Source organism: Gobio gobio (assembly GCF_949357685.1).
Source record: "Gobio gobio genome assembly, chromosome: 7".
NCBI classification, from domain to species: Eukaryota; Metazoa; Chordata; class Actinopteri; order Cypriniformes; family Gobionidae; genus Gobio; species Gobio gobio.
The window spans coordinates 7,510,300-7,582,388 of NC_137103.1; the positions used below are offsets into that span (position 1 = coordinate 7,510,300).

General features: G+C 41.3%; 4 protein-coding genes across 4 annotated transcripts in view; all 4 read right to left on the minus strand.

The window, feature by feature from the left end:
* Positions 1–7,103: 7,103 nt before the first annotated feature.
* LOC307128687 (zona pellucida sperm-binding protein 3-like) lies at positions 7,104–10,022 on the minus strand (the record flags this gene model as incomplete). The annotated part of the gene is made up of 6 exons (XM_079820630.1): positions 7,104–7,146; positions 8,007–8,089; positions 8,166–8,283; positions 8,425–8,602; positions 9,416–9,562; positions 9,953–10,022. 6 exons carry the CDS (start codon positions 10,020–10,022, stop codon positions 7,104–7,106), a joined length of 639 nt encoding a protein of 212 aa, XP_079676756.1.
* A 7,108-nt stretch (positions 10,023–17,130) lies between these two features.
* On the minus strand, positions 17,131–19,392 carry LOC307128688 (zona pellucida sperm-binding protein 3-like; the record flags this gene model as incomplete). The annotated part of the gene is made up of 7 exons (XM_079820631.1): positions 17,131–17,169; positions 17,565–17,682; positions 17,796–17,973; positions 18,057–18,160; positions 18,234–18,352; positions 18,847–19,080; positions 19,222–19,392. 7 exons carry the CDS (start codon positions 19,390–19,392, stop codon positions 17,131–17,133), a joined length of 963 nt encoding a protein of 320 aa, XP_079676757.1.
* Positions 19,393–23,990: 4,598 nt separating this feature from the next.
* LOC307128689 (zona pellucida sperm-binding protein 4-like) lies at positions 23,991–28,247 on the minus strand (the record flags this gene model as incomplete). Its single annotated transcript, XM_079820632.1, has 9 exons — positions 23,991–24,080; positions 24,165–24,312; positions 24,381–24,573; positions 24,660–24,817; positions 24,891–24,988; positions 25,060–25,247; positions 25,324–25,414; positions 25,679–25,735; positions 28,194–28,247. 9 exons carry the CDS (start codon positions 28,245–28,247, stop codon positions 23,991–23,993), a joined length of 1,077 nt encoding a protein of 358 aa, XP_079676758.1.
* A 36,006-nt stretch (positions 28,248–64,253) lies between these two features.
* The window catches only part of marco (macrophage receptor with collagenous structure), a 14,416-nt gene continuing 6,580 nt past the window's right edge, over positions 64,254–72,089 (minus strand). Inside the window, exons 6-17 of the mRNA XM_079822082.1 lie at positions 69,409–69,462; positions 69,204–69,293; positions 69,064–69,108; positions 68,836–68,916; positions 68,508–68,570; positions 67,433–67,528; positions 67,305–67,349; positions 67,170–67,223; positions 67,060–67,077; positions 66,893–66,949; positions 64,911–65,072; positions 64,254–64,805 (exon numbers count right to left, since the gene is read on the minus strand). Of these exons, the coding sequence (XP_079678208.1) occupies positions 64,675–64,805; positions 64,911–65,072; positions 66,893–66,949; positions 67,060–67,077; positions 67,170–67,223; positions 67,305–67,349; positions 67,433–67,528; positions 68,508–68,570; positions 68,836–68,916; positions 69,064–69,108; positions 69,204–69,293; positions 69,409–69,462 (896 nt within the window). The 3' untranslated portion in view covers positions 64,254–64,674. The remainder of the gene's footprint in view (positions 64,806–64,910; positions 65,073–66,892; positions 66,950–67,059; positions 67,078–67,169; positions 67,224–67,304; positions 67,350–67,432; positions 67,529–68,507; positions 68,571–68,835; positions 68,917–69,063; positions 69,109–69,203; positions 69,294–69,408; positions 69,463–72,089) is intronic.

Sequence of the window (72,089 nt, forward strand, 5' to 3'; positions counted from 1 at the left end):
AGAGGGGCGGAGACCAGTGATTGACATGCGTTAAATATCACTATTTTATGCTTTCCTGTGCAGAATATTGTATTATACACTCACCTAAAGGATTATTAGGAACACATACTAATACTGTGTTTGACCCCTTTCGCCTTCAGAACTGCCTTAATTCTACGTGGCATTGATTCCACAAGGTGCTGAAAGCATTCTTTAGAAATGTTGGCCCATATTGATAGGAGAGCATCTTGCAGTTGATGGAGATTTGTGGGATGCTCATCCAGGGCATGAAGCTCCCGTTCCACCACATCCCAAAGATGCTCTATTGGGTTGAGATCTGGTGACTGTGGCGGCCATTTTAGTTCAGTGAACTCATTGTCATGTTCAAGAAACCAGTTTGAAATGATTTGAGCTTTGTGACGGTGCATTATCCTGCTGGAAGTAGCCATCAGAGGATGGGGACATGCTGGTCATAAAGGGATGGACATGGTCAGAAACAATGCTCAGGTCGGCCGTGGCATTTAAACCATGCCCAATTGGCACTAAGGGGCCTAAAGTGTGCCAAGAAAACATCCCCCACACCATTACACCACCACCACCAGCCTGCACAGTGGGAACAAGGCATGATGGATCCATGTTCTCATTCTGTTTACGCCAAATTCTGACTCTACCATCTGAATGTCTCAACAGAAATCCAGACTCATCAGACCAGGCAACATTTTTCCAGTCTTCAACTGTCCAATTTTGGTGAGCTTGTGCAAATTGTCGCCTCTTTTTCCTATTTGTAGTGGAGATGAGTGGTACCCGGTGGGGTCTTCTGCTGTTGTAGCCCATCCGCCTCAAGGTTGTGTGTGTTGTGGCTTCACAAATGCTTTGCTGCAGACCTCGGTTGTAACGAGTGGTTATTTCAGTCAAAGTTGCTCTTCTATCAGCTTGAATCAGTCGGCCCATTCTCCTCTGACCTCTAGCATCAACAAGGCATTTTCGCCCACAGGACTGCCGCATACTGGATGCTTTTCCCTTTTCACACCATTCTTTGTAAACCCTAGAAATGGTTGTGTGTGAAAATCCCAGTAACTGAGCAGATTGTGAAATACTCAGACCGGCCCGTCTGGCACCAACAACCATGCCACGCTCAAAATTGCTTAAATCTCCTTTCTTTCCCATTCTGACATTCAGTGTGGAGTTCAGGAGATTGTCTTGACCAGGACCACACCCCTAAATGCATTGAAGCAACTGCCATGTGATTGGTTGATTAGATAATTGCATTAATGAGAAATTGAACAGGTGTTCCTAATAATCCTTTAGGTGAGTGTATATTTGTAATTCTGGTTCTTTTGTTCATTTCGGAAGACAATTGAAAAATCTAGAAAGATCCAGATAGATGTGGGTAGATAATATATTCAGTAGGGATGCACTGATGGGATACCAATTTTAACAAACAACTATTGGCCAATACTGATACCGATTTTAATTTTGATTACTGTTTTGATCATGTTTTAAATTAGCAAATTTCAAAAACGCACGCATTGATATATACTACAGCATCATCAAATCATCTTCATTGAACGTGGATTGAATCCATTTAACATTCAACAGGCCAACATATATAAATACAACAGAACAATCATACAAATCAATATATAACTGCGAGCAGCAATTTTTCGAGGTTCAAGTGCTTTAAAGGGGCAGTTCACTCAAAAACAAAATGTTTATGTTGATCTGCTCACCCCCAGGGCATCCAAGATGCAGGTGTGTTTGTTTCTTCAGTAGAACACAAATTAAGATTTTTAACAGTGTGATAGTCGTATAATGATGTCAATGGGGATATTTTAGAGTATGAGAGCAATGAGAGTAAAAACACACAGACATACAAATCTTTATTGAACCATGCAGCTCGTGGCAACACATTGATGTCTGAAGACACAAAACCATCGGTTTCTGCGAGAAACCAACAGTATTTATGTTATTTTTTTACCTCTTATCAGACAAATGTTATCTAGTATTCCCAGCGCCATAACTTCCGGCGAATAAGGTCAAAATACTGGCGTGATCAAAGATATATATACGTAGATGCCTCATTCGACTCATCCGCACATTTTTTATGTACTTCAAAAACAGAGCAACTATTACTGCTATTATATTCTGGATTAGCCAGAACATTTTTAATATAACTCAGATTTTATTCGTCTCAAAGAAGAATGTCATAAACACCTCGGATGACTTGAGGGTGAGTAAATCATCGGCTAATTTTCATTTTTGGGTGAACTAACCTTTTAAGGCCTTTAAGCACATGCATAAAACGGAATGTTTTATTTTTGTGCTCGCCTAATTTTATGAAGTACTGAGTTTTTGTTTAGAAAACGATAGGCTTTTCGGTACACTTGCTATAGCTGTCCGAAGGCCAAAGTTAAACTATTATTATATATATATATATATATATATATATATATATATATATATATATATATATATATATATATATATATATATATATATATATATATATATATATATATATATATAATTATTGTCCTAGAGAGTCCACATAATTGTGGTTTTATCGAGGTTGAGCCAAAAAACTAGGACTAGTTTGCAAAAGTAGGTTTAGGAAAAATCCAAAATACCTGAAAATGTCACCAGGGTGAGCCCTTTTGCCAAGGATTCCCACAATAGAAGACACCGAGCCTGCAACGAACGGCTTAGGAGTTATGAGCCATTATGTACTTTTGATCGCTGTAGCGCCACCATCAGGCCGATCGGAGCGAGCCATGGTGACGGTGTAGACGCGGGGTGGGTTCTACCATCAATCACAGTCTCAAGCCTCTACAACTTCCGGTCTCGGTCTGCCTGATCAGTTTTAGGGGAGCGTGCTGGTCCTTGGATCATGCTTGAACCCCTATAAACAGTGCTTTCAGGTAAGTCTCACAGTAGTTTTCAGGTACAGAAATTGAATAAAGTAATTAAATATAACACTGATGAATATATTAAAGATACAACATTTATTTAGTCAAGAGTAGTGAGTAGTTTTTTGGTCTATTATTAAAACAGACAACAGCAGGTTTATGAGGCTGCTGTCACTTTAAGACTTAATGCACAGACCCAATATACTGTTACATGTTTTTTATATTCCTCAACTGTGTACATTCACTTAAGCCATAACCGACTGTGTTTAGGATACTCACCAAGATGAGCATTTTGATATCATTTTGTCTGACTATGTCCGTTCAAGCGCAAGAAGAAGCGAACGAGAGCTCAGTATTCTCTCTCTCTCTGAGGCGCAGCTTTCTGAGCGCGTGCTTTGGATGTGAATTGGGTTGTCTTTTGCATCTTCTTGCGCTTGAATCTTTGAGTTTGGCATGGCTTACTTTTGTGACGATGCAGCCCGATCGGGACAGTGACAGTTCACGCTGGTCCCGGGAAGTCCGTATTTTCCAGCCCTGCTATATTTCACCAGGTTTGTTTTGGCAAGTTCAAGTTCAATTTTATTTGTATAGCACATTTCCAACAGCCCCCAGGCTGACCAAAGTGCTTTACAGAAGAGCAAGAATATCACACATACAAAAAATAAACCACATAAAAATATAAAAACCATTGGATTATGCAGCAGACATTACACAACTCAGTGCCTTCATGCTGGTCATTTCTCATGATAGCCGATATGCAGAGGGGTTTAAATTGTTCAAAAACTGCCCGTTAATATCGGTGGCCGATACATCGGTGCATCACTAATATTTAGGCCTATTATCCACAATTAAGAGTAGGCTAACATTTAACAGTTTAATATTTATTATTTAAATAAAACATCATGAAAAGTAAAAATATCAAATGTGACTTTTAACCCTATTCTGGGTCTTTTTTTTTTTTTTTTTACCCCAAATAATGTTTGCTGATATTAAAAAGAAATGTTCATGTAGATGTAATTCTAGCTCTACAAACAAAAAAATTATAAAGTTAGTTAGCTAGTTGTGTGATCGTGTGAAAAAAAGTCACACTCAGGACGTTCGGGTCTCACACGGAAGTTAATGGGGAAATTCAAATCTTTTTTTTTTGTGTTTTTTTTTTTTGTCAAATAAAAAACCTAAATCAGGCACATCACAGAGAAAAATACAGACGTGAAGTGGCAACACACACACACACACACACACACACACACACACACACACACACACACACACACACACACACACACACACACACACACACACACACACACACACACACACACACACACACACACACACACACACACACACACACACACACACACACACACACACACACACACACACACACACTAAAAACTAAAAATTAAACTTCAGTACAAAGAATGCTACACTCTGAAAAAGAGTCTTTTTTTCATTGTTATAATAATTACATTAAATCAACTAAAAACCTGTGAAAAGATGTGTATCCATGAGTAATGTTTTGAAGACTGGTAAATTGGATGTTATTTTAATGTTAAAAGTGTTTGTTCTTCCATTAAACCATGGCACATTGTCCACATTATCTCATATATTAATGAGAAATGTGGATCTTTCTTAAAAGTGAATTTTACATTAAAAAAATATATATTTTAATTATTTAAGAATGTATTGATGTAAATAAAAACATACATTAAATCACCCAACACTGCACAACTGTACAGTAAAAACATTAATAAAGTGAGTGATATTACATTTGTAATAAAAACATTACGTTACAAAATCACAGTGTATTGTCAGAGCACATTCAAAAGAGCTGCGCAGGTGCCTGGAGCCAGTCTGACTGTGACATTGGCCAGTTCTAGCATTTGCCTGGAGGTCTGAAGCATTTTATCTGATGGTTAGTGTTATCTCCTGCCAGTGTGTTGACTTTGGATGTGCAGATATGTTGAATGAATGATGTTGGTAGGTCTATATAATTATCCCCAACAAAGTTGTCCGGTGCTGCGGTGTAACTGTCACATCAGTAATGCACAAACCACATGAAGTCACTCAGTCACGTTTCCTCATTTGACAAGTCACCCTGTGATCAGTCTCTAAGTGTTTCCTGTGTTTTAAACTCATTCCCTCCTGCAAACTCTCTTCTGCTTACTCAGGATTTCAACTTTTCATAACCTTTGAATGTGTTATTTATTTTAGTTTGTGCATTAGAATGTGCATTAAACAAAAAGTCTAATGTTTAAATGAGGCCCTTGATATTAGTTCGAGCTGTTAGAATACACAATTATCAGTGTATTAGTATACATTATTAGCATTAAGACACATTTAGTGGTTTGGCTGCTGATGTCAAGCCTGTCTCATCCCATATCCAAGATAATCCCAGTGTTATTTTTAAAATTATATTCAATAAAAGGAATCTGTTTTAATGTGTTTGCCAATATTTAGGTTTAGTGTGTGCCAGATAGACTCCTTTCATTCATAAATGTAATTGATATGTGCTGTGAAGTTCATTGTGTTAAACAAGTGTTTTACTATGTATGGGTAAGTTTAAGGGTAAAGTTAGGGACAGGTGTGGTGGTATGGGTTAGTTTAAGGGTAAAGTTAGGGACAGGTGTGGTGAAGTGGGTAAGTTTAAGGGTAAAGTTAGGGACAGGTGTGGTGGTATGGGTTAGTTTAAGGGTAAAGTTAGGGACAGGTGTGGTGTGTGGGTAAGTTTAAGGGTAAAGTTAGGGACAGGTGTGGTGGTATGTGTAAGTTTAAGGGTAAAGTTAGGGACAGGTGTGGTGGTGTGGGTAAGTTTAAGGGTAAAGTTAGGGACAGGTGTGGTGGTATGGGTTAGTTTAAGGGTAAAGTTAGGGACAGGTGTGGTGTGTGGGTAAGTTTAAGGGTAAAGTTAGGGACAGGTGTGGTGGTATGGGTAAGTTTAAGGGTAAAGTTAGGGACAGGTGTGGTGGTGTGGGTAAGTTTAAGGGTAAAGTTAGGGACAGGTGTGGTGGTATGGGTAAGTTTAAGGGTAAAGTTAGGGACAGGTGTGGTGTGTGGGTAAGTTTAAGGGTAAAGTTAGGGACAGGTGTGGTGGCAAGGGTAAGTTTAAGGGTAAAGTTAGGGACAGGTGTGGTGGTATGGGTAAGTTTAAGGGTAAAGTTAGGGACAGGTGTGGTGGTGTGGGTAAGTTTAAGGGTAAAGTTAGGGACAGGTGTGGTGGTATGGGTTAGTTTAAGGGTAAAGTTAGGGACAGGTGTGGTGTGTGGGTAAGTTTAAGGGTAAAGTTAGGGACAGGTGTGGTGTGTGGGTAAGTTTAAGGGTAAAGTTAGGGACAGGTGTGGTGGTATGGGTTAGTTTAAGGGTAAAGTTAGGGACAGGTGTGGTGGTATGGGTAAGTTTAAGGGTAAAGTTAGGGACAGGTGTGGTGGTATGGGTAAGTTTAAGGGTAAAGTTAGGGACAGGTATGGTGATGTGGGTAAGTTTAAGGGTAAAGTTAGGGACAGTTGGTGGTGTGGGTAAGTTTAAGGGTAAAGTTAGGGACAGGTGTGGTGGTATGGGTAAGTTTAAGGGTAAAGTTAGGGACAGGTGGTGGTGTGGGTCAGTTTAAGGGTAAAGTTAGGGACAGGTGTGGTGGTAAGGGTAAGTTTAAGGGTAAAGTTAGGGACAGGTGATGGTGTGGGTCAGTTTAAGGGTAAAGTTAGGGACAGGTGGTGGTTTGGATAAGTTTAAGGGTAAATTTAGAGACAGGTGTGGTCGTGTGGGTAAGTTTAAGGGTAGTTTAGTTTAAGTTTAAGTCCCTTAAAAAAAAAATTCCCCATTATCTTTTGCTTTGCCTACCATATATTGACCGCCAGGGCCCTATGTTGATTTCTTAAGAGTTTGGGGTTAAGCAAAATGCTCATCGTTTTAATCATACACTAGATTTAATTATGTCACATTGAATCAATCCTACTGATATAGACATCATACCGCAATGTGATGTCACTGATCACTACCTTGTAACGTTCACTGCGTACTGCTGATATTTTACATACTGATCCGCGTTATAGACCGGGTAGAAAAATTATCCCAAACACTATTGATAAATTCATAAATTACCTACCAGATTTATCTCAGCTGCTCAGTGTACCCAAACACACAAATGAACTAGAGGAAATGACTAGCAGTTTGAGCACCATTTGATCCATTTGAGCACCATCATGATCTTTAAGATCACTAAACTCTGGGCTTCTGGTAATACAGATGATATCCAAGTCCACTGAAGGAGGAAGCACATTTTCATATTTGGCACCTAAACTATGGAATAGCCTTCCTAATAAAGTTCAGAGCTCAGACTCACTCCAGTTTAAATCTAGATTAAAGACACATCTCTTTAGCCAGGCATTCACATGATGCATCGCATTACCTTGTACTCAGTTATATCAGTGCACATGATTGTCTTTGCTTAATGCGTTGAACAGCAGCTACGCTAATTATCTTTGTTCCGTTTTCCCGGGACGCCCATCCCGAGGTAACTAGAGTGCGTCAGCTCCAGTCTGGGCCTTAATATATTGTGTATATATGTTTTGTGAAAAGTGTTAAACTAGCCCTGCGTCAGGTGTTGCACCACTCCCCACGCTAACCTTGAGCTTACTATAGGCTCATAAGTTAAAATTCCATACAGAGAAAAACAACTACTGTACCTCTGCAAGTTGCAAAGGTACAGTCAGCTCCACCACATTTGCAGAAAGCACTCTTTCCAGGTGAAAAGTAGTTAAACCAGACATGAAGCAAAGTTACAAGTCAGACACAAGCAAGGATTGATATCAGTTTTATTGAGAAGCTTTCTTTTGCCCTTGAACCATTACAGGACCAAGTGTGGCCTTGCCTTCCCACTGAACGCCTAGAGAGAAGAGCCAAGTTAGAGCATTTAAGAATGTCAAAAGCAACCTTAGTAAGAGCTACCAACCTGCATAGGGATAAGCAGCAATTCCACCATCAGGACCACATGTTGAGTCACAGCAACCACAAACTTGGTCGTTTCCATCAGCAGCAAACCACCTGCAACAAGACAAAGCACTTTCAACATGAGCAAAGTCAGCTTAAAAAAAAAAAAAAAAAAAAAAAAGTGCAACGTACCCATTGGCAAAGGAACAGGATTTGTGCTGAACGTCACTGGGTGCAGAAGCAATAGTTGCCTTCAGAACACATGTTATGTAGATCTACAAGGGATGACAGACAAGTCAGAAAACCAAAGCAGATGGGAAGAGAAGTCGAATGAACTCTTGTGGTACATACAGAAGGACTGTTGCTCTCCTGGAACATGAATGCCTCCAGCTGGAACTGTATCTTGTCTACCTGGGACCGAGGCATGAAGCGGGAGCTGGAAGCTGTAGCCTTGGCATCCACAAAGCACCTGACCACAAAGTCACCAAAAAGAGCAACTCATGAATGTCAACGCAGAGTCATGGATAAGGTTTGGCTGGTTGACGTTAATGACAAGAGGTTATAAAGAGCAAACAAAACGGTTCTAGAGCATCAAGAACCATGACCTTACCCATAATTCTCAATGAAGGAATATCTCGGAAGGGAGTTCACATCAGGCACTTGAGTGGCCACACATCTGTCCACAAACACACGCAGAGGCACATGATTGTACTGCTTCACAGATGCCTCGATGTTAATAACGCCACCCAGGAAATAGGAGTATGAAGGCCTCTGGTAGGACCAATCGTCTACAAAAGAGAAGGAACACCCTAGGAAGAGCCACATTTGCAAGGTCGAAGGTCCAAAGAAAGTGCACTTACCCAGCATGAGCTTCAGGGAGAACATCAAGACTTCTTCACCAACCTCGGTTGAGGCATAAGGGACCCATGTTGGTCTCAAAGCATCACTGCTTACATTTTGTAGCCTGCGGATCATGAAAGAACCCATTAAATGGTCTCCCAGTTGCAAAAGCAGACAGAAAGTCAGAGACCACTTACCTTTGATAGTGGCACTGAACGCCAACAATTGCACCATCAGCCCGGGTAATCGGAGTACCTGAAAGAGCCTCAGGGGTGTAGGTAAGGGAGAAGGTGTAGACAAGCTCATCCTCGTTCATCTGCAAAAGATTGTTGTTACCAAGAGGGTCATCCCAAAGACTTCAGATATACAAAGACAGTGCACTCATATTGCAATGAATGAGAGAAAGTTCATTGTGCAATATGGTGAAATGACTCAAAGAGCATAGATCTTTGCATAAGTGCAGCTTCCATTAGAACCTCAGGTGTAGCCATAATCAGTGTTTTGGAGACATGTACTTCGGATTGAACATGCGCATTGGCTGTTCCCGGATAAATAAAAAAAAAACCTAACTTTAACACTATTAGAGCACAAAAGTTACCGTTCTTGTTTCTCAAGCGCCATTCATGGGATAATGCACATCAGATCTTGGACTGAAGGGTAATTTAAAAGGCAAGTAGTTTGAAAATGTAGGATTTCCTTATTCAAATAGAGATTGTCTTAGCTGCCCTGGCATTGCAAATATGGCAAGCAAGTGAACTGACTTCTCTTGAAAGAGACTTTGGCTAGCCTCTGCACCAACAAACAAGATTTAAGAGTTCTTACCATCTGCACGCTGTTGCAGTTCTGTAACTCATACTCAAAGATGAGCACCCTAGATTGAGAGTCCTGTCCAACAACAGGACAGCCACCTAGAGACAGACCAGTTGGCTGGATCAACTGACCATTGCCAAACAAGTCCTGCTGTACTTCTACAAGAACCCGGTTCTCTCCACATTGAACCGCTACGCTGCTGGGAGTCACAGGTTGCCTCAACTGGAAGTCCACCGCCACCTCCCTCTGCACCTCGGGAACGACAGGATACCTCCAATCCAAAGGCTTCACTGGACCCTGCAACAGCTGCTTCTCCTGAAGGCCAAAAGGATCCTGTGCAAGGCCTCTGGAGGCGGGACCCAAAGGACTCTGAAATGGAGAAGCCACTTGCAAAGGGTTCCAGAGCCCTGGAGGATAAACAGCAGGACTTCTGGAAGCTGGATCTAATTTTGGCCCCATGCTTCTTGGACTTTGACTGTACCTCAAACTTCCCCATGTATCAGGCAGATCAAACACAACGATCACAACCACCACGAACACACCTTTCAGAAGCTCCATCCTAGCAAACTTTAACACAAATGCCACAGCACACACCAGTGCTTGGCTTTGCCATTTTGTACAGCTTTGAATGAAGGTGGCTCCTCCCCTTTTAGTTTAATTGATTACCTTTGATTCTCCCCTGGACCTGTAGAGTTTATGCATCTCTGGGACCCACAGCTCTGCACAATTTGTATGGCTGCGTTTACACTGGCATAATTTGTTTTTGATTTTTTACTCACATCTGACACAGATCAGAATTTGTTGCACATTGTGTAGACACAAAAATCCAATTTTTCGAATCTATTCTGAGTGACTCCCACGTGTGGTTGTGAATCAGATACATATCCGATATCTGGGCCCATATTTATCAAACATCTGAGAATTACTCACAAGAACCCTGCTAAGAATTGACTTAAGAGTAAAAAAATTCTTGGCTGAAAGCTGCGCTTAAAAGTTAGTTATCAAGCATCTCTATCATACTTTAAAGGGGCTATATGCGTTTTTCTGAAATTTAAACTCGCGACTGACACCTGTGGCCAAAAAACAGAACTGCTCTTGTTTTCTGCTCGCTCTCGCAGCGGTGGTGACGTCACATCCGCAGACAGCGCGGGAAAAGACGACCCGCCAGAAAATAGGAAAAATAGGATACAGGCTTATAGGTGCACCCACTGTGAGCGGACAAGGTGTCAGTATGCTCATCAGGAGATGTTTGAGTCATAAATGGTCAAATAAAAAGGCTATTGTTACGTTTATTTTGGGGAAAAAGTTGCATATAGCCCCTTTAAGTGACGTGTAGGACTAAATCTTAAGTGTCAGTCTTAGAGTTGATTCACGACACTTTGGTGTGCCACAAACGGGATTTTGGATGATGTCATAGGCATGAACCAATCACTGAATAGATGTCCTTATTTAAGAATATTCTCAGATAAATTCACATTGAATGGTGAAATTCCTAAGAGGAGTATACATTCAGCACATATTTGACAATAAAGAATTTTCAAGACAATACAATGTAATATACACATTTGTTTGAAATGAAAGATAAACACCATTTTCCACCATGTCTTAGTTAAAAAAAAAATATAGCCTAGATCAAATTTCTTAAAGCTAAAAATCACTCTTACTCTCCCAGTTATTTAAGACAGATCGAGAGGTCTCTCAAGTGGTTAGGAGTTGCCAGTAGGAGACTGTGATGGCACTGAGGAGACAGACGTGCGCAAATCTTTCAGGAGAGGAAGATAGTGATGGGAAGTTCTGATCATTTTACTGACTCGGATCTTTGAATCTCGTTCAGCAAAATTAACGAATCTTTTTCCAAGTCATTTCGTTCATTTCAGCAGAATCTAATTAAAACGTTACATGCTACATTTTTCAACATATTTAGTACTTTTGGAATAAAAAATAAACTATAAGCTAATGCAGCCATGGCCAAACGTTGAGAAATAAATTATTAATGAATTGCTTAAATTGCTTCAGTCTATGTAGGCCTATGCAGTCTGTTAGTTCAGCTCACCTCCCGATTCCAAATCGTGCTTTCCTTTGTCACTTCATATTTAAACACGTCTGTTCCCTGGAAAGTTTAGTTCACCTCTCTTCGGGTATGAGCCGTTAGTTCCATCATCATGTCTGATCTGGGCCGTGACAGCCTCATATGCAATACATGCGTCCGGAAACAGAATGGATTAGTTCACCAGTCTCAAGTCATTCGGGTTTGAGTCATTCGTTCATCAAGTCCCAGACCCATATGCAATATGCAGTCACCGGAAACAGAAAAGATTAGTTCATCTCTTAAGTCGTTCGTTCGTTCAAGTCCCCATAGGCTGAATGCAGAAACACAAATGCTTAGTTCATCTCTCGAGTCTTCTCGTTCAAGTCGTTCGTTCTTTTTTCACGTGACCGCTTCCACGTTCAGTGTCTTGCAACATATACAACATTACAGTCGTATTATTGACTGCATGTTGCAATATATTTATTATTATAAAATCATCAGAAGATATGTGCAATAAACATTTGTTATGCCTATCCATTCTGAACAACCCAATGATGTGTCCAGGCTTCATAGGAAAATCAATTAAACTAGCTAAAAAACTGAACTAAACAAACATAAAAAAACTACCCACTTGTTTGTAAGGAATTGTGAATTTACCATAGACTGTAAAGGAATTAACTAATTTCTGTATCCAACACGGCTGTCATGTCACGTGACAAAAGAACGAGACTCGAGAGATGAACTGTTTCTGCATTCAGCCTATGGGGACTTGAACGAACGATTTGAACGAGAAGACTCGAGAGATTAACTAATCTTTTCTGTTTCCGCTGACTGCATAACCTTGCCTATGCTATGGGCTGGGACTTGATGAATGAATGACTCGAGACTGGTGAACTAATCAATTCTGTTTCCTGTACAGAGCATATGGGATGTTGCGCATGCACAGTCAACACAAAATGAACAAATCGCTCTCTGAGACGACCCGTTGTTCTCGAGTCATATTAAAGATTCGTTCAAAATGAACGAATCGTTCATGAACGACACATCACTAGAGGAAGAATGTTTTTGAAATGTTTGACGACGAGCAGTTAATAAAAGGGTATCATTTGGACAGAGCAGGCATGATCTTTATGTTGGGCTGAACTTGCCTTATAAAACATGTTTCTGCTGTTCGACTAATTCAGCAAGCAGTAATGCTTCTTCCTCCCACCAGTTCCGTTTTCTTTTGGATTATATCATAAAATTTAGGCTATATGTAGGCAGGTTAGTTAACATCAAACGGTTTAAAATTTGTTAATTGTAAAATTAAGACATGGTGGAAAACTTGTTTATCTTTAATTTCCAATGTGTATATCATAATGTACTCTCTTGAAAATTCTTTATTGTCAAATGTGAGTTGAATGTAAATTTCTCTTAGGAATTTCACCAGTCAATGTGAATTAATCTGAGAATATTCTTAAACTAGATTAAAAAGTTTGTCGAGACAAACTTTAAGTTGGCTTGGGAAGTTGACCAGAAGGTTTGAAAAAGCTTTTTAAAAAGTTTAAAATTTTCAGTTTAAAGTAGTTTAAAAGGTTGACTGTTTTGAAGTTAATACAGTCTATCAGAAGATAGATAGATAGATAGATAGATAGATAGATAGATAGATAGATAGATAGATAGATAGATAGATAGATAGATAGATAGATTAACACAGTTTACCCCGCTCTAGTATGATTTGCCCCAGTTTACCCCGCTCTAGTATGATTTACCCCAGTTTACCCAGCTCTAGTATGATTTACCCCAGTTTACCCCGCTCTAGTATGATTTACCCCAGTTTACCCAGTTCTAGTATGATTTACCCCAGTTTACCCAGTTCTAGTATGATTTACCCCAGTTTACCCAGCTCTAGTATGATTTACCCCAGTTTACCCCGCTCTAGTATGATTTACCACAGTTTACCCCGTGCTATTATGATTTACCCCAGTTTACCCCGCTCTAGTATGATTTACCACAGTTTACCCCGTGCTAGTATGATTTACCCCAGTTTACCCAGTTCTAGTATGATTTACCCCAGTTTACCCCGTGCTAGTATGATTTACCCCAGTTTACCCCGCTCTAGTATGATTTACCCCAGTTTACCCCGCTCTATTATGATTTACCCCAGTTTACCCCGCTCTAGTATGATTTACCACAGTTTACCCCGTGCTATTATGATTTACCCCAGTTTACCCCGCTCTAGTATGATTTACCACAGTTTACCCCGTGCTAGTATGATTTACCCCAGTTTACCCAGTTCTAGTATGATTTACCCCAGTTTACCCCGTGCTAGTATGATTTACCCCAGTTTACCCCGCTCTAGTATGATTTACCCCAGTTTACCCCGCTCTATTATGATTTACCCCAGTTTACCCCGCTCTAGTATGATTTACCACAGTTTACCCCGTGCTAGTATGATTTACCCCAGTTTACCCAGTTCTAGTATGATTTACCCCAGTTTACCCCGTGCTAGTATGATTTACCCCAGTTTACCCAGCTCTAGTATGATTTACCCCAGTTTACCCAGCTCTATTATGATTTACCCCAGTTTACCCCGCTCTAGTTTACCCTGTGCTAGTATGATTTACCCCAGTTTACCCAGTTCTAGTATGATTTACCCCAGTTTACCCAGCTCTAGTATGATTTACCCCAGTTTACCCAGCTCTAGTATGATTTACCCCAGTTTACCCAGCTCTAGTATGATTTACCCCAGTTTACCCCGTGCTAGTATGATTTACCCCAGTTTACCCAGCTCTAGTATGATTTACCCCAGTTTACCCAGTTCTAGTATGATTTACCCCAGTTTACCCCGTGCTAGTATGATTTACCCCAGTTTACCCCGTGCTAGTATGATTTACCCCAGTTTACCCAGCTCTATTATGATTTACCCCAGTTTACCCCGCTCTAGTTTACCCTGTGCTAGTATGATTTACCCCAGTTTACCCAGTTCTAGTATGATTTACCCCAGTTTACCCAGCTCTAGTATGATTTACCCCAGTTTACCCAGCTCTAGTATGATTTACCCCAGTTTACCCAGCTCTAGTATGATTTACCCCAGTTTACCCCGTGCTAGCATGATTTACCCCAGTTTACCCCGTGCTAGTATGATTTACCCCAGTTTACCCCGTGCTAGTATGATTTACCCCAGTTTACCCCGCTCTAGTATGATTTACCCCAGTTTACCCCGCTCTAGTATGATTTTATTTTGGTTTAGATTAGAAATATTAGATAGAACGGAAGTTTGAGTCTCAGTTGATTAGAAATAGTAGTTCATAGAATGGCAGCTTCTTTGAGTCTAATGGGCTTCAGTGTTTAGATTTGAATTTTTGTCAGTTGGAGTTTGAACAGTCTTGGCTCATCTGAACATTCCGTCAATGAAAGTCAATGGGATTTTTTTGAGTTTTGATCGTCATTTTTAGGAAAACCGTGAGTCGGATCAGTTAGAAAAGATATAGCATACCGAGTCAGACTAGTTTGAAGGTCTGAGCCGAGTTTGGAGTATGTGGAGTTAAAGCTCTAGGAGGAGATAGAGTTGTAAATTTGAGTAAGAAATATAATAATAATAAAAATAAGTTTAAATAGGATTTCAGTAAGTTGGCTCTCCCAAGCCAACTTAATAAGGAAATATATTCAGTGATTGGGCCATGCCTGTCATCATCTAAAATCCAGTTTGTTGCATAGCAAAGTATTGTGAATCATCTCTAAGATTGACATGTAAGATTTAATCCTACACTTCACTTACGACTGAGATGCTTGATAACTAACTTTTAAGCCAATAATTTTTTTACTCTTAAAGGGTAACTAAACCCCTGCTCAGAGCTTAACTCCACCCACTGGCAAATTTTGAAAAATGCTGGAAAAGTGGGCAGAGCCCAGCGGAGACAGAGGGGACGAACCGAGGGCGGGGCTGAGTGGAGGGCGTGCACCTGAGACCCGCAGTGACGGGTTGATTGACAGCTGTCTGACTCGCAAGTCGCAAAGATGGAGTGACGCCAGCTTTGCAACAGAGCGGTCATTTCTCCTACCTTCACCTGAATTGACACAGACGCAGAGCCTTGTCAATGCGAGCTGCTGCTCAAACTGCGTTAACTCCTGATGCCGACGATGCTAGTGAAGCAGCAGAGCTGTTCAGACCTAAAAGCCTATTATAAACAGATTTCCTCAAATAAGTTATATTTTATAGTCTACGCCAGCACGTTACAGAATTGTTTTCCGTTACCGCGTCCGCGGCAACCACTTGCGTGTCAGGATTTGAAAGCGCGTCTCATGTATGAAAATTATCTGTACACATGACAGGCGGCAATAATATCTCAAGAAAGTCCTGACGTGTACTGACAACTGCATTATTTAACCATATTTTTTTCAATACAATGTTAAAGCAAGTGTCAAGTCAGTTTCATTCATAATGTTTCCACTTCATGTAATATGACAGTTCATACTGGAGTGAAGCCGTTCTCATCGTGTGATTGGGGGAAACATTTCTGAGGGCGTGGTGAGCTCGTGCCAGGGGCGCGGATAGTGAGCCGTTGGAGGTGCCATCCTACGTCACGATGTACCACAACGTCCAATAGGAAAACTCAACTGCAGTAGCCACCGCTCAACCTTAAGAGGGCAGCACTTTGGCAGTTTTACACCATATTTTATAGAATTGAAACACTTTATACTCAAATGTCAAAACATTTACTCGAATCAATGAACAGCATTAATAAAGCCCCAGTATTACAGATCATTAACTAAAAAAAGTTGGTTTAGGGTTTAGTTACCCTTTAAGTCATTTCTTAGCAGTGTTCTTGTGAATAATTCTCAGGGCCTTGATAAGTACGGGCCCTGACCTAAATACGAAAATTAGATTCCTCTTGGAATTCCAAGCCACCATCAGAATAACACATTTGGCCACAAAAATAGCTTTTAAATGTCGTATTATAAAGCAGATGTGCCTGAATTAGCCTGAACCACGAGGGTCAACCATGTTGCATAGTAAAAGCGATCAATCATTTCGGGTGGAGATTAATGTAAACAAGTTACCAGTCATGCGTAAAAAGTGAATGTAAACAGGTGGGACAAAAAAAAAAAAAAAAAAAGTCAAAAAGATCAGTGTAACCTTGGTCTCCCTTCAACTAAAAACATACACATTGTGATCATTGAGAGAGGGTCTAGTGGGTTAAACCACTGAACTGATATGCAGGAGATTGCTGGTTCGATCCCAGCAGTCACCACCAGTGTCCAGTGCCGCCAACGCACGGATCCAGGGGGATTGTCCCTGTAATACAGGCACTAAGTCGCTTTGGATAAAAGCGTCTGCCAAAATGCATAAAGGTAATTTACACAACTGCATTGAAGCTGATGTTTCAAAAGCACATACCAATTAACATTGGAGCTTACAGTAGCAGTCTTTATAATTCCTATGGATAAAATTCAATTATTAACTTCTGGAAGCCTATGGATGGATGCCATATGGGACTTGCAAGGTACAGTAGGACTATCAGGGTCACCACATTAGCAGAATGAGGCACTTTCCAAGTCAAAAGCAGATAAACCAGACATGAAGCAAAGTGACAAGATACAAGCAAGGATTATTTCATCAGTTTTATTGAGAAACTTTCTTTTGCCTTTGAACCATTACAGGACCAAGTGAGGCCTTGCCTTCCCACTGAACACCTAAGAGAGAAGAAAGAGCCAAGTTAGAGCACTTGAAACATCAAAAGCAACCTTAGTAAGAGCTACTGACCTCCATAGGGATAAGCAGCAATTCCACCATCAGGACCACATGTTGAATCACAGCAACCACAAACTTGGTCATTTCCATCAGCAGCAAACCACCTGCAACAATTCAGACAAAGAACCTTCAAAGTGAGCAAAGTCAGCTTTAAAAAAAAAATAATAATAAACAACGTACCCATTGGCAAAGGAACAGGATTTGCGCTGAGCATCACTGGGTGCAGAAGCAATAGTTGCCTTCAGAACACATGTTATGTAGATCTACAAGGGATGACAGAAGTCATAAAACCAAAGCAGATGTGAAGAGAATTGAATTAACTATTCGTAGTACATACAGAAGGACTGTTGCTCTCCTGGAACATGAATGCCTCCAGCTGGAACTGGATTTTGTCAACCTGGGACCGAGGCATGAAGCGGGAGCTGGAAGCTGTAGCCTTGGCATCCACAAAGCACCTGACCACAAAGAGCAACTCATGAATGTCAACTCAAAGTCCCAGATAAGGTCTACTCGGTTGACGGTCAAGGTAATCCTGGTTAAGGTCTAGCATCAATTGTCATGACCTTACCCACGATTCTCAATGAAGGAATATCTCGGAAGGGAGTTCACATCAGGCACTTGAGTGGCCACACAGCTGTCCACAAACACACGCAGAGGCACATGATTGTACTGCTTCACAGATGCCTCAATGTTAATAACGCCACCCAGGAAATAGGAGTATGAAGGCCTCTGGTAGGCCCAATCATCTACAGAGAGAAAAAAGGGGAATATTTTAGGCAGTCACAATCACAAGGTTAAAGGATTATTTTTATTTAAAACCTGTACCAACCCATCATGAGCTTCAGGGAGAACATCAAGACTTCTTCACCAACCTCCGTTGAGGCATAAGGGACCCATGTTGGTCTCAAGGCATCACTGCTTACATTTTGAAGCCTGAGGTTCATGAAAGTACCCATTAAATGGTCTCCCAGTTGCAAAAGCAGACAGGAAGTCAGAGACCACTTACCTTTGATAATGACATTGAACGCCAACAATTGCACCATCAGCCCGGGTAATCGGAGTACCTGAAAGAGCCTCAGGGGTGTAGGTAAGGGAGAAGGTGTAGACAAGCTCATCCTCGTTCATCTGCAGAAGATTGTGGTTACTAAGAGGGTCATCCCAAAGACTTTAGATATTCAAAGTCAGTACACTCAATGCAATGAATGGGAGAAAATGCATTGTGCAATGACTCCTAAAGAGCATGATCTTTCACACAAGCACAGCTTCCATTAGAAGCTGCAGTGTAGCCATAGACAGTCAATGTTTTTGTGACATGCACTTGGGATTGAGCGGTCACATTGGCGGTTCCATGGTAAAAACTAGCTTTAACACTATTAGAGCACAAGAGTTGTCATTCTTGCTTCTCAAGCACCATTAATAGGATAAAGCACATCAGATGTTGGACTGAAGTGTTATTTAAAAAGGCTAGTTTGAAAATTCAGGATTTCCCTTATTCAAATAGAGATTGTCTTAACTGCCCTGGCATTGCAAATATGACAACCAAGTGAACAGACTTTCTTGAAAGAAATTTGCTACCCTCTGCCACAGCATACAACCCATTAAGATTTAGGAGTTCTTACCATCTGCACGCTGTTGCAGTTCTGTAACTCATACTCAAAGATGAGCACCCTAGATTGAGAGTCCTGTCCAACAACAGGACAGCCACCTAGAGACAGACCAGTTGGCTGGATCAACTGACCATTGCCAAACAAGTCCTGCTGTACTTCTACAAGAACCCGGTTCTCTCCACATTGAACCGCTACGCTGCTGGGAGTCACAGGTTGCCTCAACTGGAAGTCCACCGCCACCTCCCTCTGCACCTCGGGAACGACAGGATACCTCCAATCCAAAGGCTTCACTGGACCCTGCAACAGCTGCTTCTCCTGAAGGCCAAAAGGATCCTGTGCAAGGCCTCTGGAGACGGGACCCAAAGGACTCTGAAAGGGAGAAGCTACTTGCAAAGGGTTCCAGAGCCCTGGAGGATAAACAGCAGGACTTCTGGAAGCTGGATCTAATTTTGGCCCCATGCTTCTTGGACTTTGACTGTACCTCAAACTTCCCCATGTATCAGGCAGATCAAACGCAACGATCACAACCACCACGAACACACCTTTCAGAAACTCCATCCTAGCAAACTTTAACACAAATGGCACTACACACACCAGTGGTTGGCTTTGCCGTTTTGTACAGCTTTGAATGAAGGTGGCTCCTCCCCTTTTAGTTTAATTGATTACCTTTGATTCTCCTCTGGACCTGTAGAGTTTATGCGTCTCTGGGACCCACAGCTCTACACAATAGGCTTGTTTGAGATGAGCGAAATCTGCGCAGAACCGATCACCGGTGATCAGCGCGAGATGCATTCCGGTTAGAAAAGTGTCCTAGGGCGGTCCGCCTTGCTCTGATGTCATGCCGACGTATGTCAAAAAACTCTCGCGAGCGAAAGGCGGATGTGTCGGATTCTGCAGTTGAGCGCAGCTGCTCTCCACAGACTGCGCGGAGCAAAAGCATGATGGGAAACGACTTGCTGACGACACAGCTTAATGCTTATTGGTTTAAACAACCGTGATGTATGGTTCTTTTTAAATATGCTTGATTTTAAAACTCTGATATCATGTTTTTAGGTGTGAATATTCCCAAACTCTCTAAAAAAGGCGATCTCTCTGTGGGTTATGTGATTGTTGTCATATTTATAAAAATATATATATATATATATATATATATATATATATATATATATATATATATACAAACATGTATGTAGGCCTAATTAAAGTAAAAATGATTGATAAACACGTCTTTCGAATGGAAATAAATAACAAAAACTTTGGGTGTCTTGTTCATAATATTTATTTTCATATAAAAGTAACAGAACTGAAATTACATTCAGTTTATCAGCAACAAAGCGCACGAGTGTGAATCCCGCGATATCCGCCTTTGATCTCGCAGGTGTCTGATCCACTACGAGAAGAGAGAACAGTCCGTCTTGCCTGCACTTTTTTCACTCCTCCCCTCACTGCAGCCGCCTAGTCTCGGCTGAACTGCAGGCGAGGCGAGGCGCATCTCAAACAAGCCTAACTTGTATGTCTCTCTTATCTGACAAATTGAGGGGGACATTTACATTACACCATTTTCAAATAAAACTCATTCATTTACACAACAACAGTGCTTTGTGAGCCTTAAAAATGCAAACTTTTAAAAACAGGGTTTCAAAGTTCAAGTTTTTGAAAATGATACCATTATTGTCTCCAAGGAAAACTACAAAAACATGAATTTGTGAAATCTGTGACATCATGCGCATGCATATTGCATGTTTAGTGTATAGGCACGTAGTGTTTCTTTGCAAAATGTCATCGCCATCTACTGGCGTATCATCAGAATACAGTTTTTAGTCATTTTCACGGATCAGTGTGAACCGGGATATTTTTGACAACATAATCTGTACGCAAAACGCAAAGGAAAAACTGTTCCATTTTTAGTATGTTGTCATCAGAGTATGTGAGCGGAGTGGAGCAGCAAGAATTTTCGCTCCGCGCTCAAAGCATTTCAAAAATCACTCCGCTCCAGCTCCGCTCCTGGTTTACCAATTCCCACTCCTCGCTCACTCCCCTCTCCCTCCTCACTTAAACCTCGCTCCGTGTTCGCTCCATGGAAAAAATAGTGCCAAATTAACGCTCCACTGTAAATTTTCAACTCTGATGGTGTGAGGACCCTATTGGAATTGCTCAGCCTATTATTCTTCTTCTCCCAAATAAATCGCATTTTTGAGGGCCTAAACATGCTCGAAAATCATGAAACTTTGCACACGCGTCATAAGTGGTGAAAATGTACGTCCAATATGGGTTTCAGAATTAGGCGTGGCAAAATGGCTCAATAGCGGCACCTACAAAATTTCAATTAAGCGCCGTTCGAGCTACGTTTCACGTATGAAATTCGGTAGACACATGTAAAAGCCCAATACCTAAAAATAAAGACCCTGGGTACAAAATCTGAAAATCCAACAGGAAGTGAGATATTTAGAATTTTCTCTGCAAAATATTTGCAGTTTTTGTCATTTCCAGACGTTGTACTTTAACGATCTCCTCCTAGAGATTTCATCAGATCAACAACATATTTGCACAGTCTAATCTAAAGGCCGTGGTGATGTTAAATTGCGAAGATCTTGAGTTTTCCCTGAAGGGCGTGTCAGTGGCGGCCTCGCAAAGTTCGATGTTTCGCCATAAAACAGGAAGTTGTTGTAACTCGGGCATACAATTTCCGATCTGCCCCAAACTTCACATGTTTTATTTGAGTCTTGGCCTGGAGACATCTACATGCCAATATTCAGTTACAGTCATAGCGCCACCTGCGGAAAACAGGAAATGCCTTGTTTTACATTGTGATTAACTCCTCATTGAGATTTAACCATAACAACATCATATTTGGTCAGTCTAATCTTAAGGCCTTGGTGATGTTAAATTGTGAAGATCTTGAGTTTTTGCTTAAGGGCATGTCCGTGGCGGCCTGACGAAATCTGATGTTTCGCCATGACACAGGAAGCTGTTGTAAGTCAGGCATACAATGTCCGATCTGCCCCAAACTTCAGATGTCTGATAAGAGACCGGTCCTCAAGTGGAGGAGTTCAGGTATCTTGGAGTCTTGTTCAAGAGTGAGGGTAGGATGGAACGGGAGATTGACAGACGGATCGGTGCAGCTTCTGCAGTAATGCGGTCGATGTACCAACCTGTCGTGGTGAAGAAGGAGCTGAGCTGTAAGGCGAAGCACTCGATTTACCGGTCGATCTACGTTCCTACACTCACCTATGGTCATGAGCTGTGGGTCATGACCGAAAGGAGAAGATCCCGGATACAGGTGGCCGAAATGAGCTTCCTCCGCAGGGTGGCTGAGCTCCCTTAGAGGTAGGGTGAGATGCTTGGTCACTCAGGAGGAGCTCAGAGTGGGAGCCATTTGCTCCTCCACATTGAGAGGAGCCAGCTGAGGTGGCTCGGGCATCTATTTCGGATGCCTCCTGGACGCCTTCCCAGGGAGGCCCCGGGGAAGACCTAGGACACGCTGGAGGGAGTATGTCTCCCGGCTGGCCTGGGAATGCCTCTGGGTTCCCCCGGAAGAGCTGGAGGAAGTGGCTAGGGAGAGGGAAGTCTGGGCATCTCCGCTTAGACTGTTGCCCCCGTGACCCGGCCTTGGATAAGCGGAATATGAAGGATGGATGAAACAGTCATTCATTTTTGTCCACTTGCCCTCAGCTTCTTATTCTTTAATGTCAGCAGTATATGCAACTGGCCACAGACCTACGTTTTCTCAAATTTCCCCCCAAAATGTCTCTAGGAAAAGTGTGATACAAAGAGCAAGAAGAGTTAACAGAACTAAGACTTAAATTAATTATGGGACACTAAAATGGACAAATATCATAGTAGACCCCATTTTGAAATGTTTATTTCACAAACCTAATACACCAACATTTAGCTCTTCAAACCAGTTAAATATAATTAAAATGGTATGCATTTCCTTGACAGCATGGATACTAGTCAAATTATTCCACGTTTTGTTTTTAATGGTGCAACAACAAGCACAGACAGTTAAACAAAGTAGCTTATTGTCCAAATCTACAGAAGCGACATGGTTTAGATGTTTAATGTTTAATGTCACACTCTGGAAACGGTTTATATAGATAGATGTAAGACTAGTCTTAACAGTTTATGCAACCGGCCCCGGGAGTCACGTATGTAGCCGGCAGCGAAGGTCCCGTCCGGGCAGTTAGGTTCTCCCGGTGCACCCTTCCTTAGTGAGAAAATCTTATCAATTGCGCTGAGTGACCAGTTAATCAATTCCATTTCCGTATTTTCAGGAGTTCAGCAAGCAGGCGGTAAAAAAAACAAAAAACAAAAAAAAACACAAGTGCTAGAGCGAAGGCATGTCTGCCCTGTATGAGAACAGGAAGTAGGAGACCCCTTTCATGAATGTAAAAAATTTAATTAACATTAACATTTCAGATCCCATTTACACCAGTGTTTAACTGAAACACTTTAGTACAAGGTGTAAACAGGCCCTCAGACAGCAACCCAGGTGGGATACATCAGTTAAGGGACTAAACCAGCTTTTATTAAAGCACCAGTCTACTTTTCAATAAACATTGGGGCTAGCCTAAAGAAAAAAGGCTTGTCATAATTTGGGATTAAAAAGGACAATGCAGGTTGTTACTGATTTCATTGCAGATGGAATGCTGTACTTGCATGACAGGGGGGCTTTCAAATAGCATTACCAAAAAAAGGGCCTTGGCACGCTTGAATATCAATACAAGCAGTTATGTTAGTCCAGCCATAAAGCCACAAGTAGAGACCAAAACAGATTAAACAACCCCTAATTTGACACCATTAAGAACAGGGACCCAGGTTAGCAACTGGAACTTAGCAAATAGGTCAGGTTTGGGCAGAAACTTTAGTTCAAGTCAAGCACATCCTTGTAGCAAAAAAGGGAACTCTGGTTTAATAGTGTGGCCCAATAAATCAAACTGAGAACCGTCATGAAAGTTCAATACCAAAGAGACAGTTGAGTTAAGAAGTTTATTAAAACTACTAAAGTCACATGACCAGGTTAACTTCTCCACTAGACACCACAGTTTGCCCACTAGGGATGGTTTTGACGTTAGCATCTCTTCCTGGAAAAGAAATGGTTGAATCGTGAGGCATTTAAAAAAAAAAAAAAAAATTCTCATGTTCCTGGGGTCAGTTTACAACAAGCACTCACTTTTCCTAGTGCAGCTTTGCTCACAGGAGCCAGAAGAGGGATGGCACACTGCTGTACTACAGTGGATGAAGATCTAACAGAGGGGGAAAGGGTTAAGCCACAGAAGAAAAAAAAAAGAAACTAATATTAAGGATTCAGGCAAGGCTGCAGAACATACGGTTTCCTGTAGAGGAGCCAGTGATGCTGGGTCCACAAATGTGAACATCTTCACAACAAAGCGCTTGTAGTGGGTTGGGAACTGAAGCCCAGAAGATCCAGCCACCGGAACCAATGTGGTCAGGTAACGGTCATCCTGGTAAGGGCATCTGAAAGGCAAAGAGGCAGTCAAAAGTGCCTTACAGCACAGTAGATGGAGAAGACTGGCCTTACTCACCCATCGACCAGAAGGTCCCACTGGGGTAGACTGAGTGGACTGGGGGTTGATGTCGCCCAGCAATGTCCCAGCATTAGGACAATGTTGGGGTCGGTCCTCTCCAAAATGCGCACCTCAACATACACAGGCTCCCGCAGGACTTTTGTGACTGGATAATCAGCATCACCGTAGTAGGACGTGTATGCCTCATCCCCTGAGGAAGAAAACCAGCGTTTAACCAGAAACTGCTGCAACCTGGAGTTTTAGAAAATATTTGTGCATACTTCGACAGACACTTACCTTCGGCACAGCCTTTGGTGACACATTGACCATTTGCCAGTCTAAGCTCCACCCTGAGGGGTCCAGGAGCCGCTACTGGTGGAGGTGCAGGAACAGTGTTGACCTCCACAACCAGAGCTTCCACAGAAGTAGCAGAGTACCTACACTGGAAGAGAAGCCTAGACAACAAATAGTGAGCTTGTAGCCTGTGTCAAGGATTAATATTTTTTCTAAAAAAAATAAGACACCTACTCAAAATGGCTGTCCCTTGTGATGGACCCAAGTGGTCCGACACCCACTTCATACGAGGAGGTCATTCGGTTCTCATACACCACATATCCACTGTCCTCCTGCAAATAGTAACTGTTGGCATCCAGTCCATTTTAAGCCATGCAGAACAGAACCACAAGCAGCTACTCACCATCATGCTTGTGCCACATGCAGTGACAGGGAACTGGTATATAGCAAAGGAAGGTGTGGATCCCACAGGACTGCAAGGTGAGTCATTTCCACCCAGGAGACGGACTGAATCCAGGCTCAAGCGAGGTAGTGTGACATCTCTAGCAACCACTACCACAAACTGACCATCTCTTATACACTGGACAGTCACTGGAACAAGGTACAAGAGCAAGTTATTACTGCGGAGTGGTTTAACATTAACACCTTTACATTGACTCACTCTTACCTGCCTTCCCATAGAAACACTGTTGTCCGTTAAAGCAGCAGTTGATAGCTTCACACTCAGCACCACTGATACCAGGTGGGCCACATTGGATCTGCTCATAATCAGCTACAGCACATTTGTCAAGGGGCTCTGCCTGCGCCACTGGCTGCTTAGACTGAAACTGTTGACTAGCTTGATGAACCTTCTGAGGAAACGGTTGACTAGCTTGCTGTTGAACCTTCTGAGGAAACTGACTAGCTTGTTGAACCTTCTGAGTAAACTGTTGACTAGCTAGCTGTTGAACCTTCTGAGGAAACTGTTGACTAGCTTGTTGTTGAACCTGCTGAGGAAACTGTTGACTAGCTTGTTGTTGAACCTGCTGGTGAGTTTGCTGTAACATCAGAGCTTGAGAACTCTGGGGCAGATTACTCCACTGTGGAACAGCATGACAAAAAGCACAAAACCACATACAAAGTGCCAGCGATTGAACAGTGCACCAACTTCCTGCCATTGTTCAACAGCTAGTCATACTGTTGAGATGATGCCCTTTGGTCTTTTTGTATTCTACAGATTTTGGCTAATTAACGATAATCCCTCCCTCTTCATTAACAGTCATGATTCTCCAGACTTGCCCAAATGGGAGCTTACGCTACCAGAAAATTATCATTGGTTCCCAAAATTATACGCATGTGATGTTTCTTGACTCCAATTAGTCAGATTTGTCATATTGAAGACAAATAAAAAGGTTCATGCTCAGGTTTGCTACTGGAGCTTGACCAAAGTACTTTGGGTAGATGTTTGGTGCATTCTGCTTTACTTGTAGATATGTAGAAATATTAACTAGCATTACTACTTTTACAATATCTTTATATGGCAGAAATAGTATGAGTAGTCTGTAGTTCCAACACACTCACAAACCTCCCTAAGCACTTCCCCTCGGGGCAATCCCTGTGGCCAGTTTGAAGTGTTCCACAAGTGGACAAGAGAGGTTTATGTGGACAGACCCTCGACTCCTTGAGGGGATGAGTCTACTCATATGTACTTAGCAGTGTTGGGGAGTAACTAGTTACATGTAACTAGATTACATAATTTAATTACAAAATAAATGTAACTGTAATCAGTTACAGTTACTGAGAAAAAATGTGTAATTAAATTACAGTTACTTATGAAAATGTTAATTATTACAAAGGGGGTTACATCTGAATATTTTCTGTAAAAAGCTAGGATATATTGAATAATGTTAATTTGTTGCTTTGCCTGTTTTTGATGTGCAGGATGCCTCTTGCCATTTACAGTGTTTTTATTTTTATTTTATTTTTTATATATATACAATTGCTAGGACCCATTTCTCAATACTTAGGTCACTTTTTCAAAACTCTTCACACAGTTCTCTTAACAAACGTTCAGCTCGACACAGCAGATAATTTCACATTCAAAATGCACTAAAACTACCAAAACACAATTCTTTCCCCTAGCAAAGGTTTTCAACCAACAAACACACTTTGTCAATCATAAAACGCAGACCCAAAAAACACTAATGTCAGGTTGCATTATACAATGATTTCAATGATTATATCAATGATTTTCTTTAGTAAAATATCTTTACAAAACCAGAATGACACTTTCTACTGCTTATAGCCTAAAGCCTTGTTCATACTTTTGCCTTTTCCGCGTGCTACTTGTAAACAAAGAAGCTGGCGAACTGCAGTCTTTTTCTTTTTTCTTTGAGAAAAGAACAAAGAACCGCACTGAAGTCATTCTTAAAGCTACACTGTGTAACTTTTTTAGTTTATTCTTAGCTAAAAACACTTAGTTCTTTCAAAAATATATGTGCTCATTGATGTATATTTACTTCTTTCAAGTAATAAAGTATTCTCGTAAGTTTATAATGTGCCATTGAAAAAACATACGGGTGAGGGGTTCGAATGCGGGTCGCCATGTTGCCCCTCCATCTTGAAAGTACATTAGACAAAGAGGGACGTACCCGTGAATTCAAGCTTCGCCTTTCGCGTTTTAACACTCGATGGCACCGTGTCCAATGTGGACGAGGTCGAACTGGAAGCCATGTTAATCTTGGACTAAATCGGCCACCGTAGGAGTTAAAACGAAATCGGAATTGAGAGGAACAGAAACTAATATTCACTGGATGGTCATATACCTTTTCACCGCTAAATGGGGGAAAATATCACACAGTGTAGCTTTAAGAAAGGAATGTGTTCAGTGTTTTGCCGACCGGATACAGATAAACTAGCTCTGCTTCACGTTGCTCTCTGGCTGGTTGTAGCGCTATCCAATTGTGTGCAGAGGGAATTTGAAAGACAACCGTTTATCCCGCCCCTCGGATTGAGCCCTGCCAATGGTGAGTTCCCAGACCCAACATCTTGATGTGGGTCTGGCTTGTCAGGCAAGCCAAAATAACAGTAGATAAATATGAATATTAGTATTGAACCATTTTGAAAATCAACCTTTTTGAAAAATATTGTTAGCTGATGCCAACTGACTTGCTAACTAGCTAGCTGATGCTAATGTGAGGTAATTTTTAAATATAAAGTCCAAATATTTGTATTCAACCACATAGTTAGATTATATTTGATGGAAACACAAAGAATGTGATGTTCAGAACATGGTAACTACAGTATTTATGATAGTGGGAAGCGATGCTCGCTGGGGGCGTTTAACCCCACAGACTAGGTTTGAAAAAAAAAATGTCATTCTGAAAATATAATAATATTTTCTTTAAATAACAAGTAATCCCTGATTATACTTGCACTTCTCATATCATATAAAACTGTTATGTTCTGAAAAACAACAAGCTTTAAAACACTTTTTTTTCTTACTGGTAAACATTATATCACTTAACGTGAAATCATGTTTTCTCTCAGGTACGTCACCAGTGTAAGCTTCACAGTGAAAACTTCTACATCACTCTGGTCAGAGTAGTCCATAGCAACAACAAAAACGTATCTTATCTAGTGGTTATTTTGGGGAAAACAGTAGTGGGGCGTTTTCCCCCACTCTACCTAAAACCTCCTGAAACTAAAATTGAGACTTGAAAGCTGCACCGATGGAACAGTGACTGGATCCTTCAGATGACATGCAGCTAATATAACCCGGCTCTCTCACACTGAATCAAATGACAGAAAACTAGTTGTCCAGTCCGGTTCCGTTCACACCCGGGGCTTTGCCGAAAATGCAGTTGAGAGTCCTGAACATTTACGGGTGTGTGAGTTGGTTTAATGTTGTTGTCACTGCTGCAAACTCCCATATATGCTACAAATAATTGTTTGAAAAATATAATTGTTGTGCAGCCAGTAGGCCCGTCCCCAGTGTAGGCCCCAGGGCTTCAGCCTATGGAAGCCTGCGTTAATGCGCCCCTGCATGCAGGTATTTATTTTTTTAAATATAAGTACTATATAAAAACATGTATGTACACAATAAGTGCATTGTATAAAATTATTAATTTATATGTTTGTAGGCTACATAGTAGTTAAAGGAACACGCCGACTTTTTGGGACTTAAGCTTATTCACCGTATCCCCCAGAGTTAGATAAGTCCATACATACCATTCTCATCTCCGTGCTATAACTCTGTCTGACGCACCCACTGCTAGCCTAGCTTAGCAAAAAGACTGGAGGTATATGGCTCCAGCTAGCCTACTGCTCAATAAGGGACAAAATAACGCCAACATTTTTCTATTTACATGTTGTGATGTGTATAGTTACATCGTGTACTAAGACCGACGGAAAATGAAAAGTTATTTATTAAAGACCGATATGTCTAGGAACTATACCCTCATTCCTGCGTAGTAATCAAAGAACTTTCAGCGGTCCCATGAGTGCAGCGGAGCAATGATATTACGCAGCACCTGATAAAAGTCTCCAGCACTCACTTTGGTTATGTTGACGGAAGTTAACCTATTTTCAGGCGCTGTGTAATATAATTGCGCCACTGCGCCACAATATATCATTGTGACATATCGGTCTAGAAAATTGCAACTTTTCATTTTCCGTCGGTCTTAGTACACAATTGACCCTTTTCACATTTCCGGGTTTCTCAGAGCGGAAGTCGTCATAGTTGGGTTAAATATTATAGCTGTGAATGAGAGAATACATTCAATATTTTTTTGTGTGCCCAGTTGCTCACATAGCAAAAGAAAAACAACACAGTTGTGATTTCACAACTTTCAAAAAGAGGGGAAAAATAGAATGAGATTGATAACGTCAGTGAAAAGAGAGAAATATTGATCAAATTAATGTCTATATTTTGAGACAAAGGTCTTGTTAATGATTTTCTGTTTTATTCAAGTTAATTAGCCTTAAGCAACAGTTTTTCAATAACAGAAGAATATGTAAAAGTATGATATTTTAGTTAAAAGATACAATTATCATGATAATAAACAAGATTTGTTGAAACAATGCTTATATTCAGATGGTAAGTATCATCATATTAAGTTGGGTGTCATCATATTTATAATGAAATCATCATATTTAAAAACATGATGTTAATCATATCATATAATAAAATATATGTATTTATTGTTCGTAATGTACATCAAATTATTATGGGATCGCATTCAATGCTTTCAGAATCTTTACTTTTTAAAATATTTTGTTTATGTATTTTTAAAATATATATCTATATTAACATATTTGAATATAAATATATATATATTTTTTTAACAATCAAAAATAGTCCAAACTTTGCTAGAGCGATTGTTTTGAACAAGTATTAACTTGGACATTATTAAAAACATGATTTCAGGTTTTGCCCCGTGTTCCAAGACCACTTATAAGATTTACAAACAAAATAAACCACTTTTATGATTTATTTTCGCACAAAATCTGTTGCTCCGTCAATGTTCAATACAAACACATTTTTTCTGCAATCATACATGTGAGTTTTATTTCTCAGTAGTGCCAACACAGTATGATCATCATTTATATGTCCGGGCACACTCTTCCTACAGTTTAAAACTACTTTATCAATACGCACAGACAGTCGTGTTCGTCAAAGGACATAAGCCGATTGCCAAATTCACCCATATATCGTAGTTTAAAAATAAAGTGATTCGTTGTATTCGCATAAAATGAACAAATGCGAGCTTCGCGAGGGGCTGACGCGCGCGCTGGACCACACACCGCGCTGTGACCGCGTTTAAACGCGTTATCCACGGTCCGGCAGGAACTCCATTCCAAAAATACTGTCGGTGGAAACCCAAACCCACCCAAGCTCCACACACAGATGGGACATGTGCGCGTGCACTGGAGGTCACCTGCGGCGCGAGCCCTGCTCTCAATGCCAGTGAAACCTGTCATGCTGAAATACGGCTCGTGCGCAACGGCGACATCATGCACATCCACGACTTGACAAGCCTCCAGGGTGATTTCTGACGACTCATCTTTTATAGGCTCGGGTGTGAAGGAAGGTTAACAGCGATGGCGTTTAAATACATTCACAGATGCGCTATAATTTTGTGTGTTCTGTTCTTCGATCTAAAGTGACTTCAATGAAATGGATTTCCAAATACATAGCTTTTACGATATCGCTGAAGATCCATGGGTCAGTGCATCTTCACATTTCGAAGACCAGATGCCCCCTTTCTTCGCAAAATGTCGCTTTAATGTGTGCTTAGCATAACAGGGACGGCTGCTGGGTTATTTCTGTGTGCATGCGTGTGTTCAGCGGGTAGATCTGAGAAAGCGCGCGCGCGTGTGTGTGTGTGTGTAGGTTTAGGAGTAGTGTTAGTGTAAGGGGAGAGAATATACAGTTTGTACAGTATAAAACCATTACGTCTATGGAGAGTCTCCACAAAAGTAAACCAGACGTGTGTGTGTGTGTATTTTAACGGTTGTTTATTAGCCTATGTTGGTTTAATATATTATTAATATATTATATATATTTTAATAACAGTAACATGTTCTGTGTGTAGGTATATTTTAACTGTGTTTAAAATTACATTTTAAATACAAATGTTGTGGAAGAGTTTATAAAGATTTCATGAGCAGCAAAATCTATTCTGGCAACTTGCCATATGACAACACTGTAAAAATGAGCATTTATATAACATAACTCATAAAGTGCATGCTGGAAAAAAGGCGAATGAGAACTTCAAAACATTTCTAAGTGTGAATGGGCCTATATTTCAACTATAATTCAACTCACTTTAAAAACTCAAAGTTTAAGTTTTTACACCTTCGGAATATATGTCCAACAAATATCTATTTTTAATAATCGGGTTTTAAAATGTATTCTTAAAAATAATGGCTTTAAGCAATTCATCTTTTTAAGATGTACACATTTTTAAGGGTGTCTATAGGATATTTGGGCAATAATGAAATGTTCAACAGCGATATGATTAGATATAGGCTATAGGCTACATGGACGTATAAGAGCAATGGAAACGTGGTTGTGAAATTTGATTGGACTGCTGGTTTTATTCATCGGCGGTATTATGAGCACGCGCACACAATGAGTCTGACTCACATTTTCATGATATTCATACCTTTGAACTTGTAGCCTAAAGAGAACATCCCCCTTCCTTCGCCCCGAACACACACACACACACACACACACACACACACACACACACACACACACACACACACACACACACACACACACACACACACACACACACACACACACACACACACACACACACACACACACACACACACACACACACACACACACACACACTACCCCTGCCCCTAAACCTAACCCTCACAGGAGACTGTGCAGTTCACTTTCTGTGAAAAAAAAACTTGTTCTGTGTGATTTATAAGCATTTTGAAAAGTGAGGACATGGGGAACGTCCTCATATTTCACCCTCTTTTTGTAATACCTATGTCATACCCATGTCATTATACACATTTGTGTCCTGATATTTCACAAAAACATGCCCACACACACACACACACACACACACACACACACACACACACACACACACACACACACACACACACACACACACACACACACACACACACACACACACACACACACACACACACACACACACACACAATATTGTGTAATATTGTGACGAATGTCCCTCTGTTGTAAGTCTCTAGAATCTATATAAAAGCGTGTGCTATACATAAATACAATTAGTTGACTGTCACTGCGCTGTACAGGTGCTGGTCATATAATTAGAATATCATCAGAAAGTTGATTTATTTCACTAATTCCATTCAAAAAGTGAAACTTGTATATTATATTCATTTATTACACACAGACTGATATATTTCAAATGTCCCAAATTCAGTATCTCGGAAAATTAGAATATTGTGAAAAGGTTCAATATTGAAGACAGCTGGTGCCACACTCTAATCAGCGAATTAACTCAAAACCCCTGCAAAGGCCTTTAAATGGTCTCTCAGTCTAGTTCTGTAGGCTACACAATCATGGGGAAGAAGCTGACTTGACAGTTGTCCAAAAGATGACCATTGATACCTTGCACAAGCAGGGCAAGACACAAAAGGTCATTGCAAAAGAGGCTGGCTGTTCACAGAGCTCTGTGTCCAAGCACATTAATAGAGAGGCGAAGGGAAGGAAAAGATGTGGTAGAAAAAAGTGTACAAGCAATAGGGATAACCGCACCCTGGAGAGGATTGTGAAACAAAACCCATTCAAACATGTGGGGTGGATTCACAAAGAGTGTACTGCAGCTGGAGTCAGTGCTTCAAGAACCACTACGCACAGACGTGTGCAAGACATGGGTTTCAGCTGTCGCACTCCTTGTGTCAAGCCACTCTTGAACAACAGACAGCGTCAGAAGCGTCTCGTCCAAAAAGGACTGGACTGCTGCTGAGTGGTCCAAAGTTATGTTCTCTGATGAAAGTAAATGTTGCATTTCCTTTGGAAATCAGGGTCCCAGAGTCTGGAGGAAGAGAGGAGAGGCACACAATCCACGTTGCTTGAGGTCCAGTGTAAAGTTTCCACAGTCAGTGATGGTTTGGGGTGCCATGTCATCTGCTGGTGTTGGTCCACTGTGATTTCTGAGGTCCAAGGTCAACACAGCCGTATACCAGGAAGTTTTAGAGCACTTCATGCTTCCTGCTGCTGACCAACTTTATGGAGATGCAGATTTCATTTTCCAACAGGACTTGGCACCTGCACACAGAGCCACAGCAACCAATACCTGCTTTAAGGACCATGGTATCCCTGTTCTTAATTGGCCAGCGAACTCGCCTGACCTTAACCTTGTGAAGAGGAAGATGCGATATGCAGAAGAGCTGAAGGCCACTATCAGAGCAACCTGGGCTCTCATAACACCTGAGCAGTGCCACAGACTGATCTCCTCATGCCACGCCGCATTGCTGCAGTAATTCAGGCAAAACCAGCCCCAACTAAATATTGAGTGCTGGACATGCTCATACTTTTCATTTTCATACTTTTCAGTTGGCCAATATTTCTAAAAATCCTTTCTTTGTATTGGTCTTAAGTAATATTCTAATTTTCTGATATACTGAATTTGGGATTTTCCTTAGTTGTCAGTTATAATCATGAAAATTAAAATAAATAAACATTTGAAATATACCAATCTGTGTGTAATGAATTAATATAATATACAAGTTTCACTTTTTGAATGGAATTAGTGAAATAAATCAACTTTTTGATGATATTCTAATTATATGACCAGCACCTGTATAATCCCCGAATAACTTTATTTTAGTATAGCTATTTTGATGACGACAGTAGGCTATGCGTAGTTTGCACCAAAACTACCCAAACACTTGGTTGTTACGTCTGACCCAGGAGCTGGGTTACACAAAAACTACACAAACACTGGGTTGTTACGTCTGACCCAGGAGCTGGGTTACACAAAAACTACACAAACACTGGGTTGTTACGTCTGACCCAGGATCTGGGTAACACCAAAACTACACAAACACTGGGTCCTTACGTCTGACCCAGGATCTGGGTTACACAAAAACTACCCAAACATTGAAAAAATGACCCAAAAGGTTCAACCCAGGATTTGTAAATGGATTTTGGTAAACACCAAATCTAAGTTCAATGGGGAAAAAATGCATCTGAAATGTTGCTCATATTCGTTTCCGAATTCTACACACAATCGATTTGCTGGTGAGTGACTACACAAGTGTCCCGTTACGGAATCTGAATGTTATGTTAACGGCAAGCTTTATTTAGCCAAACCTCGTGGCGATTTCTGGGTCTTCCAACGAACTAGACGTGGCAGGGATTTCTGCAGAACTTATTATAGTTATAGGCAGGAGTCTATGATTTCTCAATCATAAATTGAAGGCTATTTCTATTGTGGCTTTAAATACATGCCAAGATCTCAATCAAGAGTGAGTAATTTTGAACTTGACAGTGTCTGATTCCCGCTCTCAGCGAGCCTGCCCGGGCGTGTCTCGTGCACAGGACCACAGAGAGCTGGAGATGAAGGTGAGAACCCAATCGTGTGTGTGTGTGTGTGTGTGTGTGTGTGCGTGTGTGTGTGTGTGTGCGTGTGTGTGTTCAATGCAGAGCTGCAAACTCTTGCCCCAGGCACAGAGCTTCAGAAAACAAACAGTGATTCCCATCTGGATGAGGTGTTCACCACTCTCTGTCTTGGCTTTGATAAATCGGTTACAAAAAAGCCAAGGTATGCCCACAAAACGGCGAAAAAGTCTGTCAGCTACTGCTCTCAAATTCCCGGAGCCATGCAGAAATATAAAACAGCGAAACATAAAACAGCGAAACATAAAACAGCGAAACATAAAGCGGCTATAGCTACATATAATAGGTTTAGAATCAAGCTACTTTTCCTTTAGTTTTTAATATTACTGTTTAAACGTAGCCTATTATTATTACGCAAGTACTTTTCCAGTTAAAAATATATTTTTGCACCACGTCTTGTCTTCCCACATATATACAATTAATATTTGTATGCATTTCTTGATCCGGATCTGTTGTTCTCAGTCTATATTTAAATAATTGATATGCAATATAGACCTATATGTATAGATACATATGCAGTGTCTTGTTTAGGCGATTATTTCAGTCTTTTAGTGTTTTGAATGGAATTGATTTCAAATGCATCGGATACTATATGTGTGAATTAATCCCACTGTCTGTGTGGAGATGTTATATTTGATTACGTTTTACTTGCCTTACATATAAACTGCGCAGACTGTTATGTAGCCGAATTATGCGAGTATTTTTATTGCAATAAACATCACAATAGCGAAACAAGTTTGATGACCGGTGCAAGAAAAATATTCGAGTCCAGGGCACGTTTTGCAGGTACAAAATGTTTTTATTTGGATACAGTATTAAATATATTGTAAAGAATAATATCTGTTTTCAGATAAGTGTCCCATTATCCCAAGTCCCACCAACAAAGAAAAATATAAAAAATGTAGCCTATACTGTAATCTGGATACATTAATCGCATAATATCTTTGGCACGAAGAAATATTGCTTTAAACAGCATAAACACAAGAATTCAGATGAAGTGCCATTCGACCGATAGTGGCACGTGATGATTTCAAACAACAAAACGCGATCCGTCTGGGTTTGAATTGCATCCTCAAAATCAGGGTGAGCGTTTTCATTAATCCCACTTTTTTGTGTAGTAAAAAAAACACCCGCTCGTCCAAAAAGGTTGACAAAGAAGGAATAATCTCCCTTCCTCTGCGTGTTAGCTAGTGTCCGTGCTCTTGTTGGACGGTGGTGGTGGAATGGTTGTACAGTCCCTGCGCCATGAGCTGCATCGCCAGGCCGTTCTTCGACCCGCTGGACTTCTTGATTTTCGCTCGCTTGTTCTGGAACCAGATCTTGATCTGCGCCTCGTTGAGGCCGAGCTCGAGCGCCAGCGCCTGCCGCCGCTGCTCCGCGATATACCGGCTCTCCTGGAACTCGGCCTTCAGTCTCTGGAGCTGCTCGGCCGTGAACGCCGTTCTGCCTCGCTTGTCCTCACTGGCGCTCTGCTTCTTTTTCAATTTCCGGGTCCTTGGGCCTTGTGTGGAGACAACAATGAGAGGAATCCATGAATACCAACCAGCTCATTAAGTGTCAAAGCCATTTTGCACTGCGCACACACAATAGGGCACTATGGGTTGTTTTCATGGCTGGAATAAATGCACACCAGATCAGATTATTCTAGCTACTTTAAACAATAACCAGAAGCTTAGCAATTCCTCAAACATCACTGAGGAAAATGTAGTTACATTTTAATTTTGCACGCAGTTTCATAGGCCTATAGGCTATGGAATTAAGCAAACTCTACTTATTTCTAAATTCAGAAAAATTAACAAAGACACATAAGTACATTTAACTTTTCACCAGTTAAAGCTTTGAGTAATTTCAATTTATCTGAAATTTACTTTGCAATAATCTGTTTCAAGTACATTTTACTCAAACAACACAACACTGAATTAAGCCATGCTTTTAAAGTGCAAGAACATCTAAGTAAAAAAAAATGCAGTAGATATAACATAACAGAAGTATAGCCCACCCGAACAGAGACCTCAATATACACAATAATGATATCATTAAATAGATAATTTCTGGACATGAATGTCATTTTGAGTCAAAAATAAACTCCAGATGTCACAAAACCGCAAGTTACTAAACATAACAAACAAAAGCAATAAAACAGTAGCTGGAAACAGTGACAAATGCGAACTTATTAATCATTCATGCCCCAGTGCATGATTTTATTCAATTTTATAACGTTGATATTTAGGCTACGCTTTAATTTCTACAAGCTTAAATTGAGTAGAATTTAGGCTACTGTTTTTTTTTTTAATTCGGGTAGACATGTTTTTTTTTTCTGTAGTAGGCCTATTTGCGAACCACAGAATCGTTATTATCAGAATCGGTGCTTCGGAAACATTCATTGAACTTCTACACACACATATGAATTATATTTGTATGATGCTGGTGGCGTAAAATAAAAATACTGAAGCATACTCTCTTAAAAGTAAAGGTTCTTTAGATTGTTTTTTTAATGTTCTTTACATTAAGATTTTTTTTTAAAAAGAAGTTTACTGAAATTATATTCTTTATGACGTCCAGTGCTCTTGAACTGTTAATAAATGCAAAATTCAGTAATGCGACAAAAGCAAAACCGCTTTAAACGCGACTTTAAACAGGTTATATATTCATACGAGCTTCATATAATGAACATAGCTAATGATCCATTTTAAACGGTGAAATGAAAAAGAGATAGGATTCAAAAATAACGAAATTAAATAAATTATAACTGACAAATAATGATAAATAATAATATATAATCATAAATAATATATAAATAATCTCAATAATCATCTAACTAATAATATCCTATCATTAACTTCACGAGCTTAAAGTTAAAATCGAGCTCAATCGAGCGCATTTTAAACAGATGATTTCGTTCATTTATTAGATTGGAACGCATTTATTAAACAATGATATGATTTAGTTTTTTTCTTGTTTACATGACATTTATTATTAAACGAAGTTTATTTAACGCGTCATGACAAAACTTTTCCCAAGATGATGATGATTATAATTATTGTCCTTAAATTCAACAAACTTACAGTTTGCCAAACTATTTTAAATATCCAGACTAGGCTTTCTCAAGCTTATACAAACTCTATCTAGTTATTATTATTATTATTATTATTGTCATCATTATTATTATTATATCAATATTCGTATTGCCGTTGTCATTATAGTCAAGGTTTCCTTAATTTCAATTTAAATAGCCTATATAATTTTTTTTTTTTAAATGAATAAATCAAAGGTGAATTAAATTAATAAATTAAATTCATAATTACAGTGCAGTATTAGTTCTGGATCGATGTTGTAAAAGAAAAGCGCTTCCATTATGGTCTGTGTTTTCTGAGCCTGCATGTGTTTCATGGGTTGAAATCCTACATGTATGATACAGGGTGTATGCTTTCCTCAGCTCGAATATTTCCAGCAACGATATCGAAAATAACAGAAACTGAAAGACATTTCATGTCGTTGATTCTCAGGTAATAAAATAATGCATTGCCTATACAGAAAGAAAACACATAACACACTGCAAAGATGAGGGTTTCTGTCTGGTTTCCAGTCCAAGTATATACAACAATTCTTAAATCAAGACGCATTTATGAGTAAAATGAAATTCTGACTTGTTTTCAGGCGGAAAAACAAAACAAAATGAAGGGAGTTTCTGCTTAAAACAAGCAAACTCACGTAAGAAAAATAATCGTGTTTTAAGTAGAACTGTTTTTCCCCTGAAAACAAGTCATAATGTAATTTTTTGATTTAAGATTTTTTTATATATTTGGACTGGAAAGTAAGAAAGCATTATGCCCTTATTATTAGTTCGAATCCTTACCAGATGAAGGCCGATCCGAGTATCTCGTGCAGTAGACCCATGCGGGCCACAGGCTGTCTTTACTGGGCGAGGAGCTTTCCCCCGGGCTACTCTTCGCACATTTCTCTGCGTTCCCTCGATCGGCCTCGTCTCTCTTGGAGTGCCTGCCGACCGGAGACGAAACGGCGGACGAGGCTGACGAGGAAACCCCGTCGCTCCTGCAGATGGACTCGGGGCAGGGCGCGCTGCGGACAGCGACACCCCGCACTCCCCTGGCCGACCCCTGCTCCCTCCTGCAGCCGAAGTCCGGTCTGAGGATGTTTTCAATGAAGAAGTTGGTGGTTCTGTGCGCGTGGTGCGCAGCCGGAGGAGAGCTGTCATCTTCACTCTGATCCATAACAGCTGATATCCGCTCCCGCTCTGCTCCAAATATAACAGTTATCTGGGTATCCGTGCCAACGCGCAAATTCCCTGCGAAAGTGAGTACATTTTGTAAGTCAACTTGTTGACATAGCGCTCGCGCGCTGCTTGTCACTTCGAGCGCGATTTGAGAGGACTGACAGCGCGCGGCTTTCGCACACCCTCCGCATTGCCAGACCCGAGTTTGACACCTCTTTTTTTTCTGGAACTCTACTCGTGCACAACCACTCTTAGTGGCCACTAACCGGAAACACATCAGATCACAGAGATGAGTGGGGAGCCTATCCACGACAAAGGAGCGATACGCCACGTGGGTCCGTCCCGCGCCTGTGCGCACAGATACCGAACACGGCCCGGAGATCGCGCTCAAGTCTGCCTTCTGTCACGCGCAAATTCACCCACCATCGACAACATGCCTTCAATATCTGTGGCCATTTACACATTTATCTGGTACAAATATTAGCCTAGTTTGATTATAAGATCACAAAAACACAAAAATTTAAACCTAAATTTTGACAGCATAAACAATTTACTTTTTTTAAAAGCCAAATTAGCTTGACAAGTGGATAAAAGAGTGTCTCCTAAGTCCTTTAATTTATAAAAAAATAGGCTATATGTAAATAATAATAGGCTCATTAAAATAGCTAATTTAGACAATAATCTACACGTATAGGCCTACTCGTATTTCTTACGAAAATTAACCAAGGTTTTACAAAAAATAGAAAAAGTAGGCTATATGGTAACCACACATTAACAATGGCTAACCAGTTTAAGTATTTGTAGTAAAACTGTGGTTATGCAAATGGTAATCAATCTTCCTCCAAAAACCAAAACCAAAAAAATAAAAATATGGTTAGACTTCTTAGGCTAGGCTACTACACTTTTACTAAAATTTTTAATATTCGTAAAGGATAAAAACAATACGTTACATTTAATTTAGACCTCATTCAGGACAACTGAAAGTCAGATTGGAATATATAGCCTCACATCGAGTCCATGAAACACTTATCGCTTTTGCACTTAATTAATTTCTAATTAGGCCAGTATTGCTGGCTCGTTGAGAGGCGCGTATAATGGCGGAGAGTGCGCTATCTCTCTCGCAGGACGCGCCTCGAGAACGCGCGCGGAAAATAATTTATAGCTTTTAATTAGCGCGCATTCAACGCGATCAGTCGGGCGTTCATCACACAGACAGCAGTGAATACAACACACACACACACACACACACACACACACACACACACACACACACACACACACACACACACACACACACACACACACACACACACACACACACACACACACACACACTCATTTGCAAATGGCTGAACTGACAGCTAAACGCCCTGTGATTAATTTTATCGCTCACATGGCAGTGTTTTTGTGAAAATATGATGAATGTATTTTTTTCATTGTTAAACAAAATGTAAACGACCCCTGGATATAGTCCAACAATTAGACTGAATTACAGTGTGCTCAGTGTTTGGTGTCAACAGTTTAGGCCCGTTTTAGTTGTTGTTTACTCAGTACACTCTAAAAAAAAAGGTTCTATATGGCACCAAAAATGGTTCTTGGCTCGTAATCATAGGGGAACCTTTTTTAGTGCTATATAGCACCAATTTTGGTGCTTCAGTGGTTCTTCAGTGGTTCTTCAGAGGTGCTATATAGCACCTTAGTCAAAGAACCGGTGAAGAACCTCTGAAGAACCGCTGAAGAACCACTGAAGCACCAAAATTGGTGTTATATAGCACTAAAAAAGGTTCCCCTATGATTACGAGCCAAGAACCATTTTTGGTGCCATATTGAACCTTTTTTTTTTTTTTAGAGTGTACAATCATCAGGACAGATTTCCCAGGTAAAATTCGAGGAAAATCGCTCAGAAATTAATTTCTGGTAGGCTATCCTACAACGTCGCTACAATAACTAAAACAACAATAAGAAACGTTTCTTCTAAATTCAGCTATAAATGCAAATTAGGCCTATAAAGACGCACACGGAGAAGACATGTTGTGACCTGCAAAGCGCAATGGGACGGTCACGAGGCGCGACTCTCGTGCTTTCTCACACACTCTTGCCGTAGACATTTGGTTCATATAAGTAAAGGTGTGTAAAAGTAACGACATCGCAGATAGTGTTGCCGTTAGTCACGCGTAAAGAATGCGCTCTTGCTGCAGAACAGATGTGATCAGTCAAAGCTTCTGTTCTATAGCGATCCCGGCCTATCGATCTCCACCAGAATCAGCCTCACACTCCAAGGCGAATAACTGTTCAACGGGGCTGAAGACACACATTAAGAAACATGTGCTTCTCACTACTCACACAGTGTTTGATTGCAGAACAAACATGTGTGTATTGAACATTGATGGAGCAACAGATTTTGTGTGAAAATTAATAATAAAAGGGGTTTGTTTTGATGTAAAATCTTATAAATGTATGAGGTGGTGAGGGGGCCTTTTATGTTTTTATGTTAAGTTCATGCTTGTTTATTTGATGAGTACAATAATTAATATTTGTTTAATAAATATACTGTCCCTAAAATATGGTAATTTTAAAAATACAGAAACAAAATTATAAAAAAGATTCTGAAATGAATGAGATCCCATAATAATTTAATAAAGCTCTACAGTAGTAATACATCATTCTGTATATTCTTCTGTTGTAGAAAAACTGTTGCTTTCATTATCTTGAACAAAACTGAAAATCAATAACAAGACCTTTGTCTCAAAATATGGTCAATGATTTTTAGCAATTCTCATTTGTTATTAAAATCTCGACGTGCAGAATCAACTTTGCGCTGCTGCAAGAATCGGCTACATTTTCACGTGCATCTTGAAAAGATTTTGTGCCATCTAGTGGTTTTGTGGAAAATAAAACCTAATGGCTTTTACCTGTGGAGACTTAAGCCAAGACAAGAAATTTTGCATTTAAAAGAAGTCTAATAGCCGTCCAAACATAGCCCATGAGACTCATCTAGAACATGGACATGTCAAAGAAACGAAAACAAACACTTTGTAATCAATTGACTTTGCTTACATGATGGAATATCATAAATCTCGCAAGTTATTTTCCCCAAAACATCGCAACCAAATTCAAGGTTATTTTGGCTAGAAGTGGGTTTCTATAGCCGGACTATATCGGGTCTTTAGTTAACCGACATGGTGACATCGCTTGCTACTCGCTTACATTTCCTTTAACCTTAAAAATGTAACTCTTATTTTGTGCTGATCTTTTTTTAATAATGTCAGAAAAGTTCAGATTCCAATATTTAAATAAAGCATAGTGCCAACATCTCGATCTTTATGGAAAATCTTCAACGACATACTGGAGCATCTGCCGTTAGAACCTTTTACAATGTTTTACTGTAAAATAATATAGTTAATACTAATTAGTATATCCATTATTTAAGCTAAACCATGTGGGGAAACATCTCTGTGTAAATCTCCTGATTGTAAGATGAGTTTTATTAGATCAGTTCAACAGAATATCACTTTTAATAAAAATATATAATATATTTGCATTGAATACCAATCAGCCTAAACATGATTGGCGTCTTTGTTGGGCTTGTATAGTTGAGGTGGATGAATATGAACAAACCATGCAGATGAGCTGCAGATATTGCAATGTTTTGCGTCCTCTGGTGGCCGGTTTGAATAGTGACGCCACTGTTGAACCGGAGGTAATGCATCAACCGATGACGCCACAAAATCATGCAAGGTGAGCTAATTCGTAAGGTAAAAAAAAAGCGTCGGACAACTGGAACGCCCTACATTTCGATGGGTCTTTCACCGTTTTTCAAAGACAAAAGGGCATGTTTTAATGCATTCTGATCGTTACAGAGCCCATTCTATTTCTGAGGTAAAAATAGGCCTAAATTTAGCGTACAAAACAAACGACAATGTCTAACTGTAGCCTACAGGTCTAAAGTCGAGTATTTTCATCATATTTTCAGTGATTTCTCAAGAACAAATAGGACCCATCACATAGATCCTAATGGTTTCCTACAAAAACCAAAACAAACCATCAACTGTTAACCATTAAGACCATTACCAAATGCTTCAGGTAGCAGGGTTGCCAAGTTGAATAAATTAAATTCTAAATTCAAAGTTTTACCCTTACGAAAATTAACCATGGTTTTATTATAGTAAAAATGTAGTAACCATGTTGGTTTGGCTAATTGATTACTAATTTGGCTAATTTATATAACCACAGTTTTACCACAAATACCACGGTTAAACTATGGTTAGAGTAGCAAAGCCATGGTTAGTTTTTGGTTACCATTGTTTAACAATCATAACCATGGTGTTTTGGTTTTATTTGTAGTAAAACCGTGGTTTATTTTCGTAAGGGTATTTGCCATTTGTTGTGCACAAAGAAATTTTGTACTCATACGTTGGAATTGTACTGCTGTGTATACCTGTTTCTATGAGTTAGCCATTAGTCTCACTGCTGCTGGATAGAAGCTGTTCTAAAAGCGTGTTTTATGTGAGATGATACTGTCCGCTCTTGTATGTCTCAGGCTGTAGGGTTTGTGTTTGGGCCTCAGTAGTGAGTGTCACTGAGGATGGACTGAGCTTTCTTCTTACAGCGCTCTGTGTACAGTGTGGTCATGGGTGGGAGGTCAGTCCCAATGATTCTCTCTGCAGTCTTTATAACTCTGTGGAGAGACTTCTCCTCTGCCTGTGTTGCATTTCCAAACCACACGGTGATGCCATATGTCACTATTATTTTTCCTCTTCAAGGGGATTCTTTATAGGTGTGTCAGTGAGTATGTCACTGGCCCTGGTCCTCCGCCGTTGGCCACTGGCCTTTTGGGGTATGGCCTTACAGCTGAACCTCAAACAGACTCGCATGTATGAATATTTTATTTTCTAAATTTGATGGGCATAAACTAGAAGTGAAATCAATTAATTTATCTTACTTCAGTGGTGATTTCCTCCTCTTGTAAAGAAAGAGGAACTAAAGTGAGAGTAAATTCCTCAAAAGTTAAGGGTCACTATTGGCATAGAAATATCCAGGGATGGGACATGATACAGTGCAGCAGTGGATGACCCAGGGAGAGATGGAGGTGCCAGATCCCTGAGCAAGATTTTGTCGACCATCTCTGGCAGGTCACAGATGGTGATCGTTGTTCCAGGATGCCTCCGGTGCTGCTTGTCCATCTCACTGTATAGGTGTTTCTTAAGTGGCCCATAAACAGTTCTATCCAGTGGTTGCAGTTGGTGTACGCAGTGTGGGGGGAAAGACGATAGAACCACGCCATTTGCCCGACAGAAGTTGAGAGCTGCAATTGATACGTGAGAGGAGTGCTTGTCCAACAGGAGCAAGACTTTGTTGTCTTCTGTTGCTCTGGTATACTGAACAAAATGCTGGAGAAAGACAACAAAGTCCTGCTTTCCTGCCAAGGCCATGGTAACAAGGACCCTCCTCTCTGTAGATGTTACACTCCTAACTCTTCTCTCTCCCTTAGTTGCAACGATGCGTCCAGGATTCTGGACTGTTGTTAGGCCGGTTTCGTCCATATTTTGCGGTGAACCCATCCCTCGACAGGACTGTGGCTAGCTTATTGAAGAATGTTGTCAAATTTGTGGGATTCTTATTGAAAGATGTTGGTGCCTTCTCATGAAATTTGAGAACCAGCTCTCACTCGCTATGCCATTTTCAGCCCACTTTGCTGGAAAAGACAACCCATAAAAACTGGCTAATTCATAGGCCAATTTGCGTATCTGAAATAATAAAAATAAATCAATAATGCAGTTGCACTAGTATAATTGAAGTTGTTTCATTTTATGATTTAATAATTTCATATTTGACCTAGAAGTTTAAGGCTATTTAACAATGCTTTTAAAGAACACATAATTTCTCTTCACGTCTTTGTATGTGTATGTTCTATGTGTCTTTGCTGGCTTATTTGAGTATTAACATCATGCTTAACCTCAACTTTTCCTATTGATGCTTTAACTTTTACTCTTCAGTGTATTCCTACCTCTTTTGGGGGGAGCCCAAAGTATAAAGCTGCTGCTTTCCTCGCGTATGAAACCAGCTTGATCTCTTGTTGAGCAGTAAAAACTGCATTGTAGACCTTAAGGCAGGGGTCTCCAAACTCGGTCCTGGAGGGCCACTGTCCTGCAGAGTTTTGTTTCAGCCCCAATTAAAATACCTGAACCAGCTAATCAGTGTCTTACTTGGGCATAGTAAGACACTGATTAGCTGGTTCAGGTGTGTTTATTTGGGGCTGGAACTAAACTCTGCAGGACAGTGGCCCTCCAGGACCGAGTTTGGAGACCCCTGCCTTAAAGCCTACTGAGGGCATCCAACTTGAGCCTTGCTCAATAAGGTCTTTTCTCTTCTTCACACATCGGGCCAGGGAAGCAACAGGAATGCTTAACTCCTGAACTGCGCTCCTAATTGACCTCCCTTCCTCAACACTTTTTGAGACCCTGTGTGATTGGTAAAATTTTTTTAAGTGGGCGTGGTTAATGCGGAGAAACGGAGATGTTCGGCACCTGCTTTTCTCGTGAAGTATGTAATGTCCTGGCCAGAACGAACTTTGTTCTTGTTCTTGCCACCTCGAGAAAACGAACAAATTTCTTTGTTCTTGCAGAGTATGTTCCAAGCTTAACTCTGAAGTGGGGCATCCTACACACATGAACAAAAGTCTACAGGATATGCTACAGTTATATTTTGTCTTGTTTCTGCCAATGGGGTAAGCAAAAACTAGTAAAAAAATAAAGACAATGTACTAGTAAAAGACTAGTAAATACTTCTTACTTTAAATTTGTTTTATGTTTGGACTTGAAACAAGACAAATTTTAAGTAAGAAAAGCATTTTTTACAGTGTATCACCTATTTTCCACCTTGCATATCTTACATCATGCCCTAATATCCTTATGTCCTTCATGTTAGAAAATATGTCAATTATTACTAGACAGTTCAAATATCACAAACATCAAATGCTGTTTTAATTTGCTTTGTACATTGTCTGAATGTGACTATTAACATTGTGCGACTAAACTGCATGTTCCACAATAGGATTCTAGTACGGGTACAGTTGATACACTGCGTCTCAACTGTACCCTGCTGACCACCTCGCACATTTCTCCAGATTTTACGATAGCCTTGCATGACACACAGTCATGTTTCAGAGCACAGATTAAGGTTTACGAAAATGTAAGTTAACTATAACAGTCATGTAAGGATGGGAAGATATTCAATGTGGAAGGGTTGTGGTGAAATGAAAAACTTGCCTTAGAAAAAACACTTTCACCGATATCTTCGGACTGGAGAAGCGCATGTACTTCAAATTTCCCATGATCGAAGAGGGTGCTAATACACATGTGCGAAGCAAATATCACAGATCAGACTTGTTGCACACGCAAGTTATTTGAGGTGTTGGACCGGAGTAATACATTTCGATGGGTCTTTCACCATTTTTCAAAGACAAAAGGGCATGCTCGTTGTAGGCCTATTCTATTTTTGAGGTAAACAAATCTCCATCTTGGCCTAGATTTAGTCTACACAACAAACGACAATGTCTAACTGTAGCCTACAGGTCTAAAGTTGAGACAAGTATTTTCATCATATTTTCAGTGATTTCTCAAGAACACATGTAACAAAAAATAGGACCCATCACATAGATCCTAAGGGTTTCCTACAAAAACCATTCCAAACCATCAACTGTTAACCATTAAGACCATTACCAAATGCTTCAGGTAACAGGGTTGCCAAGTTAAATAAATTGTAATTAAGTGAAATGTGTGTATTGAAATATTTTAATATTTTATTTGAATACCTTGGGGTGAGGTGGGATAAATGGACTGAAGCTGTGTACAAAAAGGGACAGCAAAGACTATACTTCCTTAGGAAGATGGTGTAATTTAATGTAAGTGTCTAAAAAATAAGACTGTTCTATAATTATATAACTATTTGTCACAGTGGAACAAAAGAGTTCACTTAGAAAAGTTGTAAGTACTGCAAGGAAGATAACTGGATCTGACAGGCTTAGAACAAATATGCCAAACAAGACGCCTAAGCAAAGCCATGAAAATGATATTAGATAAAAGGAGTCCTCTGTTTAATGAGTTTGAGAGATTACCATCGGGTCGGAGATTTAGAATGCTTGTGTTTTTTTTTTTTTTTAAATAGGGGGAAAAATCCTTCCTGCCACAAGCATTTAATGCTTGCATGGAAGAGAGCGTTTTTAGCCCTTTATCCCACCGGTCACAATTGTGACCGCATCCTTTTTCTTATTTCTGAAAGCTCTAAGTGTTGTTGTTGGCTTTGGGCAGGAAAATTAACTTTTAAATGAAAAAAAAACAAACAAACAGATTGTCTTGATTAAAATGTATCAATGTCATGTGACTAGTGCGAGAGGTCACATGACCAGATCAGTTTAATTCCTACTTGCACATCAAGACGAAGATGTCTTCCTCAGACTTCTACAAAAATAAGCAAGTAAAACACCTTAATTAACAGAACTATCATATTTTGTACATCTATTCTTTAAAGGGTCTGCTACTGATATATTTTGAATTAAACTCCATTTACTAAACTAAATTAAACTAAATTTGTTAAGGGTCACAATAGTGACCGGTAGTAACACAGTGTTTCAATGGAAAACAGGCCCCGGCTGCCAATCCCAGCCATCATCTGTCCACTTCCACACAGTTCAAAACCACCAGATGGGTTGGACCTCCCAGACGTGCGTGACCAATTGTGACCGAATTAGGGATGTGACGGTGAGGAAATTTTCCCACCGGTTAATTGATGTGTGACAACACCGGTAATACCGGTATCACCGGCGGAGGCTTTTAAATCACTAATTCTATCTAACCGAAAGTAACATGCACACGACCGCTCTGAACTGAAAACGCGCCAGTGCGCACACACCGTGAAAGAAGCTCGTCTGTAAATGCGCGCTCTGTGAGGCCATGGGCGCGTCTCAATCAGTTCCCTAGTTCAGTAGTCAGGGCACTGATCAAGCATTGATCAGTCTATGATTGAGATGCACGCCATTAATGCACACTGTTAGTTCGTCCGTAAAGCCTCGTTTATACTCGACGCGCCCGCACGAGCGCGAGGGTGCGCGCGGCAAAAATAAATCCACGCAGCAGCGTAGCGCGGAGGCTCGCACTGCGGAGCCAGGCGAAAGTAAACAATGCGCGCTCTGTGCGGCCGTGCACATTTTACTTTCGGTTTTTAATCAGCGCCAATTCGGCTGCGGGTTGCTTGAATTGTGGGTTCATTAGCCTATTATTTTTAACGAAAAACACAACAACAAAACAAATGACAAACTCCCTTAAATAGGCGCTTTTACGTTTCGCTTTGAAACCAAATCTTCCGCGATCATCTCAGTCAGCTCCTCACTCCTAAATCTGATGAATGACTCCTGCCGCTGCCGAGACTCACGGTCGGATCCTGCTTTATTAAGCAGACACGTTCAGTTTTTATTTGTATTGTCTGTTCTCTAACTGAACTAAATTATTTTATTACTATAAAAAAAAAAATCAAAAAGACGGTGGGCGGTGCCACGGTGGGCAAGTGATGTAACCGGTGTGGAGTCTGGACACCGGTAACACCGGCAACACCGACTATCGTAGCAAGCCTAGACCGAATACAAAACCTAATATTTCACTAACGTAACCAACATAAAATCAAAGAGGGCATGAAGTTGGTCTGTTAGGGAGGTCTAAGGAGTAAAATGCATGTACTCAATTTGCAAGAATAAATTTGGAATTAAATGGGTTAGTAGTGTTTACTGAGCGGGTCTCAGTGGTGAGGAAGTGTGTTTGTGCACTCTAAAAATTGCTGGGTTAAAAATAACAAATAACCAGCAATTGGGTTGTTTTAACACAGCAATTGGATTGTTTTAAGCAAACATTTAACCCAACCGCTGGGTTAAAACAACCCAATTACTGGGTTTGTCCATTTTCAACCCAACTTGGGTTATTTTTAACCCAGCATTTTTTAGAGTGTATGTTTGTGTGTGTGTGTGGAGGTGTGGGGCTGTTTTATTGAAACAAATTGCAGTCAACAACAACAACAATATATTCTACCAATGATAAAACTGTGCTAGCGTAAGATTTTTGTGTGTGAGGGGTTTTTGAGCTCAGAATGAAAACAGACTGTTTATGATTACTAGTGATTTTTAACTTAAAATTGTGTATAACGCATAACAGTGACTGTTAAATATTAGTTAAATTTAGATATGGCAGTGGCGAATGTTGCGTTTTGATATTTGGATTGGGTGAATGGGCTTGTTTTGGGCTATTTCTGATTGGCCTTTGGCCTGGTTTTGTTGCACAGACCTGGCATCCCTGTCCAGTAGTGTGTTTTGGGCCATATTCCTTTAGGATTGAGTGTTTTTAACACACCACCAATAGAAGGCAACACATTACCAGTAGAGTTTCCATTACAGTTTCCATTAAAACCAATACCATTTATGTTAAGGTTTCTTTTGTTTTTCTGCAGGGTAATAATTTATAAATAAGCACATAAATGATCAACGGTAACGACTCACATTGTGTTATGAGCGTTTTCCTCATCTCTTCGTCTTCTACTCTTACAACTGGACCCTGTTACAAATCACACTTTTCCCTATTGCATAATAGTCATAATCAATTAATGCAAACCCTATCAGAAGACCAGCGAACAGACCTCACAGCCCATGACATGCACATGATGTTTAACTCATTAACATTTGTTGGACAGAATTTAACAGGCTATAGTTGGCTCATCACGGACTATATGCTGTTCGTATACACCAAAAGGGGGCAGTGAAAGACAGGATAAAATTCACCTGCAGACGTCTGCTTAAAGCTTTCGTCTTGTTCAGAAAGTCATACAATATAATCTACACATATTAGCATGGCTAAATCGTTCCCTAAAACAAGAACTCCTTTTCTTACATCTGTTGATTATGGTAATTGGATGCATTAGCCGACATGTGCATCATATCTCAGAATCTGTCATCGGCAAATCTTTAGGACAGCTGAAGAGGATCTTTAATTCTCCTTAGTGCATACTGATGATATAATAACTTCCACTCCGGGGACGATTGTGAATATGAGCAATTGCACTTAAAATGTTCTGCATTTACACTTTTGGTAATGTTGTACGGCTGTACTGCTTTCAATGTTTTCACCCTTGGGTTAATAACTTCTGCTTTTATTGTTTTCATTTTCTAGTCATACATTCTGGATAAAAGCGTACTGTTGCATGAATACATGTGAAGAAACGTTCATTTACAAAATAAGACATTTATATTTAATAGGAACATTGTGTCATTTTTCATGACACAATCATATTAAGAGGTTCAAGATGCCAAAAATAAATGTATAGATGAGTTTGTATGCATTAATGAGAGGTTGAGTGAACTACTGACTGATTACTGTTACTGTCCAGACTGAGCCAGAGGGGGAGAGGTAAGGAATAAATCGGTGTATTCAGGAAGTAACAGAGCAAATGTTAACAGGTTAAAGGATCATAACACACACAAAGTTTCTGCCAGTCTCATGTAAATCTTGAGTATCTATAGAGTAGTGTTGATCCTTCATATCTCAGAAGAGTCTTTAGTTTATCAGATTTATATAAAAGACAGAAACACTGCACCGATTCTTTCTGAAAACAGCCGAGCTCGTGGAGGCGAGCAGTGGGTGGAGCTAAAGAGTCACAAACACACACACACACACACACACACACACACACACACACACACACACACACACACACACACACACACACACACACACACACACACACACACACACACACACACACACACACACACACACACACACACACACACACACACACACACACACACACACACATCATGGCATTATCCCTGGATAACTTTGATTCTCTATACGTTGGTGTTGTTCACATGATATGCACTTACACGTCAATTGCCAACAAAACACACACATTTGATCAGTTTCACTCACCGCCTGTGGTTTCCACTCATGACCGGGAACAAACACACACACTCACAGAACTCCGGAAACACAAACTGCATCCACTGTTTAAAGCTGGGTTATTTGGGAGGCTGAACAAGGGGATCTTTCCCTCACACCAGAAACACACTTCTCTAGTCACATTGATGATTTCGTGGTCCAAAAACAAAATGGCCGCAGACGGCTCCCGTAACCTGAACAAAGCTTGTTGATGGACGTGCTCTTGCGCTCACTCTGGTTGATGTGTGTGTGTGTTTGTGTGTGTGCTCATCTGGGAGAAGTGTCCATATAAGGAATTCCGCCCTTTATGACATCATACAGGGCCATACTCGAAAAGCCTTTCCGAATTTGTTTGAATCCTGGAGGAGTGTATTTGGCACAGAAATACTCTGTCATACGTCCAACTTGTTTTTTTTTATATTTTATTTTGGCCATGTTTAGCATGAGAATCAACTCTTTAACAGTGGAAATTGAACAGTGTAAGTAGAATGCATGAAATATCATTATACTCCCCTTTAACTACTTTTTGACATTTTTATTAGTTCTGCAGTGCCTCAGAGTACAGAGAAAAACAGCTACCAGGTTTTTACCAGTATACAGAGGTAAAAATTACCATTATCTTAAAACAAAACAGTCATTGACAAAAATGACAGTGAAGAGTCATGCAACCCTCTGTAAGAAAATGATTACTTGCTAAATTAAATATATATATATAGCTCCTTCCTCAAGTTCACGTGTTACAGAGTACAACGTGACATTTTAGAAAAGAGGATCATATCCAAAGCCTGAATACAATTTAGTCACAAGCTTAATAAAAAAATCCTCTCACAGAGCATTAATGGGAAAAGAGAGGTGAAATAATAGTGTAGTATAAAATGGATTGTTCAAATCTTGGATTATGATTGGTTAATACAACTTTACAGTTGTTTTAAAATGCACAGTTTAGAAACAGCTAACACAAAACAGCATTTCACATACTGTAACTACCGTGCTCATATATCACACCACAGCACCCTTAGAAAACACATCGTGTTTGTGGTCACATCAAGGACATGAAGCATCATATTATTATACAATTTAGCTCAGGAGAAAGTAGATTTCAATGGGATGCGGCTGCTAAAGGACAGAGGTTACTCTTTCGGAGCATTTTTTGCTGACGTCAGTCATACTCCAGATGAAGGTTCCTACAGACACATTTGCAGCGTGGTTAAAGGGTTAGTTCACCCAAAAATGAAAATTCTGTCATTAATTACTCACCCTCATGTCGTTGGACACCCGTAAGACGTCCGTTCATATTCGGAACACAAATGAAGATATTTTAGTTGAAAGCTGATGGCTGAGAAAGGCTTCACACAGGCCTCCATTGGCATTCAGTACATTGACACTTCCAAGATCCATGAAAGGCACTTAAAACGTCGTTACAAAGTCTATCTCACCACAGTGGCTCTACAATAATCATACAATGCGACGACAATAGTTTTTGTGCGCAAAAAAATATCAAAATAACACCTTTATCCAACTTGTTCTTGTCTTCCGTGTGCGCCTCCACGACGCATGCGCGAGAATATGACGTAGCGCCGGTGTTCGGGAATCGATGAAATACACACTTAAGCTCCATTTTGAGCACTACGCCGAGACCTAAAGCACGATCAATGTAGAATCCAACAGCTTAGACACGCGCGTCTTCCTCTGCTCGTAAACAAATCGCTTCTGGGTCATATGTCCGAACGCCGGATCTGCGTCATATTCTCGCGCATGCGTCGTGGAGGCATACACGGAAGTCGAGAACAAGTTGGATAAAGGTGTTATTTTGATTTTTTTTTGCGCACAAAAACTATTGTCGTCGCATTGTATGATTATTGTAGAGCCACTGTGGTGAGATAGACTTTGTAACAACGTTTTAAGTGCCTTTCATGGATCTTGGAAGTGTCAATGTACTGAATGCCAATGGAGGCCTGTGTGAAGCCTTTCTCAGCCATCAGCTTTCAACTAAAATATCTTCATTTGTGTTCCGAATATGAACGGAGGTCTTACGGGTGTCCAACGACATGAGGGTGAGTAATTAATGACAGAATTTTCATTTTTGGGTGAACTAACCCTTTAATATCTATAGAGATATAGCTCAATAAGTCAGCTACTTCTGTAAGGACTTTGGACGACTGCAGTTTTCTCTATCCTGTGATGTTCAGTAAAGGATGAAACTTGTTGTCAATGTAGGTTTATGTTGTATGAAGCCGTTTGTTGTTGTTGTTGTAAATAATACAAACTTGTTAGTGGTCAAACCATAATGAAATTGTACAGAGCCCTAAAAGGGACTTGGAGATTTTTCCTCACATCCCATATTTGGAACTTTGCTTATAAAACCGATGAGAACCATCAAACCTTGCCAAGCATCGGTCACTTGCCAAGCATCGGTCAATTGCCCATCCTGACTTGTAGTAATAATAATGATAGTAATAATAATTTGTTACATTTATATAGCGCTTTTCTAGGCACTCAAAGCGCTTTACATAGAAGGGGGGGAATCTTCTCATCCACCACCAATGTGCAGCACCACCTGGATGATGCGACGGCAGCCATATTGCGCCAGAACGCCCACCACACACACCAGCTGATTGGTGGAGAGGAGACAGAGTCATGAAGCCAATCCTATATGCATATGGGGATGATTAGGAGGCCATGATGGACAGAAGCCAATGGGCAAATTTGGCCAGGATGCCGGGGTTACACCCCTACTCTTTTCTGAAGGACATCCTGGGATTTTTAATGACCACAGAGAGTCAGGACTTCGGTTTAACGTCTCATCCGAAGGATGGTGCTTGTTACAGTATCGTGTCCCCACACAGACCACAGGGTGAGCGCCCCCTACTGGCCTCACTAACACCTCTACCAGCAGAAGCCTAGTTTTCCCAGTTGGTCTCCCATCCAGGTACTGACCAGGCTCAGCCCTGCTTAGCTTCAGTGGGAAACCAGTCTTGGGCTACAGGGTGATATGGCTGCTTGTAAAAGACATTAAGAGATCGACAGGTGAGTGCACAATTCTAATTTAGACATTTATTTTCTTTTAACACTGATCAACGCACATACATAAGATTGTATCATTTAAATATAACGAAATCAGCGAACCAGCGTTCGTTTCAACTAATGATGTTAAGATTTCATAATATTTGCACGCATACTATTGCACTATTTACATTTGCGTAAGACATAACCGACTGCGTTTATGCAACTACTCACTAAAGATGGACATTTTGACATAATTTTGTGTGTATTTGACTAAGGAAAAACAACTTAATTTGGAATGCACAAGCTCTTTAGGCTTGTATGTGCTTTGTTGGTATGAGCGCAAAGAAAACTCTCAAAGAGCTCCCATCCCATGTATTATGAAATGCTATAAAATCGCTCGCATATTCAAATTGGCAAGGCTTAAAAAGACGTGGGCAGTAATTTCGAAAAGTGTTGAATACGAGCGCGCAGATTGCTTTTATAGTGCATGTGCGATGTCTTTTGAAGCCAGAAGCAATTTGCTCATTTTGAGAGCTAGGGAAGTAATGCTGAAATTACTTCTCACAAGAAGGTTTTCAAATGATTGATTTGATGTGATAATCTTTGTTGATTCATTTAATAATAAACATTTGCATTAATTTCCTGCTTTTTAAACTTGCGAGAGTGAGTAAAATGATGCGCAATACCCACGCCAAATTCAGACCCTGTATGGTATCGATTTAATATTGGTACTTTGGTATTAGATTGCGGTACTGTACCGAAGCCAAAATTGTGGTATCAAGCCATCCCTAGTTCAGACAGACCATATCAGATGACTCCAAGAAACCACATCTGACCATCAAGAAACTACATCAGACTACTTCTGACCCCTGTAGACCACATCAGTGTGACGAGACGCCAGGCAATTTCATGTTCGGCTCCATTTGCAGACCTTTTATCAAACACACAATGGTAAACAGCAATGACAGTGTGGAAGGCACCATAACATGTAGTTAATCAAGCCGGGTCAAACACAGATAATCAGTCCCAAAGAGTAAATCCAAACTCATGGATGCTGGATTTGGTTGCGTTGCTGAGGGGGTCATTATTGTGTCTACTGGTCAGGAAGAATATGCTGTCCCAGGCCTAGGGCCAACTCTGGCACCCTGATCCAGGAACTCTTCTATTTCACTCCTTCCAAACCCCTCATTTCTGCCAAAAATTCTACCCAGACCTTTGTTACTAGAACCCTTTCATCCCCCTTATGATTCTGCAGAAGCAGCCAGACTGCATCTAATATTCTCAGTGAGAGCACTGAGGAGATACTTTGCTTGCACCTAACAGGTAAGACAAACCGATCAGCTGTTTGTCTGTTCTGAGGACTCAGTACGAGGGTACAAGGGTAATTGGCAAAGTGGTTGGTCAGGCTGATAGAACTAGCCTACCACAGTACAGGCGTGCCTCCTCCCAAGGGGGTGGTACCCCATTCTACCAGAGGAATGGCTGCCTCCTGGGCACTATTTAAGGGTTCCTCTCTGGTGGACGTGTTTGCAGCTGCAGATTGGTCGTCCTCTTTGACATTCACCAAACTCTATGGCCTGGATCTTGCTTAGACAATTTAATCTACTGTTCTGCAAACAGCAGAACAGGTATAAACTATTTTTAACTGATTTAGTTTAAACCATATCAAGGTATTAATTACCTGGTGGTTTTGTTGTGAATAATATGGAGACATGAAAGCTTTAGCGTGAGTTCTGCCAGGAAGACTCAAATGTTATTTTTTTCCCCTCATGACCTTATCTGGTACACAACTGACCCATACCGTGGCATGTTGACTGAGATTAATTAGGACAGATGGTTACATAGGTAACCCAGGTTCTGTAAATAAAGTCAATGGGATTGCTTGGCGCCAGTCAGTAAAACAGAAAGGGCCGCCTGGTTAACACCTGTATTTATAGTCGGTGATTGCAAGCGGGGCATTGTTCACTTGATATACCGTCTCCTGACAGCTCACCCATTTGCCGGTACACATTGTACAGTTTTGGGCTATCTCAGACAAAATATTACCAATAGTGGTGATTTCTGTGGTCGTGGCTCCTAAACGGTGGTCGTACGTCATACAGTGAGAAAGGTTCAAAGATGGCCGTTGTCACGGTCTTGCGACCAAAGATAGCCTGCGATAATTTTCAAACATCCATCCATCCATCCATCTTCTTCCGCTTTATCCAGGGCCGGGTCGCGGGGGCAGCAGTCTAAGCAGAGATGCCCAGACTTCCCTCTCCCTAGACACTTCCTCCAGCTCTTCCGGGGGGACACCGAGGCGTTCCCAGGCCAGCCGGAAGACATTGTCCCTCCAGCGTGTCCTAGGTCTTCCCCGGGGCCTCCTCCCGGTTGGACATGCCCGAAACACCTTCCCGGGAAGGCGCTCAGGAGGCATCCGGAACAGATGCCCGAGCCACCTCAACTGACCCCTCTCGATGTGGAGGAGCAGCGGCTCTACTCCGAGTTCCTCCCGAGTGACTGAGCTCCTCACCCTATCTCTAAGGGAGCGCCCAGCCACCCTGCGGAGAAAACTCATTTCGGCCGCCTGTATCCGGGATCTTGTCCTTTCGGTCATGACCCAAAGCTCATGACCATAGGTGAGAGTAGGAACGTAGATTGACCGGTAAATCGAGAGCTTCGCCTTACGGCTTAGCTCTTTCTTCACCACAACAGACCGGTACATCGACCGCATTACTGCAGAAGCTGCACCGATCCGTTTGTCAATCTCCCGTTCCATCCTCCCCTCACTCGTGAACAAGACCCCTAGATACTTGAACTCCTCCACTTGAGGCAGGAACTCTCCACCAACCTGAAGAGGGCAAACCACCCTTTTCCGACTGAGGACCATGGCCTCGGATTTGGAGGTGCTGATCCTCATCCCAGCCGCTTCACACTCGGCTGCAAACCGTCCCAGTGCATGCTGAAGGTCCTGGTTAGAAGGGGCCAACACGACAATGTCATCCGCAAAGAGCAGAGACGAAACCGCGTGGTCCCCAAACCTGACACCCTCCGGCCCCTGGCTGCGCCTAGAAATTCTGTCCATAAAAATTATGAACAGAACCGGCGACAAAGGGCAGCCCTGCCGGAGTCCAACATGCACCGGGAACAAGTCTGACTTACTGCCGGCAATGCGGACCAAACTCCTGCTTTGGTCGTACAGGGACCGGACAGCCCTTAGCAAAGGACCCCGGACCCCATACTCCCCGAGCACCCTCCACAGGATGCCGCGAGGGACACAGTCGAATGACTTCAGCCCGGGTGATGGACGAGTCCTCCTCTGAGCCCCCAGCCTCTGCTTCCTCAATGGAAGGTGTGATGGCGGGATTGAGGAGATCCTCAAAGTATTCCTTCCACCGTCCGACGATATCCCCAGTTGAGGTCAACAGCCGCCCATCGCCACTGTAAACAGCGTTGGTAGGGCACTGCTTTCCCCTCCTGAGGCGCCGGACGGTTTGCCAGAATCTCTTCGAGGCCACCCGATAGTCCTTTTCCATGGCCTCACCGAACTCCTCCCAGGCCCGAGTTTTTGCCTCCACAACCACCCGGGCTGCAGTCCGCTTAGCCTGCCGGTACATGTCAGCTGCCTCAGGAGTCCCACAAGCCAACCAGGCCCGATAGGACTCCTTCTTCAGCTTGACGGCATCCCTTACTTCCGGTGTCCACCACCGAGTTCGGGGATTGCCGCCTCGACATGCACCGGAGACCTTACGGCCACAGCTCCGAGCGGCAGCTTTGACAATGGAAGTGGAGAACATGGTCCATTCGGACTCAATATCTCCAGCCTCCCTCGGGATCCGGTCGAAGTTCTGCCGGAGGTGGGAGTTGAAGATCTCTCTGACAGGGGGCTCGGCCAAACGTTCCCAGCAGACCCTTACAGTACGCTTGGGTCTACCGGGTCTGTCCAGCTTCCTCCCCCGCCATCGGATCCAACTCACCACCAGGTGGTGATCAGTTGACAGCTCCGCCCCTCTCTTCACCCGAGTGTCCAAGACATACGGCCGCAGGTCAGATGAAACGACCACAAAGTCGATCATTGACCTACGACCTAGAGTGTCCTGGTGCCATGTGCACTGATGGACACTCTTATGCCTGAACATGGTGTTCGTTATGGACAAACCGTGACTAGCACAGAAGTCCAATAACTGAACACCACTCGGGTTTAGATCAGGGGGGCCGTTCCTCCCAATCACGCCCCTCCAGGTGTCACTGTCATTGCCCACGTGGGCGTTGAAGTCCCCCAGTAGAACGACGGAGTCCCCAGTGGGAGCACTCTCCAGCACCCCTCCCAGGGACACCAAGAAGGCCGGGTACTCTGCACTGCCGTTCGGCCCGTAGGCACAAACAACAGTGAGAGACCTATCCCTGAGCCGAAGCCGCAGGGAAACGACCCTCTCGTTCACCGGGGTAAACTCCAACACATGGCGGCAGAGCTGGGGGGCTATAAGCAAACCCACACCAGCCCGCCGCCTCTCACCATGGGCAACTCCAGAGTGGTGAAGAGTCCATCCTCTCTCGAGGAGTGTGGTTCCAGAGCCCAAGCCGTGCGTAGAGGTGATTCCGACTATCTCTAGTCGGAACCTCTCAACCTCACGCACAATCTCAGGCTCCTTCCCCGCCAGTGAGGTGACATTCCATGTCCCAAGAGCCAGTTTCCGTGTCCAGGGATCGGGTTGTCTAGGCTCCTGCCTTCGACTGCTGCCCGATCTTCTCCGCACCGGCCCCTTACGGTCCCTCCTGTGAGTGGTGGGCCCACGGGAAGGTGTCCCCACGTCGCTCCTTCGGGCTGAGCCCGGCCGGACCCCGTGGGGGAAGGCCCGGCCACCAGGCGCTCGCATACGAGCCCCAACCCCAGGCCTGGCTCCAGGGTGGGGCCCCGGCTGCGCCGTACCGGGCGGCGTCACGGTCCTCGTTTTCCTTGTCGTCATAAGGGGTTTTTGAACTGCTCTTAGTCTGACCCGTCCCCTAGGACCTGTTTGCCTTGGGAGACCCTACCAGGGGCATATAGCCCCGGACAACGTAGCTCCTAGGTTCATTCGGGTACTCAAACCCCTCCACCACGTTAAGGTGGCAGTTCAAGGAGGAGTAATTTTCAAACAGTGTGAGAAATTTAGCATGATCGTCTCACAGTGTGTTTGCTGCTACAACCTACGTCTACTAACTAGCCAATAGAAATGCAACATAAAATGGCGTATTGATTGAAGGGATAGTTCACCCAAAAACGAAATGTTTATGTTTATCTGCTTACCCCCAGGGCATCCAAGATGTAGGTGTCTTTATTTCTTCAGTAGAACACAAATTAAGATTTTTAACTCTAACCGTTGCAGTGTGATAGTCGTATAATGATGTCAATGGGGATATTTTAGAGTATGAGAGCAATGAGAGTAATAAAAACATAGACATACGAATCCTTATTAAACCATGCGGCTCGTGGCGACACATTGATGTCTTAAGACACGAAACGATCGTTTTCTGCGAGAAACCGAACAGTATTTATGTTTTTTTTTTCCTCTTATCAGACGAAAGTCATCTAGTATTCCCAGCGCCATAACTTCCGGCGAATAAGGTCAAAATACTAGCGCGACCAAAGATATATATACGTAGATGCCTCATTCGGCCGATCCACGCAGGCACTAATGAGGAATCTATGTATATATCTATGATCGCGCCAGTATTTTGACCTTATTCGCCGGAAGTGATGGCACGGGGATGGCTGATGCAGAGCCATAGAAAAAAATGAAATACATTTTTAAATATGGATATTTTTCTTACACAAAAGCATCCATTCGCTTCAGAAGGCCTTTATTAGTACTTTCCTCAAGCTCCATATGCAAGATTTGCATGCCAAGTTGGCCTCTTTTCCCTAGCCATGACCGCATCCATATTCTCCTCTTTCACTTCCTCTTTTTCTCAGCGCACATAAAAACCTAATTGTGATTCATCTTGTTAAATTTTTTTTACCACTAGTGCATGCTGATGACATTATATTCTTCTATACTATCTTGCGTTGTACATACATGTCATCCCAAATGTATTAGATCCATGTCATACAGTGTGATTTGTAATGATCTTATAGATATGACATAAAAATAAGCAGTCAATAGTAAAAAAAAAATTATGTGAGAAAAAAAAATCTATTGGCACTGCTGATTTTCTAGAAGTGAGAAGGTCTGCGGTCATTTCAAATATTTTCAACAGAGCTGTTTTTCAACATTTCAAAGAAGCAGTTCAAATAAGGGATTCAGTGATTCTTTCATCCATGACGCTTTCTACATTTTAATAGAGCCATGGCTTATACTGGCTTCACGTGCTATCTGAAATTGTATAAATACCACTTCTGAAGTTATGATTATGAGCTTGTTGCATTTAAGTACTTTGTTGTCGGAATGAACATGAATCATGGAGGACACCAGGTTTATTCTTGCCTATTTATTGGAAAAATCTTATTAAAACATCAAGCTCTAGGCATGTCGACACTTCTACACACATTAGTGAGAGAATGGATCGCTCTCAGGAGCTCAGTGAACTCAAGCGTGGTACTGTGATCAGTGGCCACCTGTGCCATTCGTGAAATTTCCTCACTACTAAATATTCCACGCTCAACTGTTAGTGGTGTTATAACAAAGTGGAAGCAATTGGGAACAACAGCGACTCAGCCACAAAGTGTACAATGTATAATCAATGTCAGGATTATCAGGAGGGTGCTTCTCATTTTTTAAATTGTCCATCTTCATCTGCCTTCCCTCCTGCTAAAGGAGCAAGCACTGATGGATGCAGACATGGGCGATGTGTGCGGTGTGACAATCTTCCTCATGTTCATGTGTCTTGCACTTCAATAAATCTGTTAAATGATGTTAGAAATGTATTCATAGATTTTCCAATAAACTTTACTAAAGCAAGAGACATTTTTTAAGAATGTAGAAAAATGGATGCTTTAACACTTTAATAACTTTTTAATATATCTAATTTCAGCCAGTAACAACACAAATCAAACACCAACAACAAGCATGCAAAATAGTACAGAGAAATACTAAGGTAGATGCAGCATTGTTTGAAATTGCACAAGAGAAGTCATGTAAGTATGTCATGTGGTTCAACACACAATGCTGCAAACGGAGATGTGAAGTCGGACACTTTCTGCTTCCCGTAGTGATGCTTGCGCTGTGATTTGCATTCATCACAGCTGAAGTGAAATAAATGCAATATTTGTCAAATACACAGATGTTCATTCAATACTTTATGTAGGCCTACAGCTTAATACAGAGTCTGTTTGAACAAGAATAAAGTTCAACATAAGCCTATACTATCAATGAAGTGGGGTCTACTTTTTTTGATCAGTTTTATATTTATAAACGTGACACAATATAACATCACGATTACATGAAAAGAGGTTTTCCTGTTATAAAAAAACAGATTTGTGAGCATTAGTGAAACATCCCAATATAACCCCTCTTATTCGAACTGCCCGCTCCAAGCGGGACTCGAACCCGGGTCTGCCGGTATTTGGGCGCTCTAACAAGGAGGCTAAAGGCTGCAACCACTGGCGTCAGTCGCTAGAGCATCTCTTGAGATCAGAGGAGTGAGGTTTACTCACACAGCGACTACTAGCTGGCCTCCGTTACACCAATGTGCATACTATCCACCCTATCTACCCTAAATACTATTGAAAATGACTAATGTCACATAGTTTTTTTAGGATGCTATCTATGCCCATTGGGACGCAGACAAGGTTTTAGAATAAACATGAAACGCACGTGATCGCTGGAACAGCTGTGTCGTCATCAGAGCCAATCGTGGTAGAGTCCTCAAGTACCTAGTCACTCTTCAAGGACTACTAGTGATCACTAGTAGTTCCTGCATAGTGACTAGGTAACACTTGAGTAATTAGTGATGCATTTTATGACTAAAAAAGATGATTGATTACATTTCCGACAAACACTAATGTTCTTTCGAATTTGTCAGTTAGTTAATAGCAATTAATGAGACCAATATCATTCACTAATTATTGATTACTTAACAAGGTACTATCTCCTAAATTTTATATTACTTATTGATTAGTTACCGTAAGCTTGTTTCTATATTAGTTATTAGTAGTAGCTGAAGTGTTAATGTAGTACTACTCATTAGTCCTGCATTACTTCCTGCATAGTTACTTATTAATGACGGACCATTATTCTAAAGTGTTACCGTGGAGCCCTGGTGGCTATAGCACAGTAAAATATGCATAACCAGAAACTAGCGAGTTGTACTATTTGAAAATGGCAGTGCGTCACAAGTGAAAGTAGTCTACAGACCCTGTCTGTTGCATGCTGGTAATTGACATAGAAAACAATTGTTACTTTTACCGTTTTTAAAACAAACATAAATTAAATGAGAGATATCAATACATGTCTACCGTGCTACATGGGGTGTATGCTCCCATTGTAAGTCCATTGTAGTAATTATTGTCTGTAATACACGCTGGCGTTGATCAGTTCTCAGATTTGGCTTCAGTTTAAAAGAGCACTGAGCACTTCTCCCAGTGGACCAGAGCTCTTTATAAATGCTACCGTATCCCTTCCTCTCTCATTATTATTACTGTCACCGACTGGATCATTTATTTATTAGTGCGGCCTCTTACCCCTCCAGAGGACCTCACTCCCAAGCCCACCCTTCCTTTACCCAGGGTCCCACAACTAATGAGGGGCCAGACAGACACAGTGAGAGAAAGGAAGAACTGGAGAGGAAGGTCCCTGGAGAGGAGAACAGGAGCAGAGAAGCCCTTCTGAATGCTAATCGTAGATTAGTGTCTCTTAGATCCAAAATGCAAGACAGCGCTAGTGTGAATGATCGTGTGGAAGGGTGTTTGAGTGTACAGAAACATAAACAAGACACATTTTAGAGTCAAAAGCTATTTTAAAGGGGTGATGAATTGAGAAATCACCATCCCTTTGAGCCCTTGATATAAAAGTGAATCGTGATATAAGAATATCCTGTGCGTTTCGGAGCTGAAAACATCCTTGTTAGTCAAAGAAAAGCTTTTATTGAAACCAGGCCCAGCAAATGCTCGATCTCAGAATATGTCGACCACTGACGTCATTGAATGCAGAAGCGCCGCCTCAAGCCCGCCCAACAACTCGTGGAGCTAAACGGATCGCGCTACCGAGCAATAAACATGTCCAGCTCATGTGCGTAAGACATTGCGCGTTTGTTCGCTTAATTTCACCGCAGAAACGATTGTAAACAAGACTCAGGAGACTGGATTTGCAGACATATTGAGATTAAAACACAATGCTGTGCTTCTATATTGGATCCGACAGGAACAGTGCAACACACTTATGCGAATAAAACATGTTTTATATATGTGTTAGTATGGCATTGTTACAGATAGTTTGATATCTATTGATTACATACCTTAGCACGCTGTCAGGTTGGAAAAAACTTTATTTGAGGTGTAGGACATTAGACTCGGACTAGTAACGTTGAGGGGACAGGGCTCGCAAAGCCCAACGTCCCGGGGCTGTGTTTTTCAGACGGGCTACCAAAACATACGCTACGCTATACGGGCTATCTTAAATAGTGAAATAGCATTCCTTTCTTGCACGTGTGTGTGTGATTGAGTGTGTGTACGGTTCGCGTTATATTCACTGATCGGGCCGGCCAAGTAATACAAAAATAACATTCCAATCAATCGCGGGTGGATGAGAGATGAATCGGTAACACTTTAGAATAATGGTCATTAGTTAACATTAGTTTACTACATTAGTTAACATTAACAAAGATTAATAAACGCTTTATAAGTGCAGTTCATTATTAGTTAATGTTAATTTCAAAATTTACTAATGCCTTATTAAAATCTTGTGAACATTAGTTAATGCACTGTGAACTAACATGAACAAACCAACAGCTGTATTTATATTAACTAACGTTAACAAAGATGAACAAATACAGTAACAAATGTACTGCTCATGGTTAGTTCATATTAGTTAATACATTAACTAATGTTAACTAATGACCATTATTCTAAAGTGTTACCAATGAATCTTTGTGTTTGTTTGATAAAGATATTTTTTGAGTGTTTCCCCAGACGTTTTCAAAAAAATTCCTCACGTGTACTGAGAGGAGCTGAAGCTCATTAAATATGCAAATCTTATCCAATCCTAGCCGTGGGCGTTTACTTCCAAGTCTTCAGTGCGGCACGCCCATAAAAACCGACCGCTTCTTCAGAGAGCCTCAAAACCAGGGCAGAAAATAGCCTATTACTTATTCATTATGATGTTTTTTTAATGTAAAAACCATGCGAACGTCATAAGTTGACCTCAGACAACAGAATGAAAAAAAAAAAAAAGCCAGTTCATGACCCCTTGAAGCCCTTTATTTTGCAAAAGTCTTGAGTTAGGACAGTTTTAGAATAGCACATTATACATGGATGAGTTTGTTTATACATTCATGTTGTACATAGGCCAATATTTGCACGCACACAAGTCCCATGAATGTTGATGCCTTGATGACACCAAGCACACTTTTAAAGCATAACATTTGGTTCCACATGATACAACACTTTCAAACATTAGTTGAATATAGTTCATTTGATCTGTGTGAGAAGAACTTTAACCTTTATTCTGGACTTTATACATCCACTAAAAATCACCAAAACACAAACATGAAGCAAAGTTTTCTTCGTTTTATTCAAGCACAGCTAACTCCCACATCTTCGCCGTGGTTACAGTTATTAACTCCTATTCCTGCATGTACACAGTCGAAAATGCTTCTCTCCGTTCCGGTACATCTCAACTCGTCCAGCCAGATGCTTCCAGTTCCTGCAGCAGATACACAGCAGATTGTCCTGAGTGGGTTTTGGAAACAATTGCATGTATACCATGAACTATTAACTAAATCCCCTTAACCATAGATGGATACATCACCTGCACCAGCCGTGTACACCTGGGTGGCCCTCTGGAAGCCCAACATCTTGCACACCACCAAACCATCCACAGTGTCAAAACTGTCATCACACACCGTTCCCCAGACATTATTATGCAACACCTCGACTCTTCCACGGGAGGAGCTTCCCACTAAACGAACCACTAAAGACAAATACACATATGAGACACACTGTTGGACTGTCTCCAGCTGCAGTATAGTACATGTATATTGTGTTTAGCTAGTTTTGTTAGCTACATGTTTAGGCATTGATACACTATATTGCCAGAAGTTTTGGGACACCTGTCTTTACATGCACATGAACTTTAATGTCATCCCATTCTTAATCTGTAGGGTTTAATATGTAGTCAGCCCCTCTGCAGCTCTAACAGCTTCAGCTCTTCTGGGAAGGCTTTCCTCAAGGTTTAGGAGTGTGTTTATGGGGATTCTTCCTCAAGGTTTAGGAGTGCGTTTATGGGGATTCTTCCTCAAGGTTTAGGAGTGTGTTTATGGGGAATCTTCCTCAAGGTTTAGGAGTGTGTTTATGGGGAATCTTCCTCAAGGTTTAGGAGTGTGTTTATGGGGAATCTTCCTCAAGGTTTAGGAGTGTGTTTATGGGGAATCTTCCTCAAGGTTTAGGAGTGTGTTTATGGGGATTCTTCCTCAAGGTTTAGGAGTGTGTTTATGGGGATTCTTCCTCCAGGTTTAGGAGTGTGTTTATGGGGAATCTTCTAGAAGCGCATTAGTGAGGTCAGGCACTGATGTTGGACGAGAAGGCCTGGCTCTCAGTCTCCGCTCTAATTCAGCCCAAAGCTGTTCTATCAGGTTGAGGTCAGGACTCTGTGCAGGCCAGTCCAGTTCCTCCACACCAAACTCACTCATCATGTCTTTATGGAGACGCTTTGTGCTCTGGTCAGTCATGCTGGGACAGGAAGGGGCCGTCCCCAAACTGTTCCCACAAAGTTGGGAGCATGAAATTGTCCAAAATGTCTTGGTGAAGCATTAAAAGTTCCTTTCACTGGAACCAAGGGGCCAAGCCCAACCCCTGAAAAACAACCCCACACCATAACCCCCCTCCACCAAACTTTACACTTGGCACAATGCAGTCAGGCAAGTCCCGTTCCCCTCGGCAATTTCCAAACCCAGACTCATCCATGGGATTGTCAGACAGAGAAGCGTGATTGGTCACTCAGAGAACACGTCTCCACTGCTCTAGAGTCCAGTGGCGGCGCACTTTACCCCACTGCATCCCACTCTTTGCATTGCACTTGGTAATGTAAGGCTTGGATGAGCTGCTCGGCCATGGAAACCCATTCCATGAAGCTCTACACACTGTTCCTGAGCTCATGTGAAGGCCACAGAATTTTGGAGGTCTGGAGCTCTTGACTCTGCAGAAAGTTGGCGACTTCTGCGCACTGTGACCCTCAGCATGCGCTGACCCCGCTCTGGGATTTCACTTCATGGCCTATCACTTCATGGCTGTTGTTCCCAGTTGCTTCCACTTTGTTAAAAAACCACTAACAGTTGAGCGTGGAATATTTAGTAGTGAGGAAATGTCACGAATGGACTTATTGCACAGGTGGCAACCTATCACGGTACCACGCTAGAGTTCACTGAGCTCCCGAGAGCGGCCCATTCTTTCACAAGTGATTATACACCTGTGATTGAACACCTGTGAAGTGATTGAACACCTGAATTCAATGATTTGGAGAGGTGTCCCACTACTTTTGGCAATATAGTGTATGTCATTTAAAGTGACCAATTGCAGCAGCTTCCATTTTTATTACAGATATTTTGCGCCAATTTCCTAGGAAGTGACCGTTTTGTTATCTTGAACACATGGGATGGTAACTGTGCTTTATTCGCAAATGTTTTATGCCATTTTCCAATTTTACTCCAAAAGTTAAATTCACAACTTTGGATGTAAGCATAGCTAGTGAAACACAGTAGTACATAGAGATGGATCAGTGTTTATGGAAATTACCAGGCACAGGACCGCCCTCACCCTTGGGTCCTATATCACCTTTCTCACCCTTCTGACCTGCTCATACATGCACATACAATCAATTCACTTGCATAACAGGTTAATAATGCCATAGATGCTGTGCACTCACAGATATCGTGGATAGCCCAAAATAAGCCAAAACATACCTTGAACACCCCTTTGCCCTAGGAGACAGAAAGAAGAGCAAACGGAAAGAAAAAAAAAGTCAGGAAACAGACACAGATGAATGTCACCTTCTTGTCATAAATAAACTCACCTGAATCACCCTTACTGCCCTTTTGTCCATTCAGACCCTGCACTCCTGGGATACCTACATACAACATCAAACTCAGATGATGGCTGCATGATATAAACCAAAAGTTTATCTGTTTTCTTGTTTGTTTTTATTTACCTGGCAAGCCTTTATCTCCCTTTGACCCCTGCATACCTGGGTTCCCTGAAAACAATTATTTTCCCCAAATTATTGACAACAGCACATATCACTTTTCTGTGCATATGTTCTTAGCACTCATACAATACCTGGAAGACCAAGGCCATTGTCTCCCTTTGGTCCAGGTGAGCCTTTTTCTCCAGATGGTCCTTTCAGGCCAGAAGGTCCCTGTGGACCAGGAGGGCCTAAAAGACCAACCAACCAAAGGTTAGGGCACCAATTAATGAGGAATTACGAAACTACATGGGTGCACCATTATGCTAGAAAACAAAGTCACGTATACAGGGTACCAGGATATACAATGAGCACTTGTGAGAAAGAACTATAATCTCTGTATTTGCCGACGTTGCCAATGTACAAGTAGACATGTACTTACTATAGGGTCAGGATTAGGGATTGGTTTAGTTTAGGGTTAGTTGCATGTAATTATGCATAATTTATGGTCATTACTATGGTAACATATGTAACAATGACTCTGTGAAATAAAGTGTTACCATTAGTGGTATCAAATCTCTTAAATAAATTCTGTGACTTGGAAGTAAATAATCTCTGTGAAATAATCTGTAGTTTTTGGAAAGACTTATTATCTTTGAAACTCTACTTCATATGTTCTCCTGATTTCTTCTGTATTTCCTGTATAATGAATTCTGGTCTGAAACTGCAGCGCAATGAGCTTTATCCAATGTTGTGGTATCAGCCATTTCAGATAAACCAATGTACACCAGATTTCATGCCAGTTGTCAGAAGTCTGGCTTTGCTGCTTTAAAGTCCTCCTGGTAAATTCGTATTTATGATTTGGGAAGTCATGTTTACGACGTCAGGTAGTTCAATTCACTTTGGTTGGAACAAGATGGTGGTGTATTAATTAACTACACAAAATACAGCAAGGTTTTTAAACTCTACTTCTAGAAAACAAAGAACTCTGGGCTCAAAGACAATACTGAGCTTCCCAATTGTATTTACGACATTGTGGTGGCGTTCATGTGCGTTAAACACATAACAATTATCTTTCCGTCATGACTTGAGCGCACCATATGTTCATAATCTTAACGGAGAGATTGACAATTTGGCAAATGAGGTCGGCCCCTTCTAAATGGCATGAAGTCAGTCTGGGTAATGATCTGAGTTATAGTGTTGTATTGTTTCTGTCAACAATTTTCTTACCGCTTACACCTGGAGGCCCCTGCTCTCCTCGCTCACCACTGGGACCTGGGTCTCCTTTAGGCCCTGAGGAAGAGAGATTTCAAGTACAAGTACAAGGTGTCAAACAGTGCCAAATGTAGACAGTCAAGTATAAGGGAAGCATCACTATTACTACTGTTCAGACTAAACAGATTAAAGTGGTTTTTACATTTGCACAACTTCACTGCAATGTAAAAAAACAACAAAAAAAAACATTGTATTGTTTTATGATTCTTGTTATTTTTAGTAGTAATACTACTCTAGAAAATCTATCAAATAATTTAGTTCAGATTTATCTTTCAAGAAGTACCTGGATTTCCACGGGCCCCTGGTATTCCTGGAAAACCTGTCTTTCCATCTGCACCTGGACGACCATCGTTCCCAGGTAAACCTTGTGTGCACAGAGCAGTAGTCATTAGAGCAGTAGTTAAACTCTTACAGCATGGGAAAAATGTGCAAGGCATTTCCACAACACATATTTTCTGTTTTATTACGGTATGAATTATTAAGGGGGCCTTTGATCATAATAATCAGGCACCTTGTATTCCTCTCTCTCCTGGATCCCCCTTCAAGCCAGAAACACCTGGAGACAGAAATAAATAAAGTCAGGGAGAGATGAAGATCTGCTATACTGTTCCATATGGGGTGAGAGATGTGTGAAAGCGAGGAGGTGATTACCAGGTTCACCCGCGATGCCAGGCGAACCCCTTTCCCCTACAAAACCTGGGTCTCCTCTCTGCCCTTTTTCACCTAGAGCTCCAGGCACACCTGAAAGAGTAAAAAAAATGAACACAGAGCACAAAACTCACACATGCTTTTCAAGAGCACACACACTATACACATATGCATACAAATTCATCCAGATGCACAAAAATACACTAACCCGGTGAGCCATCGTCTCCTTTTTGTCCTGGAATGCCTTCTTTTCCAGGAGGACCTGATAAAGAATAAAGCTGGAGTATAAATACTGACTGCACACAGCTGTGACATCGAAATGACAAAAATACTATTCACACACACATCAGCGAAGGTCAAAATATCAGAACAAAGGATCAACGGTCAAATTACTGCTTTAGTTCAGTTCAGTGTTAAAGTCTGTTGTGACCAGCAGGGGAAGCTAAAAACACATAGATTGTGAAGGAACATGCATAAAGTGATTGGCTCTATTCGGGTCACTGAGCTCTGCTGCTGTATTTCAAAGATGAGACCAATCAAAATGAGCCCCTTTTCACATCTATAAACAGGGGGAATGATCTCAGAGATTTTGGGTGCCTCACAGATATTTTTATCCCTCTGGATTCTAGCTAGTAAGAGATTTGCAGGCAAAACCTCACTCCTCTGCCCTCCAATGCCTGTTGACACTGGTTTGAATCCTGTTCGGAGTGACGTTTAGGGGGGTGAGTGAGAGTAAGAGATGTGCAGGTTAAACCTCTAGAGATGCACAAGAGGCAGTGGTTTTACACATCCTAGTTGATGCATCAAATCCTATTCAGAGAGGTATAAGTAGGGCCAGTTACAGTGGTGCCGTGACCCGGAGGGGAGTGAGGTTTAGGGGATGAGTGCTAATTAGATTCCAGCTAAAAATAGCTGTGCAGGTAAAACCTCATTCCTCTGCCCTCCCATAATGGGTTTGCTGGTTCGAATCCCATTCAAAGCGGTGCGAGTAGGATCAGTTACAGTGGTGCCATGACCCAGAGGGGGGTGAGGCTTGGGGGGGGGGGGGGGGTGAGTGTAACAGATTCCAGATAATAAGAGCTGGGCAGTTAAAACCTCACTCCTCTGCCCTCACATGCCGGTTGACAGTGGTTTGAATCCGTTCAGAGTGGTGCGAGTAGGATCAGTTACATTGTTGCTGTGACCCAGAGGGGAGTGACGTTTAGGGGGGGTGAGTGTAGCAGAGGTCAGCTAGTAAGAACTGTGCAGGTAAAACCTCGAGGGACGCACTAAGGCAGTGGTTTTATCCTTTTTACATCCTAGTTGACGATGTATCAAATCCCATTTGGAGAATTACAAGTTGGACCGGTTACATTTGAGCCATGACCTGGAGAGAAGTGAGGTTAAGGGGGTGAGTGTAATGGATGCCAGCTACTAAGAGCTGTGCAGGTAAAACATAAAGAGGTGCAGAAGATGCAGTGGTTTTAAGCGTCCTAATTGACAGTGGTTCAAATCCCATTTGGAGAGGTGTGAGTAGGAGTGGTACTGTGACCTGGAGGGGAGAAAGGTTTAGGGGGGTGAGTGTAACGGATGCCAGCTGCTAATGCTGCGTTCACACCAAATGCGAATATAGCTTTAAAATCGCATCTACCGCATCTAGTTGGACGCTTGAACATTTTGAATCCATTCGCGTGTATAAATTGAGCGTTTGAAGCAAAATAGATGCGTGTTCAAGGCGCTCTAGGAGAAAAATGTCATAAAACACCACTCTGCCTCTTTTTATTTTCATTAAAAAGATATGTTAAACATTAATAGCCACACAAATGTGGTCCAGGCAACTCCTACATTTTCTTCGCTGCATGTATATTTAAATATCCTTAAAAAATAAAGTTATGAAACTTCTCTTTGCCTTCAGTCAAAACGATTTGGCAGACAACAAATTATAGATTCATGAGAGCAAAGATCGGCTGTTAGATCTACACAAGACGAGCCACTACAGGCCATCAGAGCAGCGGCAGACGGCAGAAGGACTGGCTGAGGAAAGGCTGCTCTCGCCGGGGTTAATGAGCTCTGAGCGCCCGATGATCAACTGGATCTCACATCTCCAAAAACACAAGTGCTCTCTTTATAAATAAACCACAGATTTGAGCTTTAAACAACTACATTCTCACCTGAAAAAGTCTTAAAACTACATTTTGTGACACAATAGTAGTACTTTTAAATTATGCAGGGTTTCTCATCACGTCACTTTACCACGTGACAGCAGCGGCACAGGCTCCTGATTGGTTAATGCGGCGAGAATTTACGCCAAAGTTCCGATTTTTCAAGTTGGGCGTCAGACGCGAATTCGCTTCAAACGCGTGAATGCACAAAAAGCACCACTCGCGCATAATGCGCATATTGCGCAAGACGCTCAATTCGTGTCATTCGCATAAACTGGCTGCGCGAATGAGGCAGAATCGCATCCATCGCGCTGCGCGTAACGCGTCTATCACGCCGCAGGACCTCCAGACACGTGTCAACGTGCCTTTCCATTGACTTAACATGGAAATCACTCGCGCCAGATGCTGTATTCGCGTTCAGTGTGAATGCAGCATTAGAGCTGTGCAGGTAAAACAAAAAGAGGTGCAGAAGATGCAGTGGTTTTAAGCGTCCTAATTGACATTGGTTCAAATCCCATTTGGAGAGGTGTGAGTAGGAGTGGTACTGTGACCTGGAGGGGAGAAAGGTTTAGGGGGGTGAGTGTAACGGATGCCAGCTACTAAGAGCTGTGCAGGTTACATGTCCTTGTTGACATAGAGGTTTGAGTAGGACCAGTTAAATTAGCAAAGTCTGCTAACATCTCTCTCAAAAAAAATCTAAACTTTATTAAATAGTTAAATTTCAAATAACTCTTAATAAAGTTGTTTT